The 70463-nt window shown below is 37.3% G+C and overlaps 7 protein-coding genes and 1 pseudogene across 8 annotated transcripts in view; 3 read left to right on the top strand and 5 right to left on the bottom strand.

Moving 5' to 3' along the window:
• LOC126592953 (regulatory-associated protein of TOR 1-like) overlaps positions 1–4483 on the top strand; it is an 11196-nt gene extending 6713 nt beyond the window's left edge. The window contains exons 15-23 of the mRNA XM_050258772.1: positions 1–464; positions 865–1185; positions 1294–1417; positions 1867–2000; positions 2102–2247; positions 2372–2473; positions 2620–2705; positions 3428–3512; positions 3601–4483. The exon at positions 1–464 is cut by the window's left edge and continues 109 nt beyond it. Of these exons, the coding sequence (XP_050114729.1) occupies positions 1–464; positions 865–1185; positions 1294–1417; positions 1867–2000; positions 2102–2247; positions 2372–2473; positions 2620–2705; positions 3428–3512; positions 3601–3939 (1801 nt within the window). The 3' untranslated portion in view covers positions 3940–4483. The remainder of the gene's footprint in view (positions 465–864; positions 1186–1293; positions 1418–1866; positions 2001–2101; positions 2248–2371; positions 2474–2619; positions 2706–3427; positions 3513–3600) is intronic.
• A 4398-nt stretch (positions 4484–8881) lies between these two features.
• On the bottom strand, positions 8882–13639 carry LOC126593302 (TOM1-like protein 6). Its single transcript, XM_050259338.1, has 9 exons — positions 13218–13639; positions 12407–12485; positions 12188–12286; positions 11285–11398; positions 11041–11204; positions 10817–10898; positions 10651–10736; positions 10250–10546; positions 8882–10022 (listed from the first exon to the last, which is right to left on the bottom strand). The coding sequence occupies exons 1-9, from the start codon at positions 13349–13351 to the stop codon at positions 9116–9118; spliced, it is 1962 nt and encodes a 653-aa protein (XP_050115295.1). The 5' UTR covers positions 13352–13639; the 3' UTR covers positions 8882–9115.
• Positions 13640–19513: 5874 nt separating this feature from the next.
• LOC126594311 (protein LURP-one-related 15-like) lies at positions 19514–21014 on the bottom strand. Its single transcript, XM_050260555.1, has 3 exons — positions 20587–21014; positions 20135–20350; positions 19514–20038 (listed from the first exon to the last, which is right to left on the bottom strand). The coding sequence occupies exons 1-3, from the start codon at positions 20854–20856 to the stop codon at positions 19892–19894; spliced, it is 633 nt and encodes a 210-aa protein (XP_050116512.1). The 5' UTR covers positions 20857–21014; the 3' UTR covers positions 19514–19891.
• Positions 21015–25425: 4411 nt separating this feature from the next.
• Positions 25426–31655, bottom strand: LOC126594313 (uncharacterized). Of its 2 annotated transcripts, XM_050260556.1 has the most exons (3): positions 31242–31573; positions 30085–30147; positions 29007–29822 (listed from the first exon to the last, which is right to left on the bottom strand). In XM_050260556.1, the coding sequence occupies exons 1-3, from the start codon at positions 31354–31356 to the stop codon at positions 29671–29673; spliced, it is 330 nt and encodes a 109-aa protein (XP_050116513.1). In that variant the 5' UTR covers positions 31357–31573; the 3' UTR covers positions 29007–29670. The 2 variants fall into 2 exon arrangements, 1 of the variants encoding a protein (XP_050116513.1); XR_007613206.1 differs by lacking the exons at positions 29007–29822; positions 30085–30147 and adding an exon at positions 25426–25657 and having other exon boundaries at positions 31242–31655.
• Positions 31656–33004: 1349 nt separating this feature from the next.
• Positions 33005–35993, top strand: LOC126594310 (putative F-box protein At2g02030; annotated as a pseudogene).
• Positions 35994–37588: 1595 nt separating this feature from the next.
• Positions 37589–39283, bottom strand: LOC126594380 (protein LURP-one-related 15-like). Its single transcript, XM_050260682.1, has 3 exons — positions 38904–39283; positions 37956–38180; positions 37589–37816 (listed from the first exon to the last, which is right to left on the bottom strand). The coding sequence occupies exons 1-3, from the start codon at positions 39171–39173 to the stop codon at positions 37670–37672; spliced, it is 642 nt and encodes a 213-aa protein (XP_050116639.1). The 5' UTR covers positions 39174–39283; the 3' UTR covers positions 37589–37669.
• Positions 39284–58706: 19423 nt separating this feature from the next.
• On the bottom strand, positions 58707–60387 carry LOC126591912 (protein LURP-one-related 10-like). The gene is made up of 3 exons (XM_050257622.1): positions 59933–60387; positions 59207–59434; positions 58707–59056 (listed from the first exon to the last, which is right to left on the bottom strand). The coding sequence occupies exons 1-3, from the start codon at positions 60311–60313 to the stop codon at positions 58922–58924; spliced, it is 744 nt and encodes a 247-aa protein (XP_050113579.1). The 5' UTR covers positions 60314–60387; the 3' UTR covers positions 58707–58921.
• Positions 60388–62001: 1614 nt separating this feature from the next.
• Positions 62002–64612, top strand: LOC126593661 (pentatricopeptide repeat-containing protein At2g38420, mitochondrial-like). Its single transcript, XM_050259750.1, has one exon. It carries the CDS (start codon positions 62083–62085, stop codon positions 63781–63783), a length of 1701 nt encoding a protein of 566 aa, XP_050115707.1. The 5' UTR covers positions 62002–62082; the 3' UTR covers positions 63784–64612.
• The last annotated feature ends 5851 nt before the right edge of the window (positions 64613–70463 follow it).

Raw genomic sequence — 70463 nt, 5'->3', positions numbered from 1 at the left:
TATTAAAGGTTGTGTTGTTTCATCTCAAATTGGTCCACTGTTGAGAGGAACCAATGATAACTCATTGGGTCGAGATGGGAGAGTCTCCACCAGCAGCCCTCTAGCTAGTTCTGGAATTATGCATGGATCACCATTGTCTGACGATTCATCTCATCATTCTGATTCTGGAATATTAAATGATGGTGTGAGCAATGGTGTTGTCAACCACTCAACACCTAAACCCCTGGACAATGCAATGTATTCGCAGTGTGTATTGGCTATGTGTACCTTAGCCAAGGATCCATCTCCACGCATTGCAAGCCTTGGTAGGCGGGTTTTGGCCATTATAGGGATTGAACAAGTGGTGGCCAAACCCGTAAAGTCCACTGGTAACAGTGTTCGACCTGGTGAATCCATTACAGCAACTCCGACTCCCAGTTTTGGTGGATTAGCTCGGTCTTCTTCATGGTTAGATATGAATGGAGGTAACGATATGAGAATTACTTACTTTTTCTTCCAGACATTCTCCTTTTAATTAAGGGAACTTTAACGAAAAGCACCCGGTACTGTTCACTTTAACGAAAAACCACATTTTAACACTAAAAAGTCAATCCTGGTACTATTCACTTTACCCTTTATTTTGTCCTTATCATTAAAACTCAAAGTTTTCAAGCCCTTTTCATTAGTTTTCCTTTTAATTAATTGCAGGTTCTAACATTAGTATATTAAAACATCAAATGGAGCTGGGGGGTAAAAAATATCTTGGAAGTTATTCTTTAACCTGACATTGAGCTCCATTTGATGTTGGTGATGTATGGTATCGCTGGTTAGTTTAATCTATCTATGCACTTCCAGTCTTTTTGTTTAGTAACCGATTTTTGACAGGTCACATGCCATTCCGAACTCCTCCTGTCAGCCCTCCTCAGCCAAATCACTTAACTGGAATACGGAGAGTATGCTCTTTAGACTTCAGGCCTCATCTAATGAGTCCAGATTCTGGATTAGCGGATCCACTTTTAGGTTCTGGGGGAACTTCTGGAGCCTCGGAACGCAGTTTTCTTCCTCAATCAGCCATCTACAATTGGGGTTGTGGGCACTTTTCCAAGCCACTTCTCATTGTCGCGGATGACAGTAAAGAAGTACTAAGTAGAAGAGAGGAGAGAGAAAAATTTGCCTTGGAGCACATTGCTAAATGCCAGCACTCTTGTTGGTTTTCTTCTCTAATTCCTCCTTTTGCTCTTTTATCTTTTATTTTTGTTTATCATTATTTAGGCTCTTTTGTGGAATTAATGTATCTTCCATGTTCGTGGTCAGCTGTGAGCAAGCTTAATAATCAAATTGCTAGCTGGGACACCAAGTTTGAGACGGGTACAAAAACAATCTTGCTGAAACCATTTTCTCCTATTGTGGTCGGTGCAGACGAGAATGAGCAAATCAGGTGCGTAGGTCATCACTTTTTTAAAATTTCACCTTTTAATATTTATGTAATGTGGGTAATATTCATTCTATGTTTTCTTTATTCGTCACGATAAACTTTCACAGACAGGAACAGCTGTGATTGAAATAGTCATTAAGTCATATGAAATTGTCTTTTTCTTCGGTTGTTTAGTTTGGTTTTGTACGATTATTAATAGGTATCCTTTTAATATATGCATCAATATTTGATGAATGATGGAGGGTTGCTTCCTTTGAAAAATGAAATGGCCTCTCTTTGTCAAACTATGAGGTTTTGTTTGGGTTTTGGGTAACCATTGGGTGCATATGCATTCTTGTATGAGTGAATTTGGTTCATGTTGCTAATATTTATTGATTACCCTAAGTGTTTTACTATGTAGTCTAGTAAAAATATGATGGTATGTTTATGTTTTGGTGGTTATTTCTTCATAGGGTGTGGAATTACCAAGAGCAAAAGGAGGCTACCCTTCTCAACAGCTTCAATAATCATGATTTTCCTGACAAAGGAATCTCCAAGCTCTGCCTTGTCAATGAGCTTGATGACAGCTTGCTTCTTGCTGCTTCAAGTAATATTCTATACTACTGAAAAATTAGCTTCTTCGTCAGGAAGGGTGCTATTGTTGAACCTTTCTAAATAAGTTGCACCTTTTTGCGGTCATATAATTAGGTGATGGAAACATTCGAATTTGGAAAGATTACACTTTGAAGGGTCAACAGAAGCTTGTCACTGCATTTTCTTCAATTCAAGGTCATAAACCTGGGGTGCGAAGTTTGAATGCTGTTGTGGATTGGCAACAACAATCTGGATATCTGGTACTTCCTCTCTGTAAGATGTAATACGTTAGGGCTACAGGATAAGTTCTGTTTCAAATTTTGTGATTCTTGGTCTTTGTTGTGAATAATATTTTGATTACTTCTGCATTGCTTCATTTGCTAGTATGCTTCTGGCGAACTATCATCCATTATGCTTTGGGATCTGGATAAAGAGCAGCTTATTAATTCTATTCCTTCTTCATCAGATTGTAGCATCTCAGCCCTGGTGAGTTTTTACCACCTCAACTTACTTTCGACATCTGAATTTACAGCTGTAGTTTATCAATTTACAGACGTATGGATTTGACTATTGATTTTGCAATCTAGAAAATGAATGGTGTAATAATGACTGATTCCTGCATTGTCTGTTAGTCTGCTTCTCAAGTTCACGGGGGTCACTTTGCAGCTGGCTTTGTAGATGGTTCTGTCAGACTTTATGATGTGCGAACTCCTGAAATGTAAGCTCTTCATGTCTCCTGTGGCAAATATATGACTTGTGTTCCTTGTGAAAGTGTTGCAACTAACTGCAAATGATAAGTGACAAATAGTTAGATTTGCAGACCTAGATGTACAATTTCTTTAAGGCCTTGTTGGGTCCTTAGGATTGGATCACCCACTGTATTCGAGGTATTTAAAGGTAGAGGCAGATAATTTTTTATGTTGGGGATCATACATGAAGATGAAGTAAACTTATTCCTTCTGATCCCTTTCTTTTTTTTGGGTGGGGTTGGGAGGGGGGGCTTGTTGGGTCCTTAGGATTGGATGACCCACTGTATTAGAGGCAGATAATTTTTTATGTTGGGGATCAGACATGAAGTTGAAGTAAACTTATTCCTTCTAATCCCTTTCTTTTTTTTTTGGGTGGGGTTGGGAGGTGTTGGAATGGATGAGTAATCCATCTTAGGCCTTCAAGTTGGACTCAATTTTTTTCGTCTCTTCCTCCAACATGTCTTGGATATAGTGGGGGTATCCAATCCTAGCGGCCAAAAGAGGCCTATTATATGTGTGGCAAAGGATACACTCTTCATGTCTGGTTCTGTCACTGTACATAAACAATAAATGTATTATGCTACTGTGTTTGAGTTCAGCTCCTCACTGAACTTGGATTTCTTAATGTGGTGCTGATTATTTGCTAAGCTAGTGTTTTGAGCTGTTTTACTTGTGTGTTTGTAAATCTTAGGCTTATCTGTTCAACCCAGCCACACACTCAGAAGGTGGAAAGAGTTGTGGGGATCGGCTTTCAACCCGGGCTTGATCCTTCCAAGGTAAGTGAGAGAGATCCTTGTTTGATATTGTTTCTGAAGTTATTCCGATAGAAAGTGAAACTTAGATGATATTCTCATCTTCATCCAGATTGTAAGTGCATCTCAAGCTGGTGACATTCAGTTCCTTGATATCAGAAACGGCAGGGATGCCTACCTCACAATTGAAGCTCATCGGGGTTCACTGACTGCTTTAGCTGTTCATAGGCATGCCCCAATCATTGCCAGTGGCTCGGCCAAACAGCTCATAAAAGTCTTCAGTTTGGAGGGTGAACAATTAGGCACAATAAGATACTACCCTTCCTTTATGGCCCAAAAGATTGGTCCTGTTAGTTCCCTAGCCTTCCATCCCTACGAAGTGCTGCTTGCAGCTGGTGCTGCAGATGCTTGCGCATCCATTTATGCTGACGACAACTCTCAAGCCAGATGAGAATTGTAATTCTATCCTCACGGTATGATAAGGCTTTCTTTCAAAATGAAGGCAGTGCAAGTGGATCGACTTCAATTCCCATCTTGCCGTTGCATATCACTCGGGGATGGCATTCGGACCATTGTGTGATGTAACATTCCACTGCCCCGATTCTTCTTCAACGTCAATGGGTGGATCTTGAAGCATCGGTACGTTGCTTTCTACCGATTGTGTATGCTATAATATTCGTTAGCCTCCGGCAGAGGGTCACAGTTGTGGGGAATAAATTCCTGCATATTTATTGGAGGCTCTGGAAAATAATCTGTTATACAGGTAAATGCATGTAAATATCCTTTTCGTTTTGGTGTGTTCATTTTTTCCCCTTTCCCTTTGTTCGATTTGTAAAAACAACGCACATTAATTGATCATAATCGTAGATGTTGACGCGGGTAATTATGTTTGTGTTGAATTCGATAATCTCGCGTTTGCTCATCATGTAATGTATTCTGTTGAGGTTTTAAGCCGCTTTGCCCTTGGAATTAATCGTCATGTAACTTGTAATCAACTCATGAGTCATTTCCCTTGTGTTTGTTCTATGTTTTGTCCTCGGATACTTGTGCCCTAACGAAATGTACCTTGTGCTCCTGGGCAAAAATTATTACGGCGTTGTATGGTGAACAAACTGAGTTTTATTTTTTCTTGGAAAATGGCGGGGGTGTGGAATTCACAAAGTCTGATTGTTGCCAAAAAAAAAAAAAAAAAGAACAAAAAATTGAAACGATTGACATATCAACATAACGTGTATTAAATATATATAGTACATATGCGTATTACATATGTAAAGTACATTGAGTTTTAAAAACGTCTAATTTAATGATTTTATTTTATTTTTTAAAAAGGGGGACAACCGATGACAAGTTACGGTTATCTACCATTTTCGGGCCCAGTGAGACTATGGGGAATTTTATCATGCCCGTGCCCACAATCAAGCAGATTCACCAGCTCGGACCATCAAACCCGGGATCTTCCACATTTTTTTGTTAATTGAGGAGCCGCAGTCTTTACCTTTACCATTGAGCAACTTGCTCTGGTTCAATTTAATGAATTATATTGAGCAAATCTAGTAGGAGCACTAATTTACCTGGTGTACAACAGGCTTGACTGCTTAAATATAGCATGATCACGACATTTTAAAGCATTCAGACATTATGATTGCTGAAAGTTATGTTGACGGTGCTTGGCTCAAAGATCTCAGCCTCGATGGAATTGGCATCGCCATCAGGGATTCTCAAGGCAAATGTAGATTGCTGCCACTCGCATCATTAAAAATGTTCTCTCCGCTCCAAATCGAGGTGTTGGCTGTCCGAGAAGGGCTTGAGTTGGTAATAGAAAAGGGGTTTACACAAGATTATTTTTGAAAGTGATTCGCTTCATACTATTTTAGTGATTCGAGATCCTTCTATGAACGTCTCTCTTATGGGACCTATCCTTGAGGACGCCAAGTGTCACTTAGTTTGACCCTTGATCTTCTCTTCACTTGGATAGCTGTTTTCTTCACTTGGATCCTTATATCCCCCCTCAATCGTATGCTCAAGTGAACTGAGCATAAGATTGCGATAGTGTTGTTGAAACAAAGGTGTTGACAACCCTTTTGTATGTATATTTGTTGATTGTTCAGCAGAGGATACATGTTGAACAAGAAGATCTCCTCTAGTAACCCGTTCCCTCACAAAATGATAGTATATCTCAATATGTTTGGACTTGGCATGAAACACTAGATTGGTTGAAAGTGCAATGGCTGAGATGTTTTCACAATAGATCATTGGATAGAGTTGAGTGGGAACATGTAAATCACAAAACAACTGTCTAACCCAAGCCAATTCTGCAACTGTGATTGCTAAAGCCCTGTACTCAGCCTCTGTGGAGGACCTTAGTTTGTGTGCTGCTTCTTTGATGCCTAAGAGATTGGATTTGAACCAAGAAATATAACAACACATGAAGTAGATCTTCTTTCATTTGGGTCTCCATATATGATTGTAAATGTGTTGGTCATGGCCTGAAATGAATACCAAAACTTGAAGTTCCTTTGAGATATCTTATGATTCTTTTTACTGCAATAACATGGGATTCCATAGGATTGTGCATGAACTGACATGCTTGATTCACTGAGAATACTATATATGGTCTTGTAAATGTGAGATACTGAAGAGCTCCAACAATGCTTCTGTATTGCTCATGGTTATGGTATGGCTTTCCATCATTCTTAAGTAATCTATGATATGGTAGACATGGTGTAGCACAAGGCTTACAATCCTGCAAATCAACTTTTTTAACCAATTCATTAATATACTTTGTATGTGATAAAAATAGCCATTTATGGTGTATAATTGATTTGTAACCCCACGAAATAGTTCAGTTGTCCCAAGTCTTTCATATCAAACTCTTCTGTGAAGCCTGTAATCACATTTGAAATTAGCTCAAAGCTACTACTTGTAAGTATCACATCATCAACATATAACAATATGACCACAGTGCCTTTGGATGAATGCTAAACAAACAAAGAAGGATCCGCTTGTGAAGCTTTGAATCCTAAGCCTGGTAAAAAACTTGTGAACCTATCATTCCAGGCTCTGGGGGCCTGTTTAAGTCCATATAGAGACTTTTGTAATTTACAAACATAACTTGGTAGATGTGTTGAACTTTGAAATCTCGGAGGTTGTTCCATATACACCTCCTCTTGAAGAACTCCATGCAAAAAGGCATTTTTTACATCCATTTGTTTAAGGGGCCAATTGAATTGTGCAACTAATGCAAGGATCAAGCTTATAGTTGTAGGGTTCACCACAGGACTAAAAGTCTCTCCATAGTCAATTCCTTCTTCCTGGCTATACCATTTTGCCACAAGCCTTGTCTTAAACCTTGCAATAGATCTATTTGTATCTCTCTTAATTATGTATACCCATTTACATCTAACTAAGTTCTTGTTAGGTGACAATGGAACTAGAGACCAAGTCTTCTATGTATGTAGAGCACTAATTTCTTCTTTCATGGCATCTTGCCATTCTGATACTTTTGAAGCTGCTTTGAATGATTTTGGTTATGTGATGGATGCTTAAGAATAGCTTATGAATGTAGAGAGAGCCTTTCTTTTGAATATTTCATTTTTGGACCTTGTTTGCATATGGTGAATATTCATAGATATGGGTAACATAACTTGCAGTTGCTCATGTTGAAAATCAGGATCCACAAGATCAGGATACTATGTAGGAGAATGAGAACCAGGGTTTACATTTAAGCTTTGTGAAGGGGAATGAACAAACTCTGAGCCACTAGATGCAAGTGTGTCTAAGGAATCTGAGGCTCTGGATGCTGTCAAAGAATATGAGGCACTAGATGAATGCAAGTTCATTGGATTTGTGGCTGTAGATGTTGATGAATGAGTATGAGATGTAGGTGACACTACTTGATTTTGTAATGAAATGGATGCTATTGTAGGATTTGGAGAATGCTTATGTGAAATTGTAGGTGATGACACTAGTAAATTGAGTAATGGTGCTGGATTAAAATACGGAAAAGTTGTTTCATCAAACAAGACTTGCCTGAATATATAAATTCTTTGAGTGATAATGTCTAGATAAATGTACCCTTTATAGTGATCTGCATATCTTAGAAAGACACGAGTTTTTGTTTTTGGTTGCAGTTTGGAGCTATTGTATGGTGTAATCAGTGGAAAACATACACAACCAAAGATTTTCAAATGACTAATATTTGAAATCTTGTGAAATAAGGGGATTTCATTTTTAAAATAGCACATGACATTCTGTTCATCAAATATATTGTTGCAGCATGAAACTAGGATTTAGTAGGTAAATGTGCTGTTAGAAGTAATGTAATTTCAATTTCTACAACATGTCTATGTTTCCTTTTTGCCAACCCGTTTTGTTCTGGGGTGTGGGGACAAGACCTTTGATGTAACATGCCTTTTTGTGATAGAAAATGTTGAAACTTTGTGCTTACATCTTTCACCCCCACCATCACTTTGTAAGATTTTTGGTTGTGCAGAAAATTGAGTACACAAATAAGCATAAAAATGCACAAATGTTGTAAAAACTTTTGATTTATTATTTAAGGGGAAAACCCATGTGCATCTAAGTACATTCATTTATGAATGTTACATAATACCTAAGTGACACTTGTCAATAGATAAATAGATGAGCTGTTATATATTCTTTCTTACTTAGCTAATATTGGCAACTAATCTTCCTCCTTATCTCAACTGTAATTCTAACAACTTGTAACAACGTATAATAGCTCATCTATTTATCTATTGACAAGTGTCACTTAGTTTGACCCTTGATCTTCTCTTCACTTGGATAATTGTTTTCTACTTGGATCCTTATAACTGCTTCCCCCATATTCGCCGCCAAGCCAATTCCATAGCTCATCGTCTGGCTCGATTCGCTCTCCACTCCGGTGGTGACTGTACTTGGATTGATGATCCTCCCTCTATTATTAGTGACCTTATTGTAGAGGAAGAATCTTATTCTTGTACTGTCTAGCCTCTTTTGGCTCCTCGGGCCAAGCACGACATTACATAATTCTTGATGGCACGAGCCAGCCTAGCACGGGCCATGCACTCCTGACTCAATATTATCAAAACGCAAAAATACAACCATGCCATGGGCACGGGCTATAAGCCTCTAAATACATCAGACACGATGCTGCCTTAAACCAAGAAACCAGTCTCAAAGCTTCTTCTCTGCTTTCTCTCACTTCTCACAACACTTGTCATGGGTTCTTCTCTCATTTGGATCACGAACGTAGCCAAGTCATCTAAAACGCGACTACCTCGGCAATCCATAAAACTCCTCACGTTACGCCTTCGCTCAAAAGCAACGAAAGTAAAATTTGAAGCAGAGAATCCGAAATTCTGAATGCTCAAAAATATATACAGCTATAAACATTCTGAGGATTAAGGGCTTATTGGCTTCATTTCAATATAATTAAAAGCCTTAGTTTATGAAGAAAAATGCTAGTCTTTAGGGTCAAATGATTCTGCTGAAAAGCTACACACAAATGGTGACCAATGACAACCGCAAATCTATAAAGCATCACAAACCGGGAGACGACGCAGATACTGATATACAGGATATATTCACAAAGCTGCGTCCCGGTTCATAATCTGTACGACATTATCTCACTTCCTCCCACCTACCATACCTTGGCCGGCAGCTCCAGACAAGCTAGATGATGTATTGCTGCTTGTCATCTTAAGCTTTCCATCTGCATTGCCAAACACATTCAGATCTTCAAATAATCGGTACGTGGGAATGTAGGGCTTTTGTCCTGCTGAAGGGGCAGGGCTCCTAGGACCGGGGCTCGTTGAACCTCCGTTGCTATCTATCCCATTCATTCCCCTTGCAGGGAACGAATTGAAGTGGTGCAAAGGTCTAGCTGATTGTGCTGGACTATAAGATGTGGTTGTGTTGGCACGAGGAGTTGAAAATGTATTATTGGCGGAAAAATGGTTTTGGCTAGAATATCCCGGTGAAGCTGCCCACGGTGGAGGAGGGTAGGCAGACTGGTATTGAGGATATTGAGGTTGAAATTGTGACTGGAATTGGGGCTGAGGCTGAAATTGTGATTGCGGTTGGAACTGTGGCTGTTGGAGGTGGGATTGAGGTTGTGCTTGCGCCCATGGAACAACATAGCTGTTATAGGATACCGTCCCCGGATTTCCAGGATAAGGCTGGGAAGGATTGGGATTTCCTTGTATGGTGGGGGCAACAGGCTCCTGATGTGTGTTACCATTAGATGCTGGAACCGTGTGCGGGTCTGGTGTGGTGTGAGGGTTGGATGCTAGAGCATGAGGGGTGTTGTCTGGGGAGGCAGCTGTTGTTGATAAAGTGATACTCAGAAGGTCGATCATGTCCTGCTCTTTTGTTGTCTTAACCGGTGCTGGTGGATCAGCCAGAACTAATGCATTGCTTGGAGCGGATGTTGTGGCTGATGGATCTATTGTGCTGCTGGTGCTCACCAACGCCAAATTATCATTACTTCCACTAGATGTGTTTTGAGGAGGCACCGACCGTGGTTTAAAATGCCTGCATCCATAAAATAAGTGCAACAGTTGTGAGTTAACTTTCACCAAACTATGAGATTAAGAGAGATACGAGGTACACCAAAAGTACTTTATGCAAGTTATCATTAAATCACAAAACGGCAAAACTAAACCCAGCAATGGTGGAAACCATTGGCATAAGAAAAAAGCATTTCTATGAACCATAAAAAGAAATTGAAAACAGAGAAAGATGTCCAGTCATGCACAAACCTTCGAGCTAGCTGTGCAAATTCATCTTCCTCTTCTTCGTCTTCATCAATCTGGATCCTGGCCATGGAACCAACTGGTGCAGATACATTAGCATTAGGTCTTGGACTAGAGTCACTTGTGCTGGAATCTTTTACTTCAGTCTGCTTGGAACTTGACGCAAACTTTTCAGTCGGTTGGGGACTAAAGCTTGTAGCTTGAGTTGGCACAGGCAAACCAGAAACTATAGCATCATGTTTTGCAAGCAGACTTTGCATCCTATCGTTCAAATCAAGACCCCGAGCAAGAAGTTCTTCATCTCTAGACATTACCAAAAATGTGAAACGTTAAATATTCACTGCTTGAGTATGTTTTATGGGCTTGTTAATTAGAAAAAAGAAGTGACGTTAAAAGCGTTCTCTCACCCAGTTGTAGTTAGCATATGGATCAGTTTTTTCTGGTTGGCACGACATCCATTGACAAGCTCCTCTATCACTTCATCTTTTATGGCCTACAAACAAAGAAACAAAAGGTAAATATCTTACCCATAAGTTGTGAGGAAAAAGTTGAAAACATCATAGTTCCTCATACCAAACGGTCACTAGGGTTCACAGCTTGCAGCATGTCATCTAAGAGCTCCAAAACATTCCTCATAGAATCCAGGTTTGACAAACTAAAAATATTCAAAAGAAAAATCAAGCAGAGGAATGAATAGAAGATAGATCTTAAAGAAATCCTTAACAAGAGCACTAACAAATGCAGAACGGGGGAACAGTAAGGGCTAACAGGTAATCAAAAAGTGGAGTTAAACTCACCTTAGATTCTCCATTTCTGTAGCCATTGTTTCATCGAGCCTTCTTGAGGAATTGCTAGGCATTCCGTATCCAGCTTGAGTGTGCCTCAATGCTGTATTTGCAACAGGTGGTGTAAATATTGGAGCTGCTTCTGATGCACGCCTGGGAAATTGTACTCCGGAACGCTGTCATTCATGCAGTGTACTTTTATTAAATAATATCATAATCATAAAACTAAAAGCTGAGCCAGATAGCTAAAGTATACCCTTAGTTCCTCGTATGCCCAGTAGTACTGAGGATGTTTTCCAGCAGGACCACCGAAAGCCTCTTGCCAAGAGTCCAGCAATATCAAGATTTTATCCCGAACCTGCATATCTGCCTGAAATCCATATATATGTTTCAAAGTGAGATTGAATATACTTAACCAATGAAAAACTAGCAGGACTAATTAGAGTCAAATTGAACAACGATTAATAGGTGAAACAGAAAACCAAAAAAAATATGTCCACCATATGGGTAAAAAAGGTTCAACAACCAACAATGCTTAAGCTGAGTGAAAAGGCTTCGATGTGTCACATAAACACACACACTATAAAGATGCAGTAAATAAGTCATGAGAAGAAATGTCATAAAAGTGTGAATATTCTACATTGAGACATTGCCTGTCATCAAACTCAAAATTTGTATCAAATCCACAAGAACAAAGCTTTTCAAAGACGTAGAGAGGCCTTGAAAACCACTAAGAACCCGTCATAGACCACTAATCATTCTAATACCAAACACACGTTAAAAAGAAACCCACTTACAGGATTATACAAAATGACACCCTCAAACATACATATCAGCGTGTCTAAGGTCTAAAAGAATAAACAGGTCAATAACTTTCAACAACGACCATAAACCAGAAAGAAAGTGCAAATTAAACCCGCAAAGTCCTAAGAAAAAACTATTTTAAAGGCCGTCTTGTTAATACATATTCTAGAAAAGTTCGAGATTTCCGGTGCAACACGTTTGAATACACGAATGCTCTCCCTAGACTCAAGATTATTAATCATTGACAAAAACAAAAGGATCCAATGACAGCTTAATGAAAAAGAAACCGAAAAACCATAACCAAAAATTTCTCTCTAGCTCAAAATACCCTGCCAACAACACATTCAATACTTACCCTCTTTCTCACAATTTTAACCATCTCTCCTAGTATATTTCTCTCTGCAATTTGAACATGGACATAATCACCACAGTTCTTCACCATTGTCTCCAAAAGCTACAAAAGTAGATTAGCAAACCATTAGGCATACTTAAGGAAACATTTTATCGGACCAGAAAAAAATGCATACAGATGGCTTAAATAGGAAGAAGATAAAAGGCTTTCAATAATAAATACCGTCAAGGCTAGAAATTGAACTTTGGGGCTCTTATGCTGCAACCTTTTCTTAACAGCTTTTACGACATCTTTTGCCTGCCTGAGAAATTTAACACACATCAATCAACGAACAACCACAAATATGAATTTTGTTATACGAAAAGGAAAAGGACAACCTACAACAAGCTTGGAAGCAACAAAACATCTACATAACTTGGCTCTACAGAACAAGATTGAAATAAGTCTGCCTATGCTAAAACTAAAACCATGAATATAATTTCGTACAAAGCGCGTAAGCCCCTATAATTTGTTTCTAACCCCAAAAAGGAAAATAAATCCAGAAACAGGGAAAGTAATTAATAGTGCAAAATGTTAAAAATTGTTTGCACCAGATATCTGCATATATGTCGAAATTTACACTTTCGGCCTCTTCGAATTTCCCTTATCTGTTTCTGGAATCACTTAATGCAATCCAAATAATTGACACACTCCAGCAATTTTAATCCACTTACAGAAACTAAAAATATCAAACAATTCAACAATAATATGATTCGAAAACTTCAACATCAATCTCTCCCTCCATTTCTCCCATACACAAAATTACAAATTATAGCGACAAAAAAAAAAATTCATTAACAACCCTTTTTGTTTTGGTGTAACACAGATAACATCAAGCTGATAAATTTCCAATCAATCAGAGAAACCCTAGGCTGATAGAAATACAAAGTCAACTCAAAAAACCAAAACAAAAAGAAACAAACAAAACCCAAAAAAATTCTAAAAGCAAAAAGCTTTGAGTTGAATTACATATACATATATACATGTAAATTACCAATGATGAGAATTGACGGAATCGCAGATGTCTATGTTCATAGTCCAATCCGGACTTATCAGAAGATCGCTCGTCGCCTTGTCCACAGCCACACTCGCCGAAGACGACGATAACGACGACGTCGCAGCTATCATCTTTCTATCTCTCTCTCTCCCTAGACTTTCTCTCTCTAGACCTTTCTCCTTCTCTCTACGGTGGATGGAGGGAGCAGAAAGAAAGAAGGAAAGAAAGAAACTTTGGCTCTGTTTATCGACAAAAAGTAACGAAATCCGCTACTAAAAGCATAACCCACAACTCACTTTCCCGGAAAATTCACCCGCCATGATTATTTCTTGTTTGGATAGGTGGAAAATCTCGAAACCCCAACAAGAATAAGAAAGAAACCGAGTTTGGATTCTCTCTCTCTGTACTTGTTTGTTGTATATAATATATCCGGAAGCTGCTGCCAAATTTAGCATGCTTTTCCTCCGAACTAGTTGACTGTTGAATTCCACCACCTCACGCGCCACGTGTAATAAACGCGCGAACAGCTGCTTCGGCGTACATACCTCGTCATCTACGGTCACTATACTGTATTTTTGTACACGTCGGACCTTGGCAAAGTCCTTTTTCTCCTTTTCCTCTCCTTTTCTTCCTTTTTCATTTTTTTTTCTTTTTACATATTATTTAAATTTTAAATTCGAGTTTAGCATGACAGCTTGTTTCACTCTTTATTCTAATTTTTTACGGTAATTTGAATAAATTCAAGTATTATCTTTTCACTTCTTAAAAAATTAAAAAAAAAAACATGCGACATAAATAATATGATTCATAAAATTGACATAATTCTTCATTTTGTTCATTGAGATTTGAAATTGATAAAAGTGGTCATTCAGTTCGTCCACTATTAATCATTTTGATCATTACGTGAAAAATCTTCATTAAATAAAGATAAAATAATCAAAATAATTGATAATTGAGAAACTACGTATATCGATTTCAAATCATAGAGACCAAAATAAAAAGTTATGTCAATTTCAAAAAGCATTTTAACAAAAGAGTTTTATTATTTTAATATTATTTTAATATTATTTTAATATTATTTGATAAGCAAAGGTGAGGTTAGGGTTATAGTGGGCACTGGGTGAGTGGTGGTAGAAAAGTCAGGAGGGAATAATAGAACTTTTTTGTGTTTGTGGATAAGAATTAGGAAGGAAATAATTGATAAAGTCTGGGGCCGGCCTTGTCTCTTTTTTATTTTATCTGTGATATGAACCATGCAAGGTTTCCACTAGACTCATATCTTCTCTTCCTTCCTCAACAACGTATCCTTTTACTTCCAGAAAAAGAATACTATTCTCGTATATTTAATTTCATTTCGTTAAAGAATCATATCGAGTAAAATAAGGGTGAGTGTAATTTGTTCTTTTTCACTTTACTTTCATGTGATACGTACACCATGTTTATTTAAGTTTCTTTCTTAATTCATTTTTATGCGTTGCATGTAACATGTGGACCTTTTAACATGGAACACCTTTCTTAATTCATCTTTCTTAATTCATTCTTAATTCACACACTTCTCACAGCACGAGTGTAGGAGTGTATAAGGATAAAGCGTTAATAGCTGCATTCTAAATTTAAGTTTTAAGATGACAAGATCTTAAAGCTGATAAAATCCATATATATTTTCTGAATTGACTATCTTTTAGCTTTCTAGATTATTATTAAAGAATTATGAATAAATATGTTGGCTTCTAAAAATAATAAGAGGATAAAATTACAAAATTGCAACTAGGTAATGCTAAAGAGTTTCAAAACCTTTGCAGAAGAATTACTTGAGGTACAGTATGTTGAATATATCACTGCCAGCTCATCAAAACAGTTGTAAAAGGATTGGATGATGTAATAGTTAGTTGAAAGAGTTTGTTAGAGTTTGTTACTCAAAGCTTATTAGCTAGTCCTCTAGTCAGCTATATATAGTTATTGTAAACAGATAGTAAGATTAGTTCATTGAAGTTCAATACAAAACCTTCATTCATTCTTTCTCACATTTCTCTTCTCTCTATAAAACTTAACTTCTTGGTTTTATAATTGTTCATCTCTGTTATTTCTCCAATGTAGTTAACACAGTCTAACTAGTACAATCCAATGTAACATAGAACACAAGACAATGATATTTAATTTCTTCTTTTTTATAACCAAAAAAACCTTGAGATCATCATCCCTTTTAAAATTATGTAGGTGGATTTTGCTTTAGCTAATCTTTGCTACCGTATAATTATAAGAATACAGCAACAAAAATACTCATACCAATTAATAATTTAATTCTAATAATAATCATACAATCCTGATAATAAATAATATTTATCAGGATTATATTATCGAGAGATAATGGACAAAATTTTAACCTACACGAGTGCTTGTAGACTTTTGACCTCAACAATGTGATTTTTGAAAGATCAACCCATTAATTAATGTATCTATTGTTTCGACCATAACAGAAAACTTCTTATCTGCTACGAATTAAAAAATATATATAGAGTGACAAATAATAAATGAAAATCAGTTATGATCTTAAAAAGTTAGCATCTCCACTCTTTGTATTACCTCTCGAATTATACAAGTTTTAAACCCACCATGGCTAGCAGCAGGGACGGAGCTACTATAAGCTCACTGGGGCAATGGCCCTACTCATTTTTTATTTGTAGGAGCAAAAAACTAGATGTAGTGCGACATGGTTAAGTAATACACCCCACTTAAAACCACTTAAATGAAATTATGTAATCTTGTTAATATTTGCAACACTCCATCCAGGATTAATGACTACCCCACATACAAAGACTCCAAAGAAAGTATAGAATGGTTGTGAAATCGGATGGGAGATCAATATGAATGATAACATAATTGCATACTAAAGTAGTCATACTTGATGTATTGATGGTTGTCTTCAGTAGTATAGATTACTAAGTAGTCTTGACCAAGGAACAAAATGCCGATAATATCGGCGATTCGCCGATATTATCGGTTTTTCGCCTGACCGATATTTTAATAGGTATCCAAAGGGTTTTCGTCAAAATATCGCGATATTATAGATAATATCGCGATATTTCCGAAATTATTGCGATATTTTTGGAACTGGGCTACTCGGAGAAGAACGCCGGAAATGGGTGTGCCGATTCCCGAGCCGATTTCGTCCCAAAAACCTTGCAAAAACACGATTAAGATCAAGATCTAAGCTATAGAGCGATTGAAAACACAACCACAATTCATATGCATGAATCAATCGAAAAGGTAAGAAGGTGAGGGACCGGGAGTTAACCTGACCACCGACGGCAATGGCGACGACGGCGACGACGACGAATGCGCTACCTTTGCCATAGTCCCCTAGAGCAGTACAAGCTCTCTGGATTTTGTTCACCAACGAGATCATGTTCTCCATTCTTGGCTTAGGAAGTTGGTGGCGGCGGCGACGACTACGGCGTCAAAATCAGATCGCCTGGATCTGAGGCGCGCTCGAAACTTTGACATTCAAAGACCTAGATCTGCGATGGAGACGATGACGAGGGGCGAGTGGCGAGGTCTTTGTGCGTGTGTGTGGGAGACGATGACGATGACGAGGGGCGATGTCTCTATGCGTGTGTGTGGGAGAAGGGAGAAGAGAGATCTCGAGATCTGTGTGTGTGTGTGTGGGAGAATGGAGAAGGGAGAGAAAAGAGAAGGATAGAGAGAGAGAGAAAGACCTCAGTCTCTGTTGGAGAGAAGAGAGAAGGATCGAGAGAGAGACCTCAGTCTCTGTCTGCGTGTGTGATGTGTGTATGCGTGTGTGATCTGTGTGTGCGTGTGTGTTGGCGTGTGAGTCTCTGTGTGTGTGTGTGGGTGGCGTGTAAGAAAAAAAAGCATCTAAATAATTCAACTTTTACATGTACAATTTTTGATAGTCTGTGACTGTGTGTTTAAACTTCTTTCATTAATTACTACATATTTTCTACACTCACAATGTTTGCCAGCTCGCTATATAATCAACTTAAATCAGTTAAATCCATCATGCAATGCATTTCCTTCCAATTTTTTGTGATAAACTAATAGATAATTGACTAAATAAACATCCTGCAAAGTTTCAATAAAAATTTCCAAGTTTTTCTTACAATTTCCGTGGTTTCCATATTATTTTTATCGATATCCATAATATCCCTATATTTCCGTGTTTCTGGACTACCGATATTTCCGATATTACCGATATTTAATACCTTGGTCTTGACTTTAACCTTGATGGCTAGAAAAATAAAATTTATGAACGGTAGTGCTATTCACACACCTATTTTTATCTTTCACACTTAATTTTTGTTCATTGATCTTCTTCAGTTCATTCGATTCGACGATCGAAAATTAAAGTGTGTGTGAGAAGTAAAAATGGGTGTGTGAATAAAACCACCCTCAATGGATAGTGGATAGTGGTGGTGGCGGGTGGGTTCAAAAAATCGAAAACTGAAAAAAACCGAAAACCAAACAGAACCGAAACCGAAAAAACCGAACCGAACAAAAAAAACGAACCGAATTGAAAAAACCGAACCGAACCGAATTCTTTTGGTTCGGTTCGGTTTTAGTGATCTAGAAACCGAACCAAACCGAACCGAACCGAATTAATTAAATTAATTTTTTTATTTAATTATTTGTTTTGGATATTATTTTCTAAACCCAATTTGTAAGTTAAAATGTGCTAAACCCAATGTGTTGCCAAACTTTAAGCTCAAAATATTAAAAAAAAGTCCTATAAAAACTCTAAACCCTAACCTATTATTTATCCCCCATATAAGGTTCCGGAGCCAAACCTCATCCTGAAGTACCTACATCCATCTCCATAACACTGTCTACTTCTGTCTCAGCTTTCTTTTCCAAATCTACTCTCATATAACATGTAACAGAATCCATAAACATTTATTTCAGGTAGATTACTTAGGGAATTTGTGATGGAAAAGAATCCAACACACACTAAATAAATCCACCCACGTATTTCTTTTACTTATCAAGTTGTCAACATGCAGTTACAAGCAAACAACCCTGATCTTTGAACAACATCATACAATTTAACTTTTCTAAGTCATTTGTACGATTTTTGTGTTGTGAGGTTGTTAGTTTGGACTTTGGAAGACTTGATTGATGATTTTAGTTCAACTTTAAATGTTTATTTTCATTGTCTTTGATTATAGTTAGAATGCTTATGTTATGATTGTGTTGGATACGTTAAAATTTAAAATTTCAATGTTTTTCATTTTTTGAAAGAAAAAAAAAACAAAAAACCGAAACCGAACCGAAAAAAACCGAACAAAAAAAAAACCGAACCGAAAAAAACCGAAAAAAAATGAACCGAACCGAACCGAACCGAAATTTCGGTTTGGTTTCGATTTTGGCAAAAAACCGAACCGAATTAAACCGAACCCACCCCACTGGCTTCCAAGCATCTTTTATGTAGTATGCCCAAACATGATTTGCATGCTGGCAATGCCATTCATTCATGCAGAAATGGCATGCGGATGGAGTTAAAACTCCCCGTGACCCTTTTGGTATTAGGTTAAACGAATCCATTTTTTTAGTGCAAAGTCGTTACCAACATCTACATGTAGTTGGTAAGAGCATATAAAACTGCAAAGAGCTAATCAGAAGGGAGTTTTCCGTATTATAATATATCGCAGTTTATAGGCCAAAACAAATTGTGAAGGAAACAACAGTCCATGGACTTTGATCGATTTCAAATCATGAACACGTGAAACTTGCAATTGACATTTGTCTGTCAGTAATCCCCAGCTAAATTAAATTCCAACACAACATGCTGGTCAAAGGTTTTTTTTTTTAAAAAAAATTCATGTATTTATTTACTCAAACAAAATAAGGATAGGGATGTCCACGTCACACTTCTTACAAAGTACGTAGATTTGTATGCAAGATGCAACTGTGGCATTACATGTCAATCACAAATGTTTTGTAAAGAGAAACTAATCTTGAAATTGTATGATTAGTACGCGTCGCTACAGAATCAGTGTATAATTTTTGTTGTTTTTACAAGATTGTATATTTTAATCTCATATGACTTTACACTTCTCTCGCTTAAATGCGAAAATTGTCCTAATTAACTGAGTCCACATGAAGTTTTTCTAGTTGCCTACAAGTCACTATCACTTTGCCATCCCAAATATTTATCAATGTTTCCAAAATTCATCAAGAAAATTAAGGATTCTGATACATGCAGCACTACTATGAATATAATGAAGTCATATTTGTCCGAACTAATGCATATACAATCAGCCCCCAATTACGTACTGGAGAATGCCACAACCACAAGACTTTAAAGCACCATTAACAAGTCTGTCAAATTTGTAACACATGCAGCATCACTTGAACTCTTATTAATCAGCACAAGCACACAATTGGCTATTTTACTTTTAATCAACTCATTAACTACGTAATTAAAAAGAGATTCTACTGCTAGCTTTTTATGTCATGCCTCGATCCCGAGCTATGTATAGAATCGGACATATTGATGTTGTCACATCAGTACGTATCGAACAACTTATACAAACAAAACACTAAAAATATAAATAACATAATGGTGGAGTCTCTCCCACTTATATACTTGGAGGAGGTTATTATGAATTCAGTTTTAAGTAACAAAATAAACACAAAATCTATTACCAGCTTCACTAGTCTTCCCCTTTTCGATCTTGATTAATCTCATGAAGAACCACCACCACAGCAACTATAAATCCGAAATCCACCTGAGGGTACACCGTCACTGAAAACGAATCTTGCCCTAAAACTTTGCTTTTAAGGCCGAGTTGCTTATGCATCTGGAATTCAAAAAATCTTCAATAAATTCTTCACTTACAAGAAAACATTCTTTTTCTTAAATTAATTACAAAAATACATCATGCGATTAATCTTACTTGTGCAATGATAGTGTTCTCTCTGGTGTATACAGTGCATGATCTTTCCTTAAAACTTCCTTTGACCTTGAAATCATGGGTGTCTTCTTTTGTGTTAGAAGCCAAGAACACATCTAATTCAGTCTTCAATTGAACAACCCCCGACTTTTTGGCACTGAAAAGTAGATCTTTGCTATCTCCTTTGTATACTTGCCATCTCCTATGAGTCGTCAGTATCTTCACAAAATTTAACGGTCAAAATGATCGAAATCAAATATCGACGACATATCAATCATTTATCAACGACACAACGATCATGTAACGACGACATGCTAAAAAGGATCATTTTAGCAATCAAATATCAAAACTTGATCAGTTAAGCCAAAAATACAAATTAAAAGACACCAAAAATTTAAAACAAGGATTACCCTCAATACCAAAAAAGAATATAAGGGAATTGTATCAGCTTGTACCTTTTGTCGAAATGTGACAATAGGAGTACCGGCGCTGTCAACTAATACGCGTTTATCATGGAGGCTGAAAACGGAACCCTTAACGCTGAACATGATGTCGCCATTAACATCAGAGACGGCGAAGGAACCCTCCTTAAGGGTCATGAGCTTCTCGCTAATGACTAGATCCACGGGGTACGGTGCTAGGAACTGTGAGCTGACCACAACCACAGGGTTCGACAGAGGCGGAGCGCTTGGTCCAGCTGAAGGTACAGGCACGGAAAACGACATCGTATTGTGTTATCAAACACTGGCTCGCACAAGAGATTGGTACATCAAAGATCGAAATGTCGTTTGCAGTTGATGATTTTTTCAAGTTCTTTGACTTGTTCAAAGTTCAATGCTTCTGATTGGATCTGTTTGTCAATTTTAATTTACATTTACTATCATAAGGTTTCCTACTTTTTAGTGTTTCTGAAATTCTAGTCCAAATAAATTGCCAGCTCCTTTAATTTTCAGTGACTTTTAAAGGATGTTGAAGGATTCCAAGTAACAAAAAATATGTGTTGAAAACCTATTATTAGATGGTTCTTATAATTTCTGACAAAGAAAATGCCTCTTTACCACACACAAAACATGCCTGTTACATTGTTGTTAGTATACAAGGAGTTTTTACAAAGAAATGTTGGAGAAACAAATATAAGTTAGATCAGTTAGTTACAGCAATGTGTTCACCATCTTACATTCGAGTTAGGATTAAATTCGGCCCCTAATGGACTATAATGATTTAAAATAGGATTGTCTTATGATAGAAAAAAAAAAGATATATCGACAATACCAGAAATTGAAGGTTCGTTTTTCTTTTACTTTCTTTTTTATTTTCTAGTTTCTAATGTATTTTTTTGGGCCTTCATTAAAATAGCAAAGAGGGGATGCCGCCCAAGCCCAACGAAATGAGAACATGTAAGAGGGTGGGAGCGTCCATATAGTCTCCCCAACCTCAAATTAGAAACCCCAACTCTTCTTTCTTGCAATGAAGACTAGGGCAAGAAAATGTCAGAGGCGTCGACGTCAGGAGCCAACATTTCTGAAGGTATCATGGACGGATGGATGGAAGCAGTCCGAGGGGACTACGTTGTTCCTGAAGGATTCGGACCACAAAAAAGACATAGATCGATGGAAGTGATCACGTTATTGGACAACGTTCCTGTAGGAATCATGCACGACATCCTGCTGAGGTCCTAATCATATCACCAGAGTGTGCAAGTCATGGAGGTCTCATGTCCAAAGCTCTGCCTTGTTTCACACCCACCTCCACGCAACACTGTTCGATCCGACAATGAAAAATGACGATGTTCAACAACTCCTCCTACCGAGTAGTTCTGGAGATGAGTCCGGAAGACAAGACGCTTACTCGTTGCATTTGGATAACAGCGATTGATTCAGTGAGTATTCTGAGCTTACAAATCCATTTGCAGCTTACAGGAAAATTATGTCACGCACCCGTGCTATTACTACTACTCCTCTTTTACGTACCCAAAGAAGAAAAAGAACCAATTGAATATTTTGATTTAGAAGATACCGCTAGTAATACTTTTACACCTAAAGAAACAATAGAAGATTTTTGCTTGTAATATTCTTATTCAGAAGATGCTTCTAATTCGTCTATTTCACCCCAAGATTATGATGCGTGCATCAAATTGGTCGGAACTTGTAACGGGCTCGTGTGCCTATAGGAACCCTATAATTCGAAAGTTTATAGTTTTGTCTCCGCTTAGTTTTACCTTAACCAGGGACCTTGAGCACAGAGAACATTATGGTTCGTTTAGAAGTGTTTTTAAAATGACTAAAAACGTTTTTGGTGAAATTGATTTTGAGTTCCAGAAGCACTTTAAGTGCTTTTTGGAAGAAGCATTAGATATGTGCTTCTTGTAATAAGCACTTAAAAGTGATTTTCTAAGATCCACTTGGATTTTTACTAAGGATTGGTTTAAAAAACATTTCCCCAAAAACCATTTCAGTCATTTTCAAAGTACTTCTAAATGTATGGGAAATCAATGGTTGAATGATAACTTGGTTGTATACAATGAAACATGAATAAAAGTCAATAGCTGAATGACAGCTTGATTATATATAATGAAAAATGTATTTGATTCTATTGATAATGATGTTGTGCTATGACGTTTCTAAACTATGAGAACATGTTGTTGCCAATTATCAATGAAAGTATATTTAGTTTTTGGAAATTTCTTGTTCGTGCCTATATTATTGTAAATTTTTGGCTCCGCCATTGCATGCAAAGTTGAGATTTGGTCTTCAGCTCAGGGCTCCTCGAGTAGTCTGAATGCTGCTGTTATTCCTTAAAAGGTTTCTCGCCTGGAGCTAGTACTCATGGTCGACAAGCTTTTGTCAATGGTTCCCTTCATTAAATTCATTCCCATGATTGCATTGGAACATTTGATATGTCGACCGAGTTGTTTGGCAAGATTGTGATGCCTGAAATAGCTTTGGTAAGGAAGAGGACGCTAAGAAACAACGGTGGAGTGATGGGAAAGATTTGGTATTTTTCAAGTTACAGAGAGTCCCTTGCCTTTATTAGAAAGATGCAGATTTTGGGTCGAGTTTAGTGTTAACGTGTGCTTTTAGGAAGATTGGTGAACTAGGACACTCATGGAATGATGGAAAATGTAGATATCGCATGATGGATCCAAAAACCCCAAAGTGCAGACTCGTTTGGAAGTGTTTTTAAAATGATTGAAATTGCTTTTAGAGAAAATATTTATTGATTCCAAAAACACTTGAAGTGCTTCTTGTCAGTTATGTGTTGCTAACTGGTGCTTCTATAGGAAGCAAATAACTAGTGTTTTTTCATGATTTTCTTGCATTTTTACTAAGGATTGGTTTCAAAAACATTTTCATCAAAAACGCTTTCGCATTTTAAAAGGATCTCCAAACGAGATTGATTTTCAAACTAACTGGGTATTGTTGTGTCTACCACAACATGGATTACTTTGTATAGAGTCTTAAGGCTTTCATAGTTGTGCTAAGTTGCTATGGAAATTTTCCCAGTTTTCAGCATTTGCTGCAGTTCCGAGTATTGTTGCAGCAGATATGCAACTACAAAGACTTTTTAAAGGTATTACAGTTTGAAGGTGGATTCAGTCATTAATAGATGACCAAATGCTTAGTGTTATACAGATTGCAGTTATAAGCCTAACATTGTGCATTGCTTCATTCATATCTTGTTGAAGCTTTATGTGTTTTTTGGTTTCATGACAGTGATTTTGGAGATATTGGTTAAATATTAGAATATTATGCCCACTAGATCATGGATATGAACTCATGACAGAAGTTGGTGAACTGCAAGTTGATCCAACACCTTTAATGTGTGACAGGGAATCCTAAGTTTCATAAAAAAAATAAAATAAAAAAAAAAATAAAAAAGCACACTAAAAGAAAGTATCATTTCATGGATGCATTGAGTTGTATCGCAGAATTGAAGATCAAGAGGCTGACTGCCAAAGGAAAGGTTCATCTACCTCAGCGGTATTCTTGAAGTCAAACCTAGAAACAATTTAAAGGAGAGTGTTGAGACCTAAATGGTTTCTGGACTCGGGAAGAAGTGGAATCAACAGCATCATCAACCAAGGAAGCCAACGGCTAGTTTTTGTTTTAATTGCAACGGGTAGTTTAGGTAGCCTCAATGAAAGGCCAGGATCGAGTCTGTACAATTGAGTTGATGAGCTATTTGTATGCTAGCTTCATTGGAGATAAGCTCTTACTGATCCTCTGAGAAATTCTCTGAGTTTTTAACTTCCATTTTCGTTGACAAACTTTCCCTTATATATCAAAGAAAGATACAAAATTTAATAAAACATTATCTTCTACCTCTTTAATGAAAACATCATCTTCTGCCTCCAATGGAAACGACATCGTCTACCATTTTAATAGAAACATCATCTTTTATCTCTTCGATGAAAATGTAATCTTCTAAGTCCATCTTCGTGTTGCTTTCGAATGAAAGGAGATGAAAGGATGAGTTAGGGCTTAAGTTACATAAATACTTTTTTATTTAATAAAATAATTGCGTCCAACCTTTTTATTTTATTTTTAAAGATTAATATTATTGTACAATAGTTTGTAGTTCAGTTAGTTAAGAGCATTCACCCATGCACTTGAGTCTCATGTTTGAATCATTCTCTCCACAATTTGGTGTAAATTATCTTGTCGTTTGTTAAAATAAATAATAATATTATTATAACATATTTTTAAAATTCTTATCTGTCATTTTACAAAGAAGCAAACTTCTAATTAAATTTTTTATTAAAATGTGTGTGGAAGATAAGACAATGGACAAACTAAATTGAGGTGATAAAAGGGGGAATTGTTCTCTTTGGACTAGTGGGTATGAAGCGGATGCAATCACTTATAAAACAAAACGAATTGATTGACCGTCTTGTTTGTTTTGCTGTCTCAAGTTCCGATTTTATTCGTGGTTTGAAGAACTACCTGATATTATCACGGATGTTTTGATTTCTAATTGTATTTCCCGGGATTGGTGAGGAGGCTCAACTTTTTGTACTGATCTCATTTTGAAATGAATGAATATTGTTGCTTTCACCAAAAATAAAAAATAAAAAAGCTCTTCAAAGGGTATTTCCTGTAAATTGAAACATATTCAATCGCGGCATCGGGCAGAAAACAAAAGTGAGAAAGGAAAAGAAAAATCAGATGACGTTTTGTTTTGACTGTTGTGTTCTTGAAACATGCTAGATTGCGTTATAAATTTGGAGTAATTAGCATTATTCTTATTTAATTGGGTTTTGGATTCTTTTGTAACAAAACGAAAAAGAAAAATGAAAAAAAAAAGGAAATTACATTTAATTATTCAAGGTCAAAATAAATAATTCTTCATCGTAGAAGCATCATAATTTGTAAATTTTTATTTGTTATCATCATCTACGAATCAATGGATTTTGAGACTACGCTTCCAATGCACAATAGGCAAAACCCAATGAATGGCTCGAGTCTGTCACTATGAACACATTCTACCCATCTCAGTTGCTATGGTTGGTGTTTTGCCTGATATACCCTATAGAGAAGATCATGTCACACAGATGGTTTTTTTAGACGAAATTGCTAAAGGTGTCGCTTCGATCAAAATGACCAATAATACATGTTGTGCCAAATTCAAGGACTTGATTTTTACATTCATGAACTAATTGGCTAAAAAATCAATGCTCAATTCTAAATTTTATCCTACTAAACAAAAGTTTGGGCCGAACTAAAAGAGCTAAATGTCTCAAAGTTCAAGGCCCAAAACTCCTCTTCATACCTTGTCCTAACAAATTGACTAGAGAAGAATGAATGTAGCCTGACTTGGTACACATGTATAAATAAAAGTACTCCTCCACAAACACAAAGTACAAACCCTAACTCACCCAATCGTCTTGAGATCTTTTCCCATCTCCCTCCTTCTGAAGCAGTGTAGAACACAGGGTAATTACTATCTTTGTGCTTCATATTTTTGTTCATAATCACTTGAATCTTGAGGGTCTTTCCATCTCCTTTTCTCATTACAATACACATTTTATAAGTTGTGGGTTTTACACATTTGGGGTTTTCGTACATGGGATTCTTGATCGCCAATTTAATTTTGTTCCTAAGATTTTGTTCATCTATATATCTCTTTGTAGTACGGACGAACTAATTGCCTGGTTTATAGTTATTATAGAAACCTGATTTATCAATATCTATTGAGTTTTTAATAGATTTATTACACTAACTTTGATAATGTGTTCCCCCACAGGATCAACGAGCTCCAACATCGATTCTACATATATAAACATAATGCTCTATCAACAACCCGATGGTTTGTTTAATAATTTTAATTTCTTATTCCCAAAAAAGAATAATAATGATTTTAATTTCAGTAGTAACAAATTAACATCCTCAAAATATATTTCTTTTCTTTATGTATTGCATTGTTGTAGTTCAATATTTTCTTAAAATATATATTTATTTTTCAAAAATATCATTGGGGTCTTATAGACCACAAACTAGTTCGCCATAAGCAAACCCCATTGAGGGGCTTGATGTTGTTCATGGTAATGGCCCAGAAGCAAACCCCGTTGAGGGCCCTGTTGTTTCTGCTGATGATCCAGATGCAAACACCGTTGAGGAGGGGCCTGTTGTTCCGAAAGCAAATGTTGTCGTTGAGGTGCATGTTGTTCCTATTGATGATCTAAAAGAAATCTCCGTTGAGGGGCCTGTTGTTTCTGCTGATGGTCCAGAGCAAACGCTGTTGAGGAGGGGTTCCTGCTGATGTTTCGGAAGCAAACGCCGTTAAGGGGCCTGTTGTTCTTGCTGATGATCCAAAAGCAAACCTCGTTGAGGGGCTGTTGTTCTTGCTGATGGTCCAGATGCAAATGTTGTTGATGGGTAGGCTGCTCCTGTTTCGCCCTTGGATGGTGATGAGCGCATAATCTTTTTTTTCCACAACAGGTCAGCGAAAGAATTATTTACATCTTTTAATTAATACTTATTCCTCCAAGAGTTTAGGCCTAACGAGTATGAGATATAACCATGGTCTAAAATATCCCGATATTTCCATCGAAATTTCCGTGTTTTTGAACTACCGATATCATCGATATTTTAGACCTTACTAAGTCACTCATATATCTTACCATGCAATGTATAAAGTGAAAAATATTGTACTAATTCATTATATATAAATGATTATGGTGTGTTTAAACTTCTTTCATTAATTACTACATATTTTCTACGCTCATAATGTTTGCCAGCTTGCTATATAATCAACTTAAATCTATCATGCAATGCATTTCCTTCCAACTTTTTGTGATAAACTAATAGATAATTGACTAAATAAATATCCTGCAAAGTTTCAATAAAAAATTTCAAGTTTTTCTTACAATTTCCGTGGTTTTTAATTTTTATCGATATCAATAATATCCCGATATTTTCATCGAAATTTCCGTGTTTTTGAACTACCGATATCATCGATATTTTATACCTTGGATATAACTTTGGGTTTATTTTACGTCCTATAGGATTATAAAGGCTTATTATTTACAATTTCAATAAATACTTAATCCTCCTAGAGTTTAGGCTTGACTTATTTGAGATAAAACTTTGGGTTTATTTCATGTCCTATAGGATTGTAAAGCCTGATGAGGAGCCTAGCCGTTTGATTTCAGTGTATCAAATGATTGGACCATCGGGACATTTGATGGGAAAGTTTGACATAAGCTTGCTGAAGGATTACCATAGGCTAAAGTACGTGTTCATGATTTTGGCCATGAAAATGAGCCTCCATGAAGCTCATCGCATTCAATTTAGCATGTGGCCAGAAAGAGGAAAGAATGGATATGCAACTTTAGCATTTGTCTTCACCCGTAGACCTTTGGTTCAACTAATAGTTAAAGTTGTATACGTCTCCAAAATGTGATAACACCATACCTATGTAGTGGATTTATGTTGTGATATTTATCTATGACTCATTGTTGACAAAAATGTGTGCAATTGGTGCTGCGTTTGATGACGTAGATGAAGAAGAGCCGTTTGAGGGCAGAGATGAGGAAGAGGCGTTTGAGGATGAAGAAGAGGAAGAGATGGATGAGACTGAGGGTTGGTATGAGGATGACAATACCAGAACTAGACTTGACATTATAAGGTTCAATTTTATTTTAATATCAATTAACTTGCAATAATGCTTTTTGGTTGTTTGTTTATCTTTTTTTCTTTAACTACTAATCCATTAAACTTTGTTTTGCAGTTTTGATGATACAAAAGCTATCCCAGTCATCGAATATGTAATTGGTGTGATGAACCCAAGAGCACAACGTGTGGGTTATGTGAATGTGTAATTGGTGTGATGAACCCACTAGCGCAACATGTGGGTTATGTTTTTGGCAGACATTGTCATGTAGACGAAGTGTATTGTAGTCATGACAATGTCTGCCAAAAACATAACCCACACGTTGCGCTCGTGGGTTCATCACACCAATTACACATTTGGTGACTGGGATAACTTTTGTATCATCAAAACTGCAAAACAAAGTTTAATGGATTAGTAGTTAAAGAAAAAAGAAAAACAAACAACCAAAAAGCATTATTCCAAGTTAATTGATATTAAAATAAAATTGAACCTCATAATGTCAGGTCCAGTTCTGGTATTGTCATCCTCATACCAACCCTTAGTCTCATCTTCATCCTTAAATGGCTCTTCCTCATCTCTGCCCTCAAATGGCTCTTCCTCATCTCCGCCATCACACGCAACACTAATTGCACTAACAACACATTTTTGTCAACAATTAGTCATAGATAAATATCACAACAACATAAATCCACTACATAGGTATGGTGTTATCACATTTTGGAGACGTATACAACTTTAACTGTTAGTTGAACCAAAGGTCTACGGGTGAAGACAAGTGCTAAAATTGCATATCCATTCTTTCCTCTTTTTGGCTACATGCTAAATTGAATGCGATGAGCTCCATGGAGGCTCATTTTCATGGTCCAAATCATTAACACGTACTTTAGCCTATGGTGATCCTCCAGCAAGCTTCTGTCAAACTTTCCCATCAAATGTCTCGATGGTCCAATCATTTGATACACTGAAATCAAACGGCTAGGCTCCTCATCAGGCTTTAGAATCATATAGGACATGAAATAAACCCAAAGTTTTATCTCAAATAAGTCAAGCCTAAACTCTAGGAGGATTAAGTACTTATTGAAATTGTAAATAATAAACCTTTAGAATCCTATAGGACATAAAATAAACCCAAAGTTATATCTCATACTCGTTAGGCCTAAACTCGTGAAGGAATAAATATTAATTAAAAGATGTAAATAATACTATCGCTGACCTGTCGTGGAAAAAAAAAATATTGTGTGCTCATCACCATCCAAGGACGGAATAAGAGCAACCTGCCCATCAACAACATTTGCATCTGGACCATCAGCAGGAACAACAGCCCCTCAACGGGGTTTGCTTTTGGATTATCAGTAGGAACAACAGGCCCCTCAACGGCGTTTGCTTCTGGAACATCAACAAGAACCCCTCCTCAACAGCTTTTGCGTCTAGACCATCAGCAAGAACAACATACACCTCAACGACGACATTTGCTTCCGGAACATCAGTAGGAACAACAGGCCCCTCAACGAGGTTTGCTTTTGGGCCATCACCATGAACAACAACATGCCCCTCAACGGAGTTTGCTTCTGGGCCATCACTATGAATAGAAACAAGCCTTTCAACAGAGTTTGCTTTTGGCGAACTAGTTTGTGGTATATCAGACTCCAATGATATTTTTGAAAAATAAAATAAAATAAAAATATATTTTAAGAAAATATTAAACTCCAACAATACAATACATAAACAAAAGCAAAGAAATATATTTTGGGGATGTTAATTTGTTACTACTGAAATTAAAATTAGTATTGTTCTTTCTTGGGAATAAGCAATTAAAATTATTAAACAAACCATAAACAAACCATCGAGTTGTTGATAGAGCATTATGTTTATGTATGCAGAATCGGTGTTGGACCTCGATGATCCTGCGGGGAACACATTATCAAAGTTAGTGTAATAAATCAATTAACAACTGAATAGATAATGATAAATCAGGTTTCTATAATAAATAATAACTATAAATCAGGCAATTAGTTCGTCTGTACTACAAAGAGATATAGTTGAACAAAATCTTAGGAACAAAATTAAATTGGCGATCAAGAATCCCATTCACGAAAACCCCAAATGTGTAAAACCCACCACTTATAAAATGTGTAATGCAATGAGAAAAGGAGATGGAAAGACAATTGGGTGAGTTAGGGTTTGTACTTTGTGCTTTGTGGAGGAGTACTTGTATGGATGCATGTGTACCAAGTCAAGCTGCATTCATTCTTCTCTGATCAATTTGTTAGGACAAGGTATGAAGAGGAATTTTAGGCCTTGCACTTTGAGCCAATTAGCTCTTTTAGTTCGGGCCCAAAATTTTGTTTAGGATAATAAAATTTAGAATTGAGCATTTGTTTTTGAGCCAATTAGTTCATGAACATAAAATTGAGTCCTTGAATTTGGCACAACATGCATTATTGGTTATTTTGATCGAAGCGACACTTTTATTGTTTCGTCTAAAAACACCATATGTGTGATATGATCTTCTTTGTAGGGTATATCAGGTAAAACACCAACCATAGCTACTGAGATGGGTAGAATGTGTTCATAGCGACAAACTCGAGCCATTCATTGGGTTTTCCTATTGTGCATTAGAAGCGTAGTCTCAAAATTATGGGTGGGTTCGGTTCCATTCGGTTCGGTTTTTTTTTGTTTTGGTTTTTTCGATTTGATTTCAGCCCGGTTCGATTTTTTTAATTTTTTTTAATCTGAAGCTTGAAGAACATGCTTCCTGCATTGAGCATTCTCAGTGAGAAATCAACTTGCAACATCAATTATTAAAATTAACAAACTTGTAGTCAAATCCATGAAGCATTCCTATAATGAACACATGAATTAAAAAACCTGCAACATCAGTTATTATAAAAAATAAAATAAAAACCCACAATTTTTTTTTTCCAATTTACCCATAAAACCAAGAATTAAACCTTTAACTCCATCTTGTAGATCAAACAAAACAAAATCAAGTACATACCAGGCAAATCCCGCGGCTCACATTTGTAGAGGTCGACCTCTGGGATAATTTCTAGCTCAATGGTGCGACCATTGATTTTTCGATCTAGATAGTAAGCAACAAGCTCTTCATCCATTGCAGTACTCTCTTAGAGTGTGAGAGAGTTGAAGTTAAATAAAGAGAGAGAGAGAGAGAGAGTGTTGAAGACTCATGGGTGCCATTGCTGTACTCTCTGAGAGTGTGAGAGAGTTGAAGTTATATATATATAGAGAGAGAGAGAGAGAGAGAGAGAGAGAGAGAGAGAGAGAGAGAGAGAGAGAGAGAGAGAGAGAGAGAGATGGGAATTGGGAATTGGGAATTGGGAAAGGTGGGTTTTTCGGCTAGGGTTAAGAAAAGATGAAAGATGTGAATTGGGAAAGATAAAAGATGGGAATTGACAAGGTATTAAACATATGCTACTCTATTGGCAAGAAAAAACTTGTTGTCAAGAGAGAGAGAGAGAGAGAGAGAGAGAGAGAGAGAGAGATGGAAGTTATATATATATATATATATATAGAGAGAGAGAGAGAGAGAGAGAGAGAGAGAGAGAGAGAGAGAGAGAGAGAGAGAGATGGGAATTGGGAATTGGGAATTGGGAAAGGTGGGTTTTTCGGCTAGGGTTAAGAAAAGATGAAAGATGTGAATTGGGAAAGATAAAAGATGGGAATTGACAAGGTATTAAACATATGCTACTCTATTGGCAAGAAAAAACTTGTTGTCAAGATGGTTTAAGTTGAAGTTACTCAACCCAAGTGGGAATGGGTTCGAACCCCTTTGGGTGTAATATATTTCGATTTGGGTTTTTTGGGCCTCGGTCCGGTTTATTTTTTGTTTATGTTTACATGGCTTGAAGATCTGTACGAAATTTGATCGATATTTCTGAGTTGGCCTAATTGGATAAATGGTCCCCGTGGTCATAAGGTGTTCGGATGATAGCCCCTGTGGTAAAAAAATTCGGATTTAAACCCCTGTGGTCTAAGTCTGTTAGGATTTAAACCCCTGTGGTCTAAATCTGTTAGGATTTAAACCTTTCTGTTAAATAATGCTGATGTGGCTGCCACGTGGCTGCCAAATGGCTGCCACGTGGCAAAATAATAATTTTTAAATTTTTTTTTAAAAAAACCTGAATTAAAAAAAAAAAAAAAAAAAAAAAAAAAAACAAACAAACCGGATCTGCAAGAAGAAGAAGGAAGAGGGAGAGGGAGGAGGGCGCGAGGAGACGGCTCCGGCGAGGGGGGAGCTAGTCTCCGGCGGGAAGAAGAAGAAGAAGAAGAAGAAGAACAAGAAGAAGAAGAAGAAGAAGAAGAAGAAGTCGCGCAGGGAGACCGGCGGGAAGAAGAAGAAGAAGGAAGAAGGAGAGGGAGGAGGGTCGCGCGGGGAGAGGGCTCCGTCGGGGGGGGGGGGGGAGCTGGTCTCCGGCGGGAAGAAGAAGAAGAAGAAGGAGAAGAAGTCCGGCGGGGTGGGGGAACGGGCGGAGGGCGGAGGGCGGAGGGCGGGGGGGATTTTCTGGGTTTCTGCGTTTTTTTTTTTTTTTTTTTTTTTTTTTTTTAATTCAGGTATTTTAAAAATTATTATTTTTGCCACGTGGCATATATGTGGCAACCACGTCAGCATTATTTAACCGAAGGTCATAAATCCTAACAGACTTAGACCACAGGGGTTTAAATCCGAATTTTTTTACCACAGGGGCTATCATCCGAATACCTGTTGACCACGGGGACCATTTATCCGATTAGGCCTTCTGAGTTTTTTGTCATTGTTTTGACTGGATCTCTGGCAGATTATTTTTTTCTGAAATTTGATCGGTAAAACTTAATCGGAGTCCGTTGTTCCACCCTCTCTGGTGGATGCGGATCTGGTCCTGCGCATCGTTCCCCAATCTTCTTCCCGCTGCTGCCATTCAACCATCCTCTCAACCCCAGGTATTCCTCCTTCCCCTTCTCCTTCTCTCTCTCCGTCCTCTCTCCTTCCCTCTCTATCGTTCCCTATGTTTCCCTATCTTATCTTTCTTGCAAATTAATGTTCTTTCTTGCTTTATTTGATTGTGCAATTTAGGCTTTAATTAAAATTAGGGGTTCTCATGTTTCTCAGATCTGAAATCAGTTGGGAAATTTCTTCTAAACACGTTTGGTTCTTCTGTTCGTCCATTAATTGAAGGGTTTGTTGCTGAAAACTGCGATACATGTGGTGATTTTGTAGTTTTAGAATTTGACCTTGTTTTTTCCTGTTGCATATCAAGTTCTATGGTTGTCTTAATTTTGGGAGTAAATTGTACGAATGTTATTTTAACTTTAATTCAATTGAAAAAATAGTCTTTTAATTAAAAATTCATTATCATTGATCTATCAATTTTAATTCAACTGGAGAAATAGTTCTTCAACTTTAACTCAATTGTAGCAATGGTCTATCCAATATAACTCATTTTGACAAAATTCTAACGAAATTGATAAAAAAATACCATATCTACATGTTTTGAAGAGTTGAGGGACCCCAATTGTAGCAATGGTCATTCTAACATAACTTATTTTGACAAAATTGTGACGAAGTTGACGAAAATGACCATAGATACACATTTTGATGAGTTGAGGAATCAATGGTAATGGATTTTTAATTGAGGGATCATTGTTCCAATTTGATTAAAATTGAAGGACCATTGCTATAATTTACTCTAATTTTGGTACGTAGAAATTGGATGGAGGTGTCGAGTAAAAGGTTTCTAATTGTAGTGATTATGTTTGGGTGAAGAGCTTCTAAAGTTGAAGGTGACTACTTTGAAGGAGTCATTTATAACTCCCTATCATCAGTGACTGGTGCATTAAGGGACATGGCGGAAGCCCGAATAAGTGGTTGTGATGACCTCCGAGGACCACACAAGATTGAGCATGTGGGGAGGAGGAGAAGAGTGCAGTGGCAAACCAGCAGCTGCAGGTCTTGGCAAGCCATTTAAAACCAAATAATTAAAAGCAAGTTTTCTTATTAAGCCACGTGAGGGATACCCTTTTTAATTAAAAAAAAGGTATAGAGTCTATTCTCTTAGATCTCTACCAATCTCAATTTAAATTTCTGTTTTCCTCTAACCCCACTCAACTTATTCCCAGGCCACTACAAGCTACTACACGCTCCATATATATTTTTTAAAATTGATGTGCATTGGATGAAAATTTTAAGTTTATAATAGATTATAGTTATTGTCTGTTATGATTTTTGATATTGTTTGAATCATGTGTTGGGTAGTTCATATATATTTTTTAGCTTCATCAATTGGTATGGTTTTTTTGTTTTGATTAATTGATGTGTAGAACTAGAAGTATGGAACAATATTACAAGTGAAAATCATCATCGATTAGTTTAGACAATACTCTTCCAAATAGATCAACTCCAATTTTAAATAGTTTCAATCCTATTCTGAATAGTTCAACTCCAATTTTGAATAGTTCCAAATCATCATTCATCTATATTTTTTCTTCTTATATTAACAATGAAACAATCATGACGCATTCTTAGAGTATGAAACCTTGTCGTTCTTTTATTAACAATGAAACTATCACGACACGTTTTTAGAATATGAAACATCACAAATTTAGTCGTTGTAGTTTGTAATGTTGTTTGTTCAAAGATTGTGAATGAAAAGTTGGTAGTTGATCGTTTAATTTTTCAATGTTATTTTCGTCAGAACTTTTATATTGGGACCACCCGATATTAGAATCCTGAATTTGCCACTGCTAATCATGTAACTTTATGAGATGCATTTTCTAATTCCTTCTTTATAACTTTTTGTGATTAATTTCTTCTTCATTTTGCCTAAATGTCTTAGAATTTGGAAGTCCCTCAGTAAACATTCCCTTATTGGTTGCCATTGTATTTTCATTACAGAACCAATGTCAGTGGACAACGTTGAAGGATCCAGATCAAAAAGAAAATGGACGGAAGCAATCTCAGTGGATGATGTTCCTAAAAAAATCATACCACACAAAAGACAAAGATATGAGCAAGTTTTTCCTGAAGACATTGAGCACGAAATCCTGCTGAGGTTGCCCGCCAGATCTCTTACCAAGTTCACTGGGATGTGCAAGTCATGGAGGTATCTGATCCGAAGCCGTAAATTCATTCACGCCCACCTATACCGTTCAATCATCCAACCAAACAGCCAGAACGACGGTGGTCAGCTCCTCATACATTGTTCGGACAAGAGGGATGGCACTCCGAATTCAACTAGTGTGTATTTCAACCTTACGAAACTATTATTTGTAGCTTACGTTGAAGTTAATAGACCTAGTACTAGCACTGCTCCTCTCCCCCAACCCCAAGGTGATAATAAAGCGATGGATTCAGATGTAAAACGTCGGTGTTGTGAGTTGGTCGGAATTTGCAACGGGCTGGTGTGCCTCCTTATTGACAAAACCAGAATATTACTTTGGAACCCTTGGATTAGAAAGTTTGAGATTTTGCCTCCGCCCGGTGTTACCTTAAAAAGTAACAAGGACTCTAAGGTTCGGAGAAGTGAAGCATATGCCCTTGGCTTCGATTTGTGTAACAATGACTATAAGGTTCTGAGAACTGTGAGTTATAGTACAATTACCAGATTGTCATGCAAATTTGAGATTTGGTCCTTAGCTAGGGGCTCCTGGAAGAGTCTCAGAGGTCCGGTTATTCCTAGAGACTTCTCGCCCGGAATTTTTACTTATGATGAAAGTCATGCTTTTGTAAACGGTGCTCTGCATTGGATTCATAGACTCTTTTGACGAGAAGTTGATCGTGTCATTTGATATGTCCACTGAACTATTTGGCAAGATTGCAATGCCGAAAGCAGTTTTCAGGAGGCCGACGAGCTGTACACCGGGACCTCAAATGTTAAAACAAATTTGCCATGTTTCAAGTTACAAGGAGTCCCTTGCTTTTTTCGAGAAGCACGAGAGTATGGGACCAGATATTTTTGTTCGTTATGACATGTGGGAGATGAAAGAGTACGGTGTTGCTGAATCGTGGGCAAAAATATTAACTATATCTCGGGAATCAGAACTTGTGCACAGGCCGCTTGTTTTCAGGAGGAGGGGTGAAAGTACTGTTGGAATCGTCGTCTGTTTTTTATGGAAGTTTGAGATATCACTCGATGGACCCTGATACGAAACAGTCTTAACGATTTTCAAATCAATGGGTTCCGCGCCTCGTCTTACTTGACCAACCAAATGCTATTTCGTACTAGTACATGTTGGATTGTTCTGAATTTGCATTGTTTGTGATTTATTCCATTTATAACCATGTAATGGTTATTTAAATTTTGCTCTTACATGTGTAGAATTCAATGGTTTCATGATGGGCATATTCTTTTAGTTGTGACCCTTGATTCGCCTTTGCTGTTTATCCAAGGAGTGAAACAAATGGTGCGCATGAGGTGAATAAGTGTACATAAAACTTATCTGACCCAACACGTACTCCAGCATAAGGCAAGTTGGAGTGGTGACGTCACTTAACCGACTCATCAAGCCATTGGAATTCTCCACCATGGGCTCATTTGAAAGTACTGTTCTAAAAATTTTCGCCTTGATGCTAGGCGGTTGGTCACCGTCCCGATTAACGTCTAGCCATTTGAAAATTAAGAAAAGGCGCATAGACCTACTGAGGTACCCGCCTAGACCGTCTAGGCACTCGCCTAGCCCGCCAAGATCCACCTAGGCACCCACCTAGGTTGCGACTCACTTAGACAGAAAATAGATAACTTTCATTTTGCATTTTATTTTTTTAATAAATTGTAAGAGATATGTTGAATACTTAAATGAACACACATTATATGCTTGTTTCCTATGTTTTCATTATGTTCCAATAGCTTATAATATATATGTCATACTATTTTGTAGTTTATGATGAAATTATATATATTTTAAGTATAAATAGACATTTATTTACACGAAATATAATAGATTTAATTAAATCCGCCTAGTCTGCCTAGACCTTGCCTAAGCACTAGGCCCCAGCCCGCCGCCCGACTAGCGTCTAGTGTCTTTTAAAACCCTGTTTGAAAGTGATTTAAAATGACTTTTAGTGTTTTTAGTGAAAATATTTTTGAAACCAATTATTAATAAAATTCCAAGGGACACTAGAAAAAGCACATATCTTGAGTGCTTTTGAAACCTAGAACTAATTTTACAGAAACGTTTTTAGTCATTTCAAAAGTACTTCTGAACGAGTTGTAATTGATTGACTAGTGAACTAACAATTGCACCGCGAATTTTGAAAGATAATAGCACTAAATTAGGAGAGATCCAAATCATCACTCATTCATAAGTTTTTTTTTTTTTTTTTTTTTTTTTTTTCAGAAAACACAATAGAAATAGTCATCACAACAGACATCAATTTATTCATTAACTTGTAAATTTGAACTTAATTGTAATTAAGAAGCATCGTGATCGGCTTCAGTCTAGCCCGCTTCTGTCCATATTAATCTCATGAAGAATGACCACAACAGCGACTATGAAGGCGTAATCGACATTAGGGTACACCGTCACTCCAAATGCATCTCTTCCAAAGAAATGGCTCTTGATGTCATGCTTCTTATGCATCTGCATTCAACAATAAGAACGCATGCACGCGTTAGAATCATGCGTATGCATCATATAAATATATCATTGTACCGCCTCAGTAATCAAGCAAACACAATATTGAAGCACGAAATTGATGAATGATCAGTAAAATTCTTACTTGAGCAATGATGGTGTTGTCTCCAGTGTATATGGTGCAAGATCTCTCCCCCCAACTTCCTTTGACCTTGAAATCATAGTTGTCTTCTTTTGTGTTACCGGCCAGGAACACATCTAATTCAGTCTTGAACTGCAAAAGAGATGCCTTCTTGGCACTGAAAAGTAGATCTTTGGAGTCTGAGCTCTCTCCTCTATATACTTGCCATCTCCTATGTGCCGTCATTATCTTAACCAACAAAAAAGAATCCGTTTAATATAAGCAATCCAACAAGTAAGTTAGTGCAACACGACAAGTTTCATTTACTAAAATTACCGAAATTAGCAAAAGAAAAGAAAAATGAATCAACGTCATCGTCAACGTCTTATTATTAAGATTTGATTATTGTATTACCATGAGATGTCCAAAGACTCCCATGCCTTTGTCTTGGTTGAACTGACCCAACCGGAGACTTCATCTTCTTAATTTAGGAATTATCCTTGGGAAGAGGCCAAATTACAATCACACTTATGTAATCTACTTGAATTTTCACTTTCGTACCTATAATTATTTTATAGGAAAACTAATTAAAAAAGTTTGAAAACTTTGAGTTTTAACGATAAGAACAAGATAAAAGGTAAAGTGAATAGTACCATGATTGGCTTTTTAGTATAAAAATATTATTTTTCGTTAAAGTAAACAGTACCAATAACTTTTCGTCAAAGTTCCCTTATTTTATTGCATATTTTACTTTTATTTTGTTCAAATTCGTCAATTATGGCACAATTTTGAACTTAAAAACTTGTTGAACTTCGATTTTTTATTTAAAAAAAAAGGTAAGAAATTTGTTCAAGTCTGTCAACTAAGTTGATTTTTTCCATCCACTTTTGGAAAGAAAATGTTGAACTTCAAATTTTTTTGAAGAAAAGGTAAGAAATTATAGAAAGATGCATGGTATAACTGGTAGGGTACCTTTTGTCGGAAAGAGACGATTGGATTACCGGCGTTGTCGACCAACACGCGGCGGTCGTGAAGGCTGAAAAGTGAGCCTTTGATGTTGAACATGAGGTTGCCGTTGACATCGGACACAGTAAACGCACCCTCCTTGATGGTCATCATCTTCTCCGTGATCACCAGGTCCACCGGGTACGCTGCGAGGAACTGCGGGCTCACCACCGTCACTGGGTTCGCCAATGGCTGTGCGCTCGGCCCTGCCGCCGGCACCGGTACAGCATAAGACATGTCGTTGATTAATTAGTCAGAGAAACTCTCAAGCAATGATGATCAGTTAGACTTGGAAATATTTCTGTTTGTTTTTGGAATAGGGTCGTGATCGGATTGGGGTATTTATTGGTGATGGATGAGAAGTTTGTGATTTAAATTGGGGTCGGATGGTGTTTCGTTGAAAATTATGAGATGGGTTGACTCGGTGAGATGGTGCGCGGGAATCAATCGGTGGTGACCGATTAAGAAAAGACGGACGCACCGAGTAAAAGTCGATACCGCGTCACAGTGCGTGGTGGGAAGAATACGACACCGCGTGCGATAATCTTTAGTAAGGAATCTCTTTACCTAGAGGCTTGATTATCTTTAAAAGAGATGTTTAAAATATCACATAAACATATAACAGTAATAAATGACGTAGTAGTTAGTCCAACCGAAATGTCAACACTGATATGGAAAAGAAGGCTAAGCTGACATGGACAAAGAGATGCCAAATTTGAAATTGGCTTCAAGTATGCTTTTTGCTATTTCTAAAGGCATTTCACTTGTCTTACCTTAAATGCTATCATATTTAAGTATTATTGTATTATATTTAAATCAACAACAATCAAACTTTTATTATTTTTGTTTAAAAAAACATAAATGAAACAATAAATTTTGGCATATGGAGTGGAAAAAAAATATTGATAATATGTCAAATTACCAAGTCAACCATCAAATTGAAATTTGACATTTTGAATGATATTTCATTAGGAGATGCACTTAGATATAAAACATTGGGGGACGGCTTATTGTTGGAAAACAAATTTTGTTTATTGGCACGTTTTTGTTCGTAGATGTTTTCTAATCTAGTATTAGGGCGTCGGCCCCTGAAGGTGGTCTTCTTAGACGGCCGCCAGGGTTCCCAAATCTGGAGAAGCATTTGTAATGTTTAATTGTTTTATATGATTAATTGAATAAAAACAATAAACCTGCTTTGTATGTGAAAGTTAAAACGTTAAATGACTCAAACTTATTTTTATTAACTTGAAAAACAGACTTACTTACTTTTTTGGTCGCACTCCCTATATTGTCATACACCAAACTCTAGACGACTAAACTCTATGTCCGTTATCGCATCCCAAAACAAACACCAGAGTGCATTTTTACTCACCAACATTTAGTATGATGTATGTTCACCATCTTATTTATCACTGTTAAATGAGTTTTAATTTTGAGATTTGTTCCTATCTACTACACGAATCTCGAAATTCAAACTCATCTAAAGATAATAAAAATTGTGGTGAGCAAAAATGCTCCAAATTCTAAAAACCTTGCTTATTACAATCGGTTCCCTTCTCAAATAGACAAAACACCGAAATTATCATTTCTAGACTCTTGCCTGCAAATTGAAAAGGTAATGAAAAGAGAATTTTATCTTTATTTTTATTTTTATTTTATTTTATAGCTTTCCTTTATCAGTTATTGGGAACTTTTTTCTCTGGTATGATAATGGTCCTATAGTTTGATATTATTATTGCATTTGCTACTTTTTAATGTTTGAAATTATTATTGTGTTTGCTACATTTTAAGGATACTTGATGTAGAAAAAAAAACTTTTCATGTATTTATCGAATTCTTTCTATACATATCAATGTATAAAGAGTTGCAGAGAACTTTAGGATCCTACTTTGAAGACTTGTCTATGGCCCCCAAGTTCTCAAGCGGGCCATCTAGAATAGATAGTTTTAAGTGTTGAATTGCTCTAGTGGTTAACGTTTTTTCTTTAATTCAATGCGTTTCGGGTTTCAACTATCTCCTTTGTGCAGATTAGTATAGAATATCGTTTGTACTAAAAATGTAGAAAAGATAGTCACTCAAGAGTCTTTTCTAGGCTCCTTGAGTGATGTTCGAACAACCAAACGTATGTTTGAACTTAATATATACTAAGTTATAAGTTATAACATATGTGAATTGGTATTACGAAGTAACAATGTGCCAACAAAAAACTAAACTCTGAAAAACTTATTTGCTTTTCAAGAAATCACTTCTTGGAAGAGGAAGACCCTAACACGAAAACAATGCACCACAAAAAAAATGATATTTATATGGCATAAGAATGATTTTTTTTAGGGGATGTGATATTCACATACCTATTTTTACTTTTCACACATCCCTTATTAATTTATGTCATTTATTTATTTTTAATTCATTCGATCCAACGGTAGAAAATTAAAAATGTGTGTGAAAAGTAAAAAAGGGATGTGTGGATAGCACACCTATTTCTTGAATGATATTAAATATTAACATTTTAATTGATAATTGAAGGAAGTTGAGTTTTCACCATAAAATTAATTGACAATATGAAAAGTAGTCAATTTACTTATAAGACATCGTAGATCCCTCCCTTCTCCGAATTAGAATTGATACGCTTAACACGCTCCCTCACGTGTGACAAATTTTCAAGCCTAACACATCATTCTCTAACAAACACATGAACAACACAAACGGGATAATGTAGAGTATGTATGCCCGTTGGCCTTCACACGTGATACAATTTGCTCTAATACCATTAAGAAGTTGCAGTTCCAGATGAACAACCTGCTATGGTACTATCAATGGTTTCATAACTACTATAAAATTGGTCAACGATGGTTGAGTCACCAGCGTATATGTCACAAGAACTTGCAGACCAACTTTCTAACTTCGGCTGTTTTATTTGCCAAGAAAATATCTAGTTTGTTTCACTAGATTTTGTGCTATCCCCTCTGAAAACTTGCCATCTTTTATGTGCAGAGATTATATAAGTACACAAATGAATAAGATAGTGCAGTACAGTACTATAAGTATAAATAAGAGACTTGTTAAAACGTCACTTGCTATTTGCGATAAAAAAAATTCCCTACAATTATCTCTTCGTTTGTAAAGTGACGATAGTATATGTCCAGCGGTGTCGTAGAAGACTCGTTGGTGATGAAGGCCTAGATATGCTCCGGTTTTCACTTTGAAGATTTAATGCTACCATTGACAGGAAAGTTGTCAACTTTTGAGACAATTGCAATGTTGACAGGTTGGGGCTGCAGAAGTGATGGATGATGATCGCAACGTGGAACTAGGGATTACTGCTTGTGCCATTATCACATAAGAGAAATTTGGGCTGAGTAGTGAACACCATGACACAATTGGAGGCTTTCCTAATACATCTATGAAAATTGGAAAGAGATCAAGGCATTACAATTTACAAGTACATGGAAATTAGAGAGCCAACGAGCAACATATGGTGTGGAGGAAATAGGAACATTGAGTCGCTATTAGTGCAATCCTTTCTTATTTTTCACACATCTTTCTAATTTTTGGCCGTCAAATCGGATGAATTGAAGAAAATTAAAAGACATAAATTAATAAGGGATGTGTGAGAAGTAAAAAAATGTGTGGATATCACACCCCTAGATCAAATCATTGTTACATGAAAAATGTTAACGATATCACGTTCTTATATTACATTAGCGTAGTATCTGACAAGTGGTGCATACATGCCATGTCAATTAATGAACTTGTTTGATTGAATGTTGGTTGTGTTGATTTGTATTAGGATTCCTACAATTGTGGGATTCCTACCATATTTAGTTTCCTATTTTTAGGATGTAATTATTCTTTCCTTTATTCTGATAGGATCGTATATGATTGTATATGTTGATGCACAAAATCGGAAGGTCTTGGAACAACGTAAATCCGACCGTGAATCATGCAAACGCCCAAGAACACAAAGATGTATCGTGGTTCACCCCAATGTTTGGGCTACGTCCACACTGATGTTGATTGTATTTCTCTGTAACTGTATGTATGGATTGCAAGCTCAAGGGGAGTCCCCATGAGGAAGAGAGTGTTGTCTCTGAGTTGTTTGAGACTTGTATGTTTTAGGGGTATCCTAGAGTCTGATTTGTGAAGGGGTAAGAGTCCCCTTTTATAGAATAAGGGGATCCTCCTTTTACATAATTATGGGCTAGGTGATGAGGCCCAAATGTTGAGGCCCAATGTGTCAATGTCTGAGGCCCAATATGTTTGGTACCAACAGTAGTCCCCAAAGTCTTCAGTCATGAGAGTCTTTTGGCTGGAGACTTCAAATCCAATCCATGTACGGGTCGAAGTGGCTAGATGTTTTGAACCAGTACTCAACATAAAGCAATACTCGGCTAGAGGTATCACATGTTACAAGACTGCTCAGCTGGAGGCGATGCTCGTTGCAAAACTGCTCAGCTAGAGGCTATGCTCGCGGCGAGGCGGTTGCTCGGATGGAGGAGATACTCGTTGCGAAGCTGCTCAGCTAGAGGCTATGCTTGCGGCGAGGCGGTTGCTCAGCTGGAGGCGATGATTGTTGCGAGGCTGCTCGACTAGAGGCTATACTCGCTGCGAGGCGGCTCGGCTCGTGGTATTCCTCATTGCAAGTATCTACTTTATGTCGACATGCACTCAGTATGAGTTGATTCTTGACATGACTAAGGTCCACTTGTCGGGTTCGCATATTGGGTTCTTTTAATCAGCAACAATGTTGATCAGTGGATTTAGTTGCTCAATAATTCCTGACAATAAATGACAGTATAATGAATAAATCAAATTGACAAAATTTGTGCCCACTACACATAAATATTTTATTGTGCAGTAAATGATTTGTATATAGTGGCAAAATAATGTGATGCACGTTCGGCTAAATTGTGGAAGACATGTTTGCTTGGGATTCTTTCCTCTTTGGCCTTTTTTTCGGTTTCCCATTGGAATGCCACGTGAGTGGCTTTGGGTTTGGTCAAAAAGGCAAAGCAAAAAGTAGGAGCATCATGATGCATCATGATTATGTTTGTGGAAAAAATGAATGATTAAAGTTATATTATACTACCCTGAGGTGGCCGACAAATGACCTTGTAACAAGCATCATAAAATATATTATGATCTCTTCATGTTATTATTATATATATATTGGTCATTCTGTTTTCATATATGAAAGAGATAACAATAATACAATAAAATAATAATAAAATGATTATGACTTAGAGGAAAACTTATCTTCTTCTATGGTTTTCCACGGGTTGGCCTGAAAGTGGTGATATGCTGCAGTTTCAGAGGGTTTTCCCCTATTGGTGCAAGATCCCGATGAGGCCAGTGACGGCAGCGCCGTCAAGCATAGCTTTGGGATCTTTTCTGTTCACCTCCTTGTACAGTTGAGGCTGCCCCAAGCTGTACTCGTTTCGCACCTTCGATAAGAATGGTTCAAGAACTTTCAAAACATTGACAAGCTTAGGATCCAAACCAATCTCTTCTTTCACCTCCCTCGTCGCCGTGCCCCCATCGTCCTTGTCCAAGCTCGCGGTGAGGCGGTTGCTCAGCTGGACTAAGGTGATGAGTCTCTCTGAGCCTCCACATGCATTGGGTAGCTCTATAAGTAGTGGCGGCGGCAGAGCCTTGGCCGCCGAAGGCCGGCGAGCCAGAGAAGCCCAGAGTTGCAGTGAACACAAACTTGCTTCCATTAGCTCTCGGTCCGAAAGCTGGTATCTGTTGAGATGACGTGTTTGATGCTGATCATGCATGTGTATATGCATGTGGGTGGTGACAGAGAGAGAGTTTAAGATAAAATCCTTGTTGTTCTTGCTCAGTTCGAGAGGTGCCACCATCGCTGCCATTCCCCCGAACAAAATGATGTAAAATAACTCCATTGTTGTTGCTGCGTTCTCTGTGCAATGGCAAGGTCGAGAGGGAGGAGACTATCTCTGTATTTCACAAAGAATGAAGAAGTGGTGAGGGTGGAAGAAGTACCGAGGGTTAGAGAGAGGGAGAGTTGAGAGAGTGAGTTGCTTAAAGTTGGAAATCATGGGTTTTGCAGATTTCACGGTGGACAATGGTGGTTGTGAGGGTTTCACGGCGTTGGGATGAAAAATTGAGAGAGAACTGACATAGCTTTTCGTGTCGATTCCCACAGAGGGCGCCAAATGTTTATACACAAAACCGGAAGGTCTTGGAACAACGTAAATCTGACTGTGAATCATGCAAACGCCCAAGAACACAAAGATGTATCGTGGTTCACCCCAATGTTTGGGCTACGTCTACACTGATGTTGATTGTATTTCTCTGTAACTGTATGTATGGATTACAATAGATCGGCAAGGGAGCTTTCTGCGGATGTAGCCCTTGCCATTTTGCCCTCTGTTTGGCTGAGAGGGTATTGCCCTCTATTGTTGTAATGAGGCTCTCCGGATCTCTTAGTGAAGCTGAGACCTTTTGTTTCTCTATGGATGTGAGGCCCTTTTCATAAGGGTGAGGAAGTCCCTTTTATAGAATAAGGGCTATTTCCCCTTTTACATTTGTCATGGGCTTAGGGATAAGGCCCAAATACGAGGCCTAATAAATGGTACCAACATTATATATATCATTGATTGAGATGAATACACAATTTTCATTGAAAAAAACATTCTTTCTTCTTGGCACCAGAGCCGAGTTAGAGAAAAAAAAAAAGGAAAGCACATAACCCTAACTGGGTTTAGGTTGCCTGTGTCTCTGTTCAATTGCAGCGAGCAAGAAGTTGTTGCTGCGTGTCTCTGTTCAATTGTAGCGAGCAAGAAATTGTTGTTGCCCATGTTCTATCAGTTTGTCCCTATTGTTCCGCTGCCCAGTTTTTTTTTTGTCAGTCGATTATTGGGTCCCCATTCCAATCAACGTCGCTGCAGGTTTTAGGTGATACAGACAGCAAGACTGATGGCTGAAGAAAAGGGGGCTGGTTCTTTGCTGGTTCCAGCGACTGCTCCAATTATGGTGCAGTAAAAGAATTCAAGTTTTAATATTGGTATGGTTTTGGATGAAAAGAACTATGATTTATGGGCTCCTTTCATTCAAATCCATATTACTGGAAGGAAGAAGATGGGATATCTTCGTGGGTCTATCAAGGCACCTAACGAAGATGATCCTAAGTATGATGATTGGTTCTCTGAAGATCAAAAAATAAAGAGTTGGCTTTTATCTTCAATGAAGCCAGAGATTATGAAACGCTACATTCGGTTGTCTACTTTGAAGGAAATTTGGGACTCTCTTAAAGCAGCCTACTTTGATGAGAATAATGAAGCTAGAATTTATTCGTTGAATCAGAAGGCATCACGGCTTCGTCAGAATGGCTAACCTTTGGCTACCTATTTTGGGGAGCTAACTGATATTTTCTAAGAATTGGATCACTTTAATAAAGTATTTCAAAAATCCACTGAGAGACAACGAGTCTATGTGTTTCTTGGTGGTCTCAATGATGAGTTTGATCAGGTTCATGGTGAAGTACTATGGAAGGATCCCCCGCTGGGTCTTCAGGCTTCTTATGCATATGTTCATCGAGAAGCAGATCAAAAGAAAGCAATGAAGATGGAGGTTGACCAGAGTGAACCTGCTGCCATGGTAACAAAGGCTCGTGGATCATCTTCTTGGTTGAACCAAGACAGGTCACAAAACAAGTCAGGACAATCTTGTTCTAGCCAAACAAGCCAGGATCGTCCCCAAGGTAAGTGCCTACACTGTGGCATGACAGGACACTCAAAGAGTTGCTGTTTTGAGTTGATTGGATATCCTGAGAATTGGGATAAGACAGGTGATCCTCGGTGCAACAAATCTCGAGCCTCCGTTGCAGAAACCAAGAATGATTCGGACTCGATCGTGGACAAGGCATCTGCCATGATTGCTACGGCATGTAGTGATGGTAAGGCCCTAAGTACTTCTACTACTGTTACGAATAATACATGGATAATTGATTCCGGAGCTACTGAACATATGACTTGTGATTCTAGACAGGTTCCATCACTAAAAACATCCACACAAACCATAGTCAATGTTGCTAACGGTAATGCCGTCTTTGTTATTGGGGAAGACACTGTTTCCCTTTCTGATACCATGAAACTTGACACTGTTCTTGTGGTTCCTTCTTTAAATTATAATTTGTTATCCATTGCCCAAATAACTCTTGCCTTACACTGTTTGGTTATTTTTTGGCCCTGCTTTTGTATTTTTAAGGACATCCGGACGTGGAAGACGATTGGTTATGGTATTAAGAGGGAACCTTTATTACTTGGAGTTGACGACCGGTAGTTCTAGCTCGCTGACCCAAGCTCTTTCCGTTGATGATTCTCAAGGGGCTACTAATAAAGTGTCAGACATCTGGATGTGGCACCGGTGCCTTGGGCATGCTTCCTTTGGTTATCTGCATAAGTTATTTCCTAGTTTGTTTGTCAAGCATGATGTTTCTCAGTTTAAGTGTGATGTTTGTGAAATGGCTAAAAGCCATAGAACTTCATTTCCTCCCAGTTTCAATAAAAGTAATGTTCCTTTTATGATTGTGCATTCTGATGTATGGGGGCGTTGAAAATTGCTACTCTTGGTGGTGCTCACTAGTTTGTTACTTTTATTGATGATTGTACCCGAATGACTTGGGTTATTTTGTTAAAGTCGAAAAGCGAAGTTAGTTCGGCCTTTCAAAAGTTCCATAAAATGGTTGATGTGCAATACAACCGGAATATCCAAGTTCTTTGAAGTGATAATGGTGGTGAATATGTTAATCTGGAACTTCGTTCATTCCTTGATCTGCATGGTATTGTTCATGAGACCATGTGCCCGTATACTCCTCAACAGAATGGGGTTGTTGAACGCAAAAATAGACACCTGCTAGAAATGGTTCGTGCTTCCATCATTGCGGCACATCTGCCTCTCCATTATTGGGGTGAGGCACTTACCTCAGCGGCTTATCTTAATAATCGTCTTCCGTCTCGTACTATCAACTTTCTCACGCCATTTTAGGCTCTCACATCTCAGACTAGCAGTTCACCGACTCCAAATCTTTCCCCACGGGTCTTGGGGTGTGTTGTTTTTGTTCACCTCCATCCTCCTCAACAGAATAATAAACTTGAACCTTGAGCCATTCCTTGTGTTTTTTTGGGTTATGCCATTACCTAGAAAGAATATCGTTGCTATCATCCTCCTAGTAAGAAAATGTTTATCACTCATGATGTTTGGATCTTCCACGTCCTCACTTCAGGGGGAGTACCGAAATAGTGAAGTTCTGACCCGAGATAATAATGACGTTTTGACCTTTGATTACTCTCCTGGTGCTAGAACCGAGCTGCATGAAGAGCAGCCATTGCACTCCACGATATCTGGAGAAGAGCAGCAGCATATGTGTGTTGATAATCAGCCCACTAAGGAGTTCACGGCATCTGAAGCAGAATAGCAGCCCACGGTTTTTGGTGATATGTCCATTGAGCGGCAGCAACCAAGTCAGCAAGAAAACCAGCCCACGGGTCCCATAGAATTTGGATTTGAAAATGAGCAGCGGTCCACTATTTGCAATGGAATCGAGCAGCAACTGTCCCGAGTTCTTCCTCCTGATGCTATATCAAGTCCAAGTATGAACCCATCTTCTGTTAATTCTCATAACCAATTGTCTCTTACACCGAATGCACCTCCGCTCCATGATTTTCCAGAGCGTATTGATCGAGGTATTCCCAAACCTACTTATGAGGCAAATCCTAAGTGTAAACACAAGTATTCTGTGAGTGAGCCAAATTCTGATTCAAGAGTGAGATATCCATTAAACAATTATGTGTCTATTTGTCACCTATCATAATCAAATAAGTCATTTGTAAAGCAATTATCTACTGTACCTATTCCTAACAATGTGCATGAGGCTTTAGCAGATTCCGACTGGAAAGATGCAATGAACGAGGAATTGAGATCGTTGAAGAAGAATGCTACCTGGGAAATAACTGACTTGCCAGCTGTAAAGAAATCTGTGGAATGCAAGTGGGTCTATGGGTCTGTACAGTAAAATACAAAGCAGATGGAACGGTAGATCGCTTTAAAGCAAGATTGGTGGCAAAGGGGTATACACAGAAATATGGCATCGACTACACTGATACGTTCGCACCAGTGGCAAAGATCAATACAGTTCATGTTTTACTGTCCTTAGCAGCGAACCTAGATTGGCCTTTGCAACAGTTCGATGTAAAAAATGCGTTCCTTCATGGAGATCTAACCGAGGAGATACCTTCCACCAGGGTGGAATGATCCAGACACACAGAAACAAAAGGTATGTAGGCTCAGGAAATCATTGTATGGGTTAAAGCAGTATTCGAGAGCTTGGTTTGGTAGATTTACCAAGTCCATGAGAGCATTCGGTTATAGGCAAAGTAATTGGGATCATATGTTATTCCTAAAATGCCAGAACGGAAAGGTTACAGCTCTCATCGTATATGTTAATGATATGGTGGTTACCAGTAACAATCTCGTTGAGCAAGCAACTTTAAAAAATTATTTGTCCATAGAATTCGAAATGAAAGATCTTGGTTCTTTAAAATATTTCCTTGGGATTGAAGTATCGAGATGCAAGTCCGGGATATTTCTATCACAAATGAAGTATGTTCTTGACTTGTTGGAAGAAACAAGTATGACAGCGTGCAAACTAGTGTATAGTTTGTTGGCTGAAGGAATGAAGTTGGGTATTGATCAAAACCAAGTACTGGTTGATAAAGGGAGGTACCAAAGGTTAGTAGGAAGGTTAATGTACTTGGCCCACACTAGGTCGGACCTTGCTCATGCCTTAAGTGTAATTAGCCAATATATGCACAACCCAGGAGAACAACACATGAGTGCAATTATGAGAATACTAAGTTACTTGAAAGGAAGCCCTGGTAAAGGAATTTTGTTTCGGAAAAATAGGCATTTCAGAATTGAGTGCTATACGAATGCTGACTGGACAGGATCGACAGATGATAGGCGCTCAACATCCGGGTATTTCACCTTTGTTGGGGGAAATCTGGTAACGTGGAAAAGCAAGAAGCATAATGTTGTATCAAGGTCAAGCGCAAAAGCTGAATTTCGAGGCATGGCACTTGGTATTTGTGAAACCTTGTGCCTTCGGTTTCTGGTACAAGATTTGGGGGTCAAACATGGTCAGCCAATGAAGTTATTCTGTGATAATAAAGCTGCTCGTGATATTGCTCATAATCCAGTACAACATGATAGGACCAAGCATGTAGAGGTTGACAGGTTCTTTATTAAAGAGAAGCTAGATAGCAAAGTTATTGAGGTTCCTCCTATAGGAACGAAGACCAAGTAGCAGATATTCTCACTAAGGCGGTTTCAAGTGACAAGTTCTCGAGGTTTCTAGACAAGTTGGGCATGTGCAATATTTATGCACCAACTTGAGGGGGAATGTTGACTTGTATTAGGATTCCTACAATTGTGGGATTCCTACCATATTTGGTTTCCTATTTTTAGGATGTAATTATTCTTTCCTTTATTCTGATAGGATTGTATATGAATTTGTTAAGCCCATTTAAATTATGATTAGAGTCTTTTAAAACGTCGTAACATTTGTGCTTTCTTTATCTTTGCTTCCTTTATATTATGATGTAATACAAGCAATTAGGAAGACATGATTGAATGAAAATGTTTTTGCTTTGTGCAATTGAATTGAGTGATTTCTCCTTCTCAAATCAAGAGTTTGACTTGTTCGTTTTGAGTGAATTCACGATTAGCAACGTGAATGATTTCGTTGCCCCTCCTTGAGCGTTTCCCAGGTTATCTACCCCGTCTCTCAAGACCCTTAGGCTTGTCTTGCATGATCATTACTCTGGGTCAATAGTTTTGTTGCTCAAGTTACTAGTGGTGTTATAGCACATAGAAATCGTCTCCAACACATTTTTCTTTGCAAGTGGAGGATTAAGTTTTAACTTACTAAAATTAAAATTAGAACTCAATCGTTCATATCTGTGATTTTAGTCTTTAACTTACTTCCAATTTCCGACCGAGGGTTTTACTCTTAACCACGCTTTAATGAATTTTATGTGTGAAGTATGACTCAGCAAAATGGTGTACCACCTAATAATGAAATATGAAATCAAGGCAATATGAACTGAATGGAAAATATCAAATTACAATGTGGAGAATGAGGCAACCTGGAGAGCTTACAACCTCAACTTTGGAGCACCAGAGGGTCCATCTTTCAAATACTTGTAATTCACTCCAATACAAAAAATTTTAGTTTCAATTACATAGACTGTGCTGTGCTCGAATAATGCGATGAACCATAAAATAAGCATGATTTGTTAGGAAAGTCGTAAATATATCATGACAAGAGTAATTTCACAACTAATGTATGACATGTAATGGTATTATGAGAATCATGCATTCTTTTTTCTTTTCTTTTTTTTTTTTGGGAAACCTTGACGGTGGGAAATTTTTTATTGATAACGAAAAAAATATCACACTTAGTCAAGGGGAAACATATCAAAAGTAATACAAGGGGACTGAATTTCTTTCTTGTCATTGACCGAACTAGGGTTACAATTTTTATATGGAGTCAATACAATCCTGATCCTACACTAAAGCCTATAAACAAGGGAAGTCAAATACCAAACAAGTAAGTAAATAACTAATTGACAATTTATAATATTTACTTAATCAATTTGAGATATCTTCCTTAACACTCCACCTCAAGTTGGAGTGTATGTTAATGACACATAACTTGCTGAGTAGTGTTTCAAACTGTGTTGAACTCAACGGCTTGGTAAATATGTCAACTGGTTGATCAGTTGTTCGTATGTACGCTGTACAAACCATGCCTCATTCAGATGACAATCAATCTTTATATGCTTTGTTCGTTCATGAAATACTGGATTCGAAGCGATGTGCATGGCTGCTTGCTCGTCATAAAACAATGTGATTGGTTGTGGGTGACTCACCTTCAAATCCTCTAAAATGTTCTTCAACCATGTAATCTCACAACATGTAGTGGCCATGGAACGATACTCGGCCTTTGCAATGGAGCAAGATACAGTGGTTTGTTTCTTTGTTTTCCAAGAAATCGATGTCTGACCAAGTTGAATGCAGTAACCTGTTATTGACCTCCTTGTATCCTTGCATCTAACCCAGTCAGCATCGCAAAATGCCCTTGATTGCAATGATCCTGTAGAAGGTAGAAAAATACCTTGTCTCGGTGCATTTTTTATGTACATGAGAACCTTGTGTGCTGCCTCAAGGTGTGGTTGTCAAGGATTTTCCATGAATTAACTCAGCATGTGGATTACATAGGCTAGGTCCGGCCTTGTTATGGTCAAGTAGATTAATTTACCTACAAGCCTTATGTATGATGATGCATCACTTAGTAGCTTTCCTTCTATCTGCGTGAGAGAGATGTCTTGCTCTATAGGAAATCGTGAAGGTTTGGCACCTAAAAATCTAGCATCATCTAATATATCCAGTGCATACTTCCATTGGCATAGAGTGATTCCACGTTTGGACCGTGCAACTTCTATCCCCAAGAAATATTTGAATTGGCCTAAGTCTTTCAATTTAAATTGTTGCGAGAGAAATTGCTTTGTATCTTCAATTTCTTGCAAATTATTTCCTGCCAGTATTACATCATTAACATAGACTAGCAAAGCGATGAAATTACCTTGACGACTTCGGACGAATAATGAGTAGTCAAACCCTGATTGGTGAAACCCAGCAGCCTTGATAGCAGTGGAAAGTTTAAGAAACCATTGCCTCGAAGCTTGTTTTAAGCTGTATAAGGATTTATTTAACTTGCATACTTAAGTCTCCCCTTTTCATTTGAAACCAGGAGGCAAGTGCATGTAAACTTCCTCGTCGAGGTCACCATGTAAAAATGCATTGTTGATGTCGAGTTGGTGCAAGTGCCACCTTTGCAGGGCATCCACACTAAGTAGCACACGGACAATGGTCAAATTTTCAACGGGAGTAAATGTTTCTCTGTAATCAACCCCTTATATTTGACTATAACCCTTCACAACCAGCCGCGCTTTATACTATTCGATGGTCCCATCAGGTTTGAGTTTCACCTTATATACCCATTTGCAACCTATCAATCATTTGTAAGTGGCAGCGGGACAAGTGACCAAGTGTTGTTAGCCTGAAGAGCATCAATTTCGTGCTTTATGGCAGCATGCCAGTTTGGATTTTGGACAGCCTGTAAAAAGGTGGTAGGTTCTTCGATGGCTGTGATGTTAGTGACGAAGGCTTTATGGGTTAGCGAGAGGCAGTTGTAAGGTAAATAGTGAGAGAGAGGATGAGAGGTACCTGATGACTTAACATTCGTTGAAGATGAAGAGGCAGGTCTTGATGAGAGAAAAGTCTCGACATGAAAGTCCTGTAAAAAGGTTGAAATTTTGGTGGGGCGTGTGTCGTGACGCGGTGACGATGGTGTGGCAACAATGAGGCTGACTGGGTTAGGCAACGAGGAAGCAAGAATAAGGATGGTATGTGGGGTTGCTGAGGAAAGTGGTGTCGTGGGGCTAGTGTCGAGGAGGTTGGATAAATGTGGTATGAGATCAGGTGTTGGGTTGGTTTAGGGTAGCTGGGACATGGAAGTAGGCGTGTCATATAAGGAGATATGTGTAGAGTTAAGATCCATATCAAAGTATGATTGTGGAAAGGTTGGGTTAGGCAAGGAACTAGGGGCAGCGGAAGTATCTGATGCGTGGTAGGGAAAATGGTCTTCAAAGAAGGTAACATCCCGTGACACAAAAACCTTTTGGAGTGTGATATCAAACATCCTATAACCCTTTTGACCATAAGGATAACCAATGAATATACAACGACGTGTACTTGGGTCAAACTTTGAAGGTTTTTGTGCATAGGTTGATGCAAAACACAAACATCCAAAAAACACGTAAGTATGTGTAATTGGGTTCCTTGTGAAACAATTTTTGGTATGGTGTTTTCCCTTAAAGGAGAGGTGTAGGTGTGCAATTTATGAGACAGGCCGAAGTAAGGATTACATCCCCCCAAAACTGTTTAGGAAGATTAGCTTGGAAAAGTAGAGCTCGAGCAACATTGAGCAAATGTCTATGTAGAAAAATGGTGATGTACAGGGAATCATAGGCTAGTTTTCTAATGGATATTAAGTTTAACTTAAAAAATGGCACACATAAAACATTATCAAGGACGAGGTTAGGAGAGAAAACAACTTGTTCGACATGAGTAGCCTTAATAAAAGAACCGTTGGGTAATTCGACGATGTGGTTTTCAAAAGGTTTCGAGGATGTGAGGAATTCAGGGCTACATACGATGTGGTATATGGCTCCACTATCCAAAATCCAAACATTATTCTTTCTGTTACGTATGAAAGAGAAGGCTTTACCTGAAAGTTGTTCATGGTTTGAGGAATTACCCACTTGGTTGGCAAAAGAAGATTTGCTTTTGTTCAATAATTGAAGGATCTGCTTGCAGTTCTCTTGGGAAAAAGGGAATTAAGCATCACATCCCTTTTGTTGTGTGTCGTGACTTGGTTACATTTAGAAGAGCGGCCTTGTTCGGCTTCAGTAACTGTCTTCCGTTTGCCGCAAAAATCAAATGAGTGACCTTTCCATCCACAGAATGTGCACTTGAGATGAGCGAGGCCCATTGTACTCGAACTTGGCTTCCCGGCTTGTGGTTTTCACGGCAAACACTGCTGCCTCTGGTTAGGCAGCGCTTTTCCCACTAGAAACTTCTGCTTGTCGCTCATGATGAAGAACCAAGGAGTAGGCTTTGTTCACCGTGGATAGTGGCCCAAGGAGAAATGTGTTATTACAAGCTATGACATACGAATTGTTCAAACCCATGAGAAATTTCATGGTTTTCTGAGTCTCCACGTAAGAAGCAATCTCCTTCTTTGTTTCACAACTACAAGTTGGGATTAAGCACAAGACGTCTCGTTCATCCCAAAGACTTTTCAATTTGGTGAACAAGGAACATACTATCATAGTGCCTTGCACACAATCGTGAATTTCATTCTCTATGTGGAAAAGTTGTATGATATTCACATGGGAGAACCTTTCTTGCAAGTCAAGCCATATTTGTCGAGCATCCTTACAGTTGATAACGCTTCCTGAAATTTCCTTTGGCATTGACCCTAATAGCCATGTCTTGACCAAATTGTTGCATTGATTCCATTGTTACAACTCTTTAAGTATGTCTTCACTTGGTTTCTTGATTATGCCATCAACGAGCCCAAGCTTGTTCTTGACCATTAAGGCCATTGTCATGGACTGAACCCATATACTGTAATTGTCTTCCACTTGGTACATACTGCACCAGGCTGGTCCGAATGGTGAAGGTGGAGTGAGTGGTTTGGATTTTCCTACTTTAGATGTGAGGATATGCTTGAAGAAATTATTTGTGTTTCTAATTTGTCACCCATGGCTGCGTTGACTTGGGTGGTGTTTTGTGTCTTGCTGTGTTTCCCAGATTAACTCTCTGGTACCATCAAAAGTAATACAAAGGGACTGAATTTCTTTCTTGTCATTGATCGAACTAGGATTACAACTTTTATATAGAGTCAATACAATCCTGCTCCTACACTAAAGCCTATAAACAAGGGAAGTCAAATACCAAACAAGTAAATAACTAATTGACAATTTACAATATTTACTTAATCAATTATCTTCCTTAACAACATAAACCTTACCCTCATAAAACAGAGATAACAAAAACAAAACACGAAAAAGAAGAGGGACATAAACCTTACCCTTCTAGATACGAAAAACAAGAAAGATACAAAGAAAATAAAGGGAGACATGAAACCTAACCCCTCTAAAACCAAACGTAAATGTCTAAACCTGCAAAACAAGTTGAGCAACACCACAAAGTTAGGAAAAAAAAAGTGAAACAAACCTGGATGCCCAAATGCACATTAATTTGAGAAGTGGTAGCCAGGCAAGCCAACATAGTCTGAAACCAATGCAACACGAGCTGTCGGCAGAGGAGAATCATGTCAAGTTAAAGTTGGAGAAGACAAGCCCATGTTAACAAAATTGTTTGCAACAAAATTTCATTCTTGATATATGTGAGATGCGTAGAAAGTCATTTTCCGAATGCAGTCCAAACAAGTAGACCATTGCGTACGAAGAGGTTAAGGATGATCAAAATCAAATGATTGAAGAGCAGAAATAACATTATAGCTGTCACTTTCCAAACAAAGACAATGCCAACCAATAATAATTGCAGATAATTTTGCAAAAAAAAAAATATAAAAAAAAAATATGATGACCAATCCATTGGTAGAAACCACCAAGAAAATGACCATGGCAATTCCTGAAAACTCCTCCACAAGCAGAAGTACCAGAATTTTCTTTAGATAAACCATATGTATTAAGTTTAATCCAAGGGAACCAAGGAGGATACCAAACGACAAGAAGAATAGTAAGCGCCTTGCGAGAGATAGGTCAGATCACCTACGAAGAGATGATTCAAGTGTCAAGCCCCTAAGAATAACTGGGAATAAACTTTCCACAATGAACAATGGCAGAATTGATAGACATCCAAAGACGATGAAAATAGATTGGTCGACCCTAAAAAATATACTTATTTCGAGTCTTCCAAATAGCCGCAATAGTAGAAAGACCCGCAAAAATCCAGAAATTGTGCATCTATTGGGAAAAGGACTTATGCACATATATATCCCAAAAAACATCCAAAGAATCCGAAAAATGCAAATAGGTACCAAATTGGTGTGCTAACCACCTCCATAGCTACCTAAATATTCGACAACTGAAGAAAATTACGACATAAACATCAAATGGATGCCAAAGAAATACCACATCATTGAAGCGCACCCTCGGTAGGAAGTTTATCATGAAAAAGCCACCAAGCCAAAATAGATAGTTGTGGTGGAATAAAATGTCGCCAAATAATCTTAGCCCAAGTACAATCACTATGTTTCCTTCGAATAAGCTGATAACCAAAAAAAAAAAAAAAGGAAAACTTCCTATTAGGGGAGGGCTCCCAAATCAATTTGTCATCCTCAACATTTAAGGGCAAAGGTAGACGTAAAATTTGTTGCATCACAGAAGGGAATAAATTTGTAAAATAATCTGGCAAATGCCAACTTTGTGCTTCAATAACATCTGAAACCCAAGAAAGAACCTTAGGTGAAATGACCGAACATAAACAAGGGCTAGTAATAGTTTCATCCAACCATTTGTCGAACCAAAAGGAAACTGACTTCCTATGACCAATAATCCAACGACTATTATCATTCATAATAGGCAAAGCACGCTTAAGACCATGCCACACAGAAGACTGTAAATAGATATTTTGGTTTTTGTAAGGTGAAAGAGGAAAATGCTGACGAATGAAAGAACCCCACAAAGAAGAGTATTGTAAAGTATCCCATCCAAAACTAAGCAAAGCCGTCAAATTCAAAGAAACTAAATCACAAAAACCAAGCCCACCTTCGTGTTTGCAATTACAAGTGACTTTTGTGCAAGTACACAATACTTGTATCGTTTTTTTCCACAACTACATGTACACATGCATATACATACATGCGTACATACATGCACACACATGCACATACATTATATACATACGTACATACTTACATACATATCCATATATATAATACAGCTTCATATATAATCACCATTTTGTAATTGGTTAGTTGATTAATTAACAGATAGTGTTATACACACACTTATTTTTACCTCCCTTACACCTTTGTTAATTTTTTGTCATTGATCTTCTTCAATTCATTTGATCCGACGGCAAAAAAAATAAAATATGTGTGTAAAAAGTAAAAATGCATATGTGAATAGCACTACTCTTAATCTATAACAATTGTACCTCACGTGCTACACACATGTTAACACTGAAGACATTACCCTAGATCTTGCTTATAAGGTTTGGGGCGTAGTGTTATTTTTTTCTTTTTCTAAAAGGGAGACAACTTGTGGCAAGTTACAGTTATACACCCCTTACAAGGACTAGGAAGACTTACAGAGGCATTTTAGCCTCCCCTGACCACAAGTATGGCTTTCACACCATCATCAGGTTTTGAACGCAAAACTTCCAAATTTTAGTTTAAAGAAAGCCTCGCAATCCGCTCTTGAGATATACATGTGTCTAGATCTATAACGATTTCGTTCTGGATATTTATTATTTATTTTTGTATTCGAGATAGGGACTCTTTTTGGTCAATACATACATGGCACAAAAAATGAGGGAAATAGAAGAGTGCAAGACTGATGGTAAGAGAGAAGTAGAAGAAATGTGACGCACAAAACATGAAATCAAAACTAAAAATAAAAAATTATTTTGAGTTTGCTTTCACTTTCAAAATTTTGTTTTCATTCTTTGTTCTTTATTTCTTCCCATCCCTCTCAAAGTTTCACCATTTTTCTTCATCCCTCATTTTCAATATTTTATCTATATTTCAAGTACAAAAATGAGAACTGAATAATAAAAATGAAAATATTACAAAAGGATTCATGAGCTTTACTACTATTAATTTTTATTCGTGTAAATAAATTTTTCGATTAACTCATCTATTGTAAATAAAAGAGTGTCCAAAGTGAAGCAACATATATTTACATAAATCAAAAGGAAAGTGATTTTCATACACCCTGTTTAACTTCTCACGCATCTTTTTTAGTTAAATTTATCAGATTAAATAAATCAAACGAACCCAACAATCAGAATTAAACAAGAGTGTGTAACAAGCTAAAAATGGTGTTTGAAAATCACTTTCCCAAACCAAAAATGCAAAGTGACAAAGAATTTTCCACCCTCGTTTGAATATCATTGTATAAACAAAGGCCAAAAAATCAAATCGTTCAACATCGAAAGTCGAAAAATACAACCATGAGGCAAAACCGAGCAAGGGCAAGAGCCCAAACAAAGCACAAAGGCAAAGGGAGTAACATGCATTGCTTCCTCAGTTAAAGTATAAAGTGGATCTAAATTAATCAATTGATCTATCCATTATATTAATTTTAATCATCACTATTAATCTCATCAAGAATCACAATAAGCGCGACAATGAACGCGTAGTCAATCCCGGGATACACTGTCACCATGAAATTGTCCTTGCCAATCAACATGCTTGCAACTGTTCGCTTCTTATGCATCTGCAATTTTCCCCACAGGTTATCATATCCCAGTCAGTACTTGTGGAGAAGAGAAATTAATATTAAGTAATTAAAGAAACAAGCTAAGGTGTAAGATTGCTTAATTGTGTTAATTAATGGTATATCAGCTGAATAAATCAGAAATCTTACTTGGGCAATGATTGTGGAGGAGTTCCCAGCATATATGGTACAAGATCGTTCAAACCAACTTCCTTTGACTCTGAAGTCAGGTGCATTCTCTGCTGTATTTTGTGCTAAGAAAACATCCAGTTTGGTATTAAATTGCAGCAGTGAAGATCTCTTGGCACTAAAAATCAGATTCCTTGAGTCTTTGCTATCCCCCCTGAAGACTTGCCATCTTTCATGTGCACTCATCAACTAGACATATATAAAATGTACACATAAGTTATTTAATTACAAATTTACAACAGAAGTAATACACATAGACTTGTAAAAATGTTCTCTTCCTAGACTATACGGTAAGTAAATCAATTAGATAATATTGGAAAATTGGATAAAATGATGAAAATACAATTCTTAATTGTTGAAATGATTGCTTTGTGGGTTTTTGTCGATATCTCGTAAGTATATTATCGATATGTGATCTATATATGATTTTTCTTATTTCCTTAATTGATGACTTGTTCAACCAATCTTTCGTACAGATTTAAGTTAATTTTTACCTGACAATGTTATCTATAGATTTAATTCTATTTTTGTTAGAATATGTGATTCAGATTGACGATATATCAACATTACCTGATAAACTTCAATGTTTGCAAACAAGGGATTAAAGCGAGTACAAAGCTAGCAAGAGCTACATAAAGATATGCATGATTTGTTTTATATGTATATTAATCAAGATATTCTTATTACCTTCTTTCTTAGAGTGACAATAGGATATCCGGCAGTATCGAGCAAGACTCGACGATCATGACGGCTCCATCGAACTCCCTTCACTTTAAAGATGATCTTATCATTGATATCTGTGACCACAAAGTTTCCATCTGTTATGGTAAGAACTTTTCTGACAATTGCAATATCCACAGGGTGAGGACTGCAGAAATGGGGGCTGATGATTGCAACGGCGGGATTTGCATACGCTATTGGCGCCGGATTTGCATACGCTATTGGCGCCGGATTTGCATACGCTATTGGCGCCGAATTCGCAGACGATGTTGGCCCCGGATTGGCATACGCTGTTGGCGCCGAATTGGCGTATGCTAACGGTGGCGCGCTAGGTTCTGCTTGTTTCATGATGATCAGAGAAATGATAGATGTTGATGAACACTTTTTTTTTTTTGGGGGAAACACAAACTTGGTTATATGTGGGTGTGTACGTATAAATATAGGTCACCTATATTGACCGTTGTCAATTAAAAAAAAAAATATATATATATATATATTTTATTAAAATTGAAGATGTTTAATTATCTAAATGTAATAATACATAGACAAATATAACGTTGTCGATAAGCCATAAACTGTTCACAATAATAATTAAAGTATTAAAATCATTTAGTATTATGGTCTAGTGATATTCCTCTCCATAAAGTATTAAAATCATTTAGTATTATGGTTTAGTGATATTCCTCTCCACTTGTAAGCGAGAGGTTTTAGGTTCGATTCTCGTTAAAAATGGATTTAAGCCACATTGTTGCTAGTAGTGAGGCTTAGTATATTCTCTCATTCTCTTAGTGTAGATAATATCGTTTATTAAAAAAAATTATTAAGGAGTTAAATGATTTTCTATTTAAATGAACAGTTGCAGATATTATCTATTAATCATGACCTAAAAAATGAACTATTTGAATCATGAGTTTAATTTCAAAAGGAACTAAAATAAATAATTTTTTTTTGTCAATAACTAAAATAAATAATTAATGTCATATTAAGTTATTAACTGATTAATGCATGCATGAGCGCTCATATATTGTATATATAAACATAAATCAAATTAATACGTGGAAATAAGACATATAACTAATAGGCGTCATTTTTTTTGTTTTGGTTCAAATTTGAGCAAGCATTTTTAGAGGATGGGAAATCCAAGGCTTTCCTTCCGTCCTCGTATATAAAGTCAAAATCCAGAGCATATTATAAGTTAAAAAAGAACATTGGTATGTCAAAGTTGAAAGTTTGAAGCTGGAAGCTTCCTCATTATATAATATAATATAATATATAATATAATATACATGATGAAAAAGTCACTTGAACAAAAGTGGTTGTATTCAACACGCTCTATGCTTATCATTAGACCAAGTCATGGTATGCAGTACGCATCGTATCTTAAAATATTAAAAGCCAACAAGCGTGTGGAAGTTTGATATCTGAAAGTGAAAGAGGAATGTGAAGAGGACTTGTTTAAAGAGAAACTTTCCATGAATTTTTAATAGAGAACTTTAACGAAAAGCACCCGGTACGGTTCACTTTAACGAAAAACCACATTTTTACACTAAAAAGTCAATCATAGTACTATTCACGTTACCCTTTATTTTGTCCTTATCATTAAAACTCAAAGTTTTCAAGCCCTTTTCATTAGTTTTCCTTTTTTAGGGAACTTTAACGAACCTCATAATTTAATATTAATTTTCGTACTATTATTATAGTATATTATATCAAAAACATAAAATGATGAAGAATTAATAAATAATCTAATTTTTGAAAGAATCATCTTAACATTTCCGAAAACAATAATTTTTATTTTTAGTCGAAAAGTCATCAAAATAAAAAAGAGTTTCTTCAACACATGATAGTTACGAAATTTTAATAATTCGTTGCTCTAACACATCACCTCGGACACAGTTGGTTGATCGACACTAACCTTCCTCAAAACCATAAATTGATCGGCACTCACGGTTGATTGGTCGTTAAAAAGCCTCAGTTGCATTGAAATTATGCATGATAAAAAAAAGCCGCAACATCATAAATCAAACCAAACCAAACCGAACAAACCGACCCGTTTGGTTACTTTTCTGACCAAAGTTGTTTGACGTAATAGGCCTAATAAAGCACAAACAAAGGTTATGTCTTGTGATCCAAAAAAACACATATGGGCCGTTTCCAGCCCGTTAACATGCCCAAAATACTACATGTCGTTTTTATCGTCTTGTTCATTAGCGTTCCAACAGCGCAGCACAGTTGCAAGAAGTTGCAGAAATCAAAGAATACCAACGAGTATTTCCAACCTGAAACCAACAGATGACCGCAAACAATTCGAACTCGAAATCGAATCAAGAATGGTGAGAGCCTCTGCACTAAAACCCAGCAGCAAATTCTTCCTGAGAAAGCACAGGAAATGGCCAGTGTCGCCCTACAACACTCGGTGGCACCAAATCTTCAACCAAAACCAAGCCTTCCAGAGCCTCAAAAAATCATCGCCGCCGCCGGAAAACCAGCCGCACCTCCTTCTTCCGACGCTCGTTTACTCCTTCAGCACCTACAACGTCGACCCAACTCCGGAAGCCTACCACTTTGTCCTCAAAACTCTCACCAAAACCTCCCAATTCGACCACATCGCTCCGGTTCTCCGCCGGCTCGAAACTGTCGAAAAGTTCGACACGCCGGAGCATATTTTTGCCCATCTGATTGGTTTTTATGGCCGTTGGAACAGAACCCAGGACGCCATTGATCTGTTTTACAGGATTCTCAGGTTCAGGTGTGTCCCTTCTGCTCACTCTCTCAATGCATTGCTGTATGTGCTTTGTGGGTCCTGTGAAGGTCTTAAATTGGTGCCTGAGATTTTGCTCAGGAGCCATGTAATGGGCATCCGGCTCGAAGAATCGAGCTTTCGGATTTTAATCGATGCACTGTGTGCAATTGGGAAGGTTGGATATGCTATTGACATTATGAATTGTATGATGAATAATGGGTATGGTTTGAATGTGAAGATTTGCTCTTTGATATTGTCATCAATGTGTGAACAGAAGGATTCAGAGGGTGTTGATGTTATGGGGTTTTTGGGAGAAATGCAGAAGCTTGGGTTTTGTCCTGGGATGATGGACTATTCCAATGTGATTAGGTTTATGGTGAAGCAGGGGCGGGGTTTGGATGCCTTAAATGTGGTGATTAAGATGAAAGGGGAAGGAATTAAGCCTGACGTTATTTGTTATACCATGGTCTTACATGGCGTTATCACGGAAGGGGATTTCAAGAAGGCGGATCAGGTTTTTGATGAGTTGCTTGTGTTGGGTTTGGTTCCTGATGTATATACTTACAATGTGTATATAAATGGTTTGTGTAAGCAGAATAAAGTTGAATCCGGATTGATGATGATTTCTTCTATGGAAGAGTTGGGTTGCAAGCCTAATTTGATTACTTACAACATCTTGCTGAAGGCCCTGTGTAACAATGGGGAGCTTAGGAGGGCGAGAGAGCTTATGCGTGAGATGACGTTAAACGGTGTTGGGGTAAACTTGCAGACGCATAGGATTATGCTGGATGGTCTGTTTGGCAAAGGAGACATTGAGGAAGCTTGTGTTTTTATGGAAGAAATGTTAGATAAGGTTCTTGTTCGTTTTTGTTCCTCGTTCGATGAGGTGATCTATGGGTTGTGCCACAGGGGTTTGGCTTGTAAAGCAATGGAATTGCTGAAGAAAATGATTGACAAGAACGTTGCGCCCGGAGCAAAGGCTTGGGAAGCACTGCTCCTTAGCTCAGGATCTGAACCCAGCTTAGAAGAGACTACTTGGACGGGTTTGGTGGAGCCAATGGTAGCACTTCCATAGGTGATGGATCACCAGTTAACAGTGCATCTGATGTTTATACTTACCATGCATTTTCAAATCGTTTGTGCAAGCCGAACAATATGGAGGCAGGATTAAACATGATTTCGTGTATAAGAGCTGGGGTGCAAGTCTAATTCGATTACTTGAGATGACGTTAAAAGGGTCTCAGAGTTAACTTGCTGACTCATAGGATTATGTTGGATGGTTCGTCTGGCAAAGGAGACGTTGATGAAGCTTGTGTCTTTATGGAAGAAATGTTATATAAGGTTCTCGTTCGTTTTTGTTCCTCATTCAGTGAGGTAATTTACGGGTTGTGCCAAAGGGGTTTGGGTTGTAAAGCAATGGAATTGGTCAAGAAAATGGTTGACAAGAACGTTGCGTCAAGACCAAAGGCTAGGGAAGCACTGCTCCGAACCCGGTTTAGAAGAGACTACTTGGACTGGTTTGGTGGAGCCAGTTATAGCACCAACAGATAACCAGTAAACTGTGCATCTTTGTCATACATGTACCATTAGTTGTTTGTGCCGTATAGAATCCACAGCGACAGTTGATTGACTACTCCTGCACAGTGCAAAGCTGCATGCATCCATGTGCATCAGATTCCTTTACTTCTAACGTTTTGCTGAAGATGGGCAATTGAGCCTGACTCCTCGTGCTGTACTAGTGCCGGCCTTTTGTCTCTTCCTCCGAAAATGTTGGCATAAAACTGTATGTACATTCATACCAACCTAGATTCTTCTGTTTTACTTGCTAGCCTATGGTGGTGTTACTCTTGTTCTTGGTTTGTTCTTCAACGCAACCATTCAGTGAAATTTTTCTTGAGGACCTATAGACGTTCGATACCAACATATACCTAACCATTATCAACGGTCCTCGATCACTCAATTTAAGCCTTTCGATTGTGTAGATTTTTTGGGCCAAAATTAAACTCATGTGGAACCAAAACCTAGTCACCTACTTCCTTTCAATTCAATAATGTGAGATTTGAAGTACATAAACTTTTGAGGGAAAAAAGATAAAAGCGCTCTGTTCATTTGATCACTTCAATCTTATCTTGTTTTATTTGGGAAAAATAGCAGCCATTCACTTAGAACGTAAAAATATGCGACTTCAAGTCAATAAGGCTTCTTATTGTGCGAGAGTTGAGGGAAAGATTGTCTGTCATATGCAAGCTTACTGTTATTTTATAAAGAGACTATTTTCACGACTCAAACTCGTAACATTTTAATCATAAAAAAAAAAAAAAAAACATTTCCGTTGCGTCAAAGCTCACTCTGATTTCCTTAAAAAGTAAAAACCAACAAATAAAAGTAAAAAAGAAACAAATTTGCTGGCTATTAACCTTTGTCCAGTGAAATCAATGAGGCATCCAGAGATCGCTGGTTGTCGCCTTTCCAAAAGATTGCCGGTGTGAAAAGGGCTTCTTCAGGAAGAACTAAATAATCTGCTGTCACACTCACGTTATCTAAATTAATTTGAATTTAATCAGCTATTAAACCTCTAAAGAGAATATAATTACGCATTTAAAAAAGTTGAATAGAAACATATCAAGAAGCTACGGATGTATTTGAGTTGCAAATTGTTGTCAGTCAGACGTGGATGATGAGAAGGACTGGAGACAGATGTGGTGGTGTTTCCTTGCCGATCAATAAAGTTCAAATTTTGCAGTGTCTATTTTGTTCCTCATTTTCATTTTTGTCTCAAGTGTTGGTTCCAGTTGTAATGTACGGCTGGGATTAAAACATCTTAAGGACTTGTATTGGATCAGCTGTCATAATAGCGGTGTAGAGTAAGCGATGCATGTGCACACCACGTGAGTCTCTTGTGAATCTCCCAATGGTCATGTTGATTTTATCCTTCGTTTTTGGTTCCAATGCGTAATGTTGAACGTGCGAATGAAATGGAGCTATGAACTCCACCTTTCTTCTTCCTAAAGCTCAGATAACTTAAACAATTTTCTTTTTCCAAAACTAAATAAAATTCTGGAAAATACAATCCAATTCATTTAACAAGCACTAACATGGCCTCAAAGCTTGGTTCAATATGAATCAATGTATTAAAGGCGAAGGCGTAGGTGAGGCATCCCATGGATATTCCCGCCTAAGCATGAGGAGAAGCCTCACGGTACCTAAAATTTTAATATATATTACATGTATAATTATAGTTTATAGATATAATACTTTGTAAAACAAATATAATTATAACTAAATCAAAGATAATTAGTTGTACTTAGAAACTATGTCATAAAGTCTTAAAATGTTGTAATTATTTATTTTATTGTAAGCAATTATAGAGAACTTTAAGAGAAATAAGGGTGAGTGGCCACAATTATAGGGAATTTCAAGGAAAATAAAGGCTGAATGTCACAATTATAGGGAAATTAAAAAGGAAATAAAGGTTGAGTGAATAAATTATAGGGAATTTAAATGAAATAAAGTCTGAGTGGAGAAATTATAGGGAATTTAAATGGAAATAAAGGCTTAGTGGAGCAATTATTATAGGGAATTTAAAGGAAAATAAAGGAAGAGTTAGAGTTGGAGTTAGACTTTGTCATTTGGAGAGAGAAACTCTCTCTTTCTTCTTCGTTTAGACTAGAACAGTCACCTACATTTTAGAAACAGACATGAATTTTGAAGGGATAAAAACGCCTAAGTTGAATGCTTGGGCACGCCTCAGCCACCTAGGCGCGCCCCGATGCCGCCCTACGCCACCCCCACAAAACAAAGGCGAAAATCCAGCAGTCCAACCTTCAAGGCCACCTAGGCACGCCCATAGGTGAGTTTTTTAAAACACTGGTATGAATCAAGGGGTATCAATTGTGACTGTGGTTTTCTAGGTTTTCAATGAAGAACTTAGACAACTTGTAACTGTGATGGTTGTATCTAGAGCTGATCTTCGAGCTTCAATGTTCATCGGAGTGAACTACAACTTCTGGTGTATCAAAACGAAGACTAGTTCAAGGGAGAAATTTGGAGTAGTTGTGAAATATAATGGCAATAAGGAGAATGCAAAAAAAGTTTGAAAAACTTGTGGAAATTATGATGAATGCTGGTTCAAGGGGAAACCAAAGTGCCATAAGTGAGACAAATTTGGTCACATTGCCAAGGACTGCAGAAGTAAAGTGGTTCAATAGGTTCACTATGCCAACCAAGTTGAGGAGAAAACTTCAATGTTCTCTGCATGTAATTCAACAATTATGGTCAAAGATTAGCATGTGTGGTTTATTGATAGTGGTTGTAGTAACCACATGACCTCACACGAGTCACTGCTTATAAATATGAGGACATAACTGTAACTACAAGATTAAAATGGAAAATGGACAGAATTTTCAAGCCACATGGAAAGGTACTCTAGTGATTAAGACCAAAATGGAACAAGATATATTAGAGAGATGATGTTGGTTTATGGTTTAGATGAAAATATGTTGGGTGTCAAATGATCCAACATGGATAATTCTTGTTGTTTGGAGATGGTATGGTGGCAATCTTTTAAGATAGGCAACTTGAATATCATGTGGCCACAATACATATGACATCAAATACATGTTTTCCTTTACTCATGGAAGACATGAATCCAGTGGCTAGAAAAGTTGTGATAGAAGAGAATGCATGAGATTGGCATAGGAGAACGGGACATTTGAATTTTCCAAGTATGCAATTACTTGAAGAGAAAGAAATGGTGTATAGGTTACTAAGACTGAAAGCAAGTGGTGGAATAAGTGTAGGATGTGTTGCAGGAAAACAACACAGAGAGACTTTTAGTAGAGAACAAGTATGGATAGCTTTACAACCTTTGGAATTGATACATTCTGATGCATGTGGACCTGCAGGTGACTACAATGGAAGGCAATAAATATTTTCATAGATGATTATACTTAAATGTGTTGAATTTATTTCTTGACTTGCAAGTCAAAAGTGTTTGGAATGTTCAAGAGGTTAAAAGTTATGGTAGAATTGCAGTATGGCTATTCAATCAAGAGACTAAGAAGTGATACAAGAAGATAGTACACTTCAACTGAATTTCTAAAATCCTGTGAACAGTGAAGACATAGGTCTTGAAGGGCAATTGACTATTGTCTACTCTCCATAGTAGAATATAGTAGCACAAAGGAATAACAGAACTATTGTTGAGATGACAAAGAGCATGTTACATGAGAAAAAGTTGTCTTACTATCTTTAGGGGTAAAATTGTCAACACAGCTATCTATTTGCTCAGAAAATGTCCTACAAAGGGAGTAAAGGATAAAACTCATTTTGAAGCATTCAGTGGAAGAAAACCTGGAGTTAAACATCTCAAAATTTTTGGATGTGTATGTTACAGTCACATTCATGAACAATTGAGACTTAAGTTAGATGAAGCTTCAATCAAGAGGATCTTTGTTGGTTATGGAAAGGGAAAAAAAAACGCTATAGAGTGTTATTCTTGACACAAAGAAGATTATACTTTCTAGAAGTCTGTTTCTTGATGAAAATGAAAATTGGAATTAGACAACTGAAAATGAAGTAATGAAGTCAATTCTAATGAACTTGCAGTTAAATGAGAATTTTAGTGAACCTAAAAATGGTGAGGTGAATGTGACTGCAGAATTACCACAATTAGAAGGGTGCTATTCTCAAAGAGGAATGTTTCAAGATTCTGTGACAGAGATTGGAGAACTAAGTTTTGCAAGCATTACTTCTGTAAAGTTAGAACCACTAGTAATGTGTATGCTAGACGCAATCTTAGCATAATTGAACCTATATGAAGAGGCTACTTCTGATTATGCTTGGAAGAAAGCTATGGATGTAGAAATTGAGATGATTGTGAAGAATCAAACATGGAGTTGGTTGACAGACCAACAGATAAACAAATTTATTGGTTTCAAATGGGGTTTCAAGACTAAATTGAACCTAGATGACACTATACAAAAGCACAAGGCAAGATTGGTTACTAAGGGGTATTCTTAGAAGCTTGGAGTAGACTACATTGAAACATTTGTTCTAGTTGCAAGATTGGACACCATAAAAAATTTCATTGCACTTGCTGCTCAGAAAAGTTAAAAGGTACATCAAATTGATGTGAAGTCAGCTTTCTTGAATGAAGTATTGAATGATGAAGTATATGTGGATCAACTTAAGGGTCGTAGTGTTCCAGGTTTTGAAGATAAAGTATATAAGCTCATAAAAGCTCTATATGGACTAAAAAAGCTCAAAAGCTTGGTACAAGGAAATCAACTCTTATCTGCTTGAATATGGTTTTCAATTAAGTCCCAGTGAAGCTACATTGTATATCAAGACCAAAAGGGGAGAATCACTCATTGTCTCTATTTATGTTCATGATCTTGTGCAATGGTAATAGAATAACATTGATCAATGAATTAAGGCTGACATGATGAGAAAGTATGAATGACAGACCTTGGACTATTATATCACTTTTTGGGAATGGAAATTCTGCAATTTGAGAAAGGTATTTTATCTGTTCTAGCTTTACTGGAAAAGTTTGTCTTGAAATATTGTAAGCCTGTGAGCATTCCTCTTGCAATGAATGACAAGCTAAAGAAGGATAATGGTAGTGAGCATGCAAATGAAGCAATGTCTAGACAATTTGTGGGAAGCTTATTATATTTGATAGCAACAAGGCCTAGCATTGTGTTTGCTACTAGTCTATTATCCAAATTCATGCACAGTCTAACCAAGAAGCACCTTGGAACTGGAAAGAGAGTACTCAAGTATATCCACTAGACTCTTGATTTTGGAATTGGATATGTGAAAAGAATGTTGCAGTTTTACTTGGCTATATGACAACGATTGGGGTGGTGAGGAAAGTGATATGAAAAACGGACTTTTGGATATGCTTTTTCATTTGGTAGTGTCATTTTTTATGGGCATCTGTGAAGCAACATTGTTGCATTATCAACTGCTGAAGTTGAGTATGTTAGTGCTTCAGAGGCTACAACTCAAGCAGTTTGGCTAAGATTTGTGCTTGAAGATTTAAAGAAATACAAATTGATGTCATTCGACTTTATTGTGATAACACCTCTGCGGTTGCTATGACAAGAAATCCAATTTTTTACTAAAGATCAAAGCATATCAACTGCATATATCACTACATCAATATGCACTGCCAGAGAACATAATTTAGCTAATCTATTGCAAATCAGAAGGCCAATTAGCTGACATATTTACCAAAACTTTTCCAAATGATCGTTTTTGTTATCTGAGAGGTTTACTAGGAGTGAAATTAGCAACAAGCTTAGAAGGGAGTGTTAAGGTGTAAGCTTGTTGCAGATCAACAAAGTTCAAATTCAGCATTTTTTTGTTTTTTTGTTCTTCATTTCTGTTTATGTTTAAGTGTTTTGTTTTAGTTGCAATGTACGGCTAGGATTAGAACATCTTAAGAGCTTGTATTAGGCTAGCAATTATAGCAGATGTGTAGAGTAAGTGATGCATGTGCAGAGCACGTGAGTCTGTTTTTAGAGAGTGACTCGTGTACGTTGACTTTTCCTTTGTTTTTGGATCCAGTATGTACTGTTGAATGTATGAATGAAATTGAGCCATGAACTCCACCCTTCTTCTTCCTCAAACTCAGATAGCTTAAACAATTTTCTTTCTCCAAAATTGAATAAAATTCAAAGAAATACAATTCAATTCATTTAATAAACACTAACACAAAGAGGGACCTGCCTGCAACGAAGATATAAT

Source organism: Malus sylvestris, chromosome 12, assembly GCF_916048215.2.
Source record: "Malus sylvestris chromosome 12, drMalSylv7.2, whole genome shotgun sequence".
Classification (NCBI taxonomy): Eukaryota; Viridiplantae; Streptophyta; class Magnoliopsida; order Rosales; family Rosaceae; genus Malus; species Malus sylvestris.
Note: the sequence above shows the minus strand (reverse complement) of the source record. Positions and strands in the feature narration are given on the sequence as shown.

Bases quoted from the DNA above. Each gene is read 5' to 3' on its own strand.
- LOC126594311 (XM_050260555.1), bottom strand. From the start codon at position 20,856: ATGTCGTTTTCCGTGCCTGTACCTTCAGCTGGACCAAGCGCTCCGCCT. The intron at 20,351-20,586 runs GTACAAGCTGAT...AATTTTGTGAAG, and splicing joins TTGTCACATTTCGACAAAAG to ATACTGACGACTCATAGGAG. The intron at 20,039-20,134 runs GTAAGATTAATC...TTTGAATTCCAG, and splicing joins AGAACACTATCATTGCACAA to ATGCATAAGCAACTCGGCCT.
- LOC126591912 (XM_050257622.1), bottom strand. From the start codon at position 60,313: ATGAAACAAGCAGAACCTAGCGCGCCACCGTTAGCATACGCCAATTCG. The intron at 59,435-59,932 runs GTAATAAGAATA...ATATATGTCTAG, and splicing joins TTGTCACTCTAAGAAAGAAG to TTGATGAGTGCACATGAAAG. The intron at 59,057-59,206 runs GTAAGATTTCTG...GGAAAATTGCAG, and splicing joins CCTCCACAATCATTGCCCAA to ATGCATAAGAAGCGAACAGT.
- LOC126594313 (XM_050260556.1), bottom strand. From the start codon at position 31,356: ATGGATGAAGAGCTTGTTGCTTACTATCTAGATCGAAAAATCAATGGT. The intron at 30,148-31,241 runs GTATGTACTTGA...TGTTCCCCGCAG, and splicing joins TGAGCCGCGGGATTTGCCTG to GATCATCGAGGTCCAACACC. The intron at 29,823-30,084 runs GTTTGTTTATGG...TTCTATTCATAG, and splicing joins GCTCTATCAACAACTCGATG to TGATGGCCCAGAAGCAAACT.
- LOC126593661 (XM_050259750.1), top strand. From the start codon at position 62,083: ATGTCTTGTGATCCAAAAAAACACATATGGGCCGTTTCCAGCCCGTTA.
- LOC126594380 (XM_050260682.1), bottom strand. From the start codon at position 39,173: ATGTCTTATGCTGTACCGGTGCCGGCGGCAGGGCCGAGCGCACAGCCA. The intron at 38,181-38,903 runs GTACCCTACCAG...TTGTTGGTTAAG, and splicing joins TCGTCTCTTTCCGACAAAAG to ATAATGACGGCACATAGGAG. The intron at 37,817-37,955 runs GTAAGAATTTTA...TGTTGAATGCAG, and splicing joins ACAACACCATCATTGCTCAA to ATGCATAAGAAGCATGACAT.
- LOC126593302 (XM_050259338.1), bottom strand. From the start codon at position 13,351: ATGATAGCTGCGACGTCGTCGTTATCGTCGTCTTCGGCGAGTGTGGCT. The intron at 10,899-11,040 runs GTGAGTTTAACT...GAATATTTTTAG, and splicing joins ACAGAAATGGAGAATCTAAG to TTTGTCAAACCTGGATTCTA. The intron at 10,547-10,650 runs GTGAGAGAACGC...GGTAATGTCTAG, and splicing joins CATATGCTAACTACAACTGG to AGATGAAGAACTTCTTGCTC.